General features: G+C 38.6%; 2 protein-coding genes and 1 pseudogene across 4 annotated transcripts; all 3 read left to right on the plus strand.

Annotated features, from left to right (window-relative positions):
* Window positions 1-15334: 15334 nt before the first annotated feature.
* Window positions 15335-32156, plus strand: LOC110628147 (BRASSINOSTEROID INSENSITIVE 1-associated receptor kinase 1). 3 transcript variants are annotated; one of them, XM_021774662.2, is made up of 8 exons: window positions 15335-15819; window positions 16354-16486; window positions 16581-16652; window positions 18872-19015; window positions 19463-19534; window positions 19651-19722; window positions 19807-19883; window positions 31298-32156. In XM_021774662.2, the coding sequence occupies exons 1-8, from the start codon at window positions 15726-15728 to the stop codon at window positions 31384-31386; spliced, it is 753 nt and encodes a 250-aa protein (XP_021630354.2). In that variant the 5' UTR covers window positions 15335-15725; the 3' UTR covers window positions 31387-32156. The 3 variants fall into 3 exon arrangements, with proteins under 3 accessions (XP_021630354.2, XP_021630353.2, XP_021630355.2); XM_021774661.2 differs by having other exon boundaries at window positions 31356-32156; XM_021774663.2 differs by lacking the exon at window positions 31298-32156 and adding an exon at window positions 21029-21696 and having other exon boundaries at window positions 15336-15819.
* Window positions 32157-34227: 2071 nt separating this feature from the next.
* LOC110627744 lies at window positions 34228-38380 on the plus strand (annotated as a pseudogene).
* Window positions 38381-57992: 19612 nt separating this feature from the next.
* LOC110628932 (cytochrome b561 and DOMON domain-containing protein At5g35735) lies at window positions 57993-59546 on the plus strand. Its single transcript, XM_021775768.2, has 3 exons — window positions 57993-58643; window positions 58734-58988; window positions 59129-59546. Exons 1-3 carry the CDS (start codon window positions 58032-58034, stop codon window positions 59420-59422), a joined length of 1161 nt encoding a protein of 386 aa, XP_021631460.1. The 5' UTR covers window positions 57993-58031; the 3' UTR covers window positions 59423-59546.
* The last annotated feature ends 12543 nt before the right edge of the window (window positions 59547-72089 follow it).

Below are 72089 nucleotides of genomic sequence, written 5' to 3' on the forward strand. Positions count from 1 at the left end.
AAGCAATTAAAACAGTAAGTAATCAAAATAGAATAAGAAATCAATATGAGGAAAGGTCTAGTTGAAGATATGGATCCACTTTGGTTGTTTGGGTTGATCATAGAAACTTAGATTTTCTTGATTCATTCAATAGATTAATTATGGGGGTGGAAAACGCTTCTCACCACCATGTCTCTCCTTATGATCAAATTAATTAGGGAACGTCCTCTAATCAATTACTAATTAACAAATTGCCAAGGAACGTCCTTGGGCCTTAGGCATCAAAACAATTGTCAATTGCATAAAGAATGAGAGAGATCCAATCCTAACTACTCAAACGCTTGAGATGTTGCTAGATCATGCAATTCCTTAGTTTTTACACCAAGTGTTCTTAGGTCAGAATATTTCCAGCAATTACGGACTAACAAATATCCTAACCAACAATCAATTAACTTTGCAATCAAGAGTCAAGTGGCCAATTTGATCAAAACAACAAAGCAATCTTTAGAATTAAGCACAATTGCATAAATATTGAATAAATCAAAAGCAAACACTTTATGTTCAGATCTCACAACCCTTTAAAAAACCTTAGTTTCAACCAAACTTCAACTAGAATAAGGGTTTCAGCCACTCATGGCTGAACCAAAACATAAAATAAAAGAAAAGAAAGTAAGAAGAAGAACCAAAGTGGAGGAGCCTTGGAGAGCCTTGGAGAGCCTTGTGTGGATGATGAATGTTGCCTCTTCTTGTCTTCTTGAAGCCTTTAAATAGGAGTTGAGAGGCTGCCTAGGGTTTCTTGGGTGTCCATGCATCTTTTAGAGACTTGCCCAAAGTGCCCTTGTGTCTTCTATGTGCATGTGTGGAGTTGCAAATCCTTTTTGGTCTTTTAATTGCTGTCCAAGGTGTGTCCAAGAAGATTCATGCACTAAAGAGGAAGGTGGAGTCTTGATTTGAATTTTGAATGAGCATGACACTAAGTGGGAAACATGTGATCTTCAAGATTTGGCTTCTTGAACAAGGAGGAGGCTGTTCGGGGGCATTTTCTCCAAATTGTTTCTTCACACCTAATATTTGCAAAACATGATTAAAACCACAAAATTAGGTAGAATAGGTGCAAATAAACATCAATAAGATCATGATAATATGGACTAAAATATGCTCTATCACATGCCAAAGCACACTAAACATAAGATAAAGAAAGACGCCAAATACTATGTTTGGGATGAGCCATATTTATGGAAACATTGTGCTGACCAAATGATAAGGAGATGCATTTCTGATCAAGAAATAGCCTCTGTACTTACTTTTTGTCATTCATATAGTTGTGGAGGACACTTTGGTCCAAGGAAAACTGCTCATAAGATACTTGAAAGTGGCCTATTTTGGCCCACCATGTTTTGAGATGCTTTTCTGTTTTGCAGGTCATGTGCTAGGTGTCAATAGACTGGAAATCTGAGCAAAAGAAATCAAATGCCACAGAACCCCATCATGGTCTGTGAGGTATTCGATGTTTGGGGCATAGACTTCATGGGACCATTCCCACCATCCTTTGGATACACTTATATAATCCTTGCAGTGGATTATGTGTCCAAGTGGGTGGAAGCTAGAGCAACTAAGACTGATGATGCCAAGGCAGTGGTAGACTTTGTGAAGACCAACATCTTTGCCAGACATGGAGTATCAAAAGCAATCATCAGTGATAGAGGGACCCATTTTTGCAATAGGGTAATGGAAAGCCTTCTCAGAAAACACAATGTCATACATAAAACATCCACAGCCTACCACCCTCAAACAAATGGGCAAGCTGAAGTGTCCAATAGAGAAATCAAAGCCATCCTCGAAAAGACAGTCTCCCCAAACCGAAAAGATTGGAGTACAAGATTAGAAGATGCTCTATGGGCCTACAGAATAGCCTACAAGACTCCCATAGGTATGTCTCCTTACAAATTGGTCTATGGAAAAGCTTGTCACCTTCCAGTTGAACTTGAGCACAAAGCCTATTGGGCTGTGAAGAATTGCAACATGGACCTCAAACAAGCTGGCCACCATCGCAAGTTGCAACTGCAAGAGCTAGAGGAAATAAGACGTGATGCATATGAGAACTCTTGGGACTACAAAACAAAAACCAAAGCCTCCCATGACAGTTATCTTTCAAGAAAGCAATTTGAGGTTGGTGATAAAGTCTTACTCTTTGACTCTCGTTTGAAACTATTTCCAGGAAAGCTACGGTCTAGGTGGATTGGACCATGCATTGTAGAACATGCCTACCCACATGGAGCTATAGACATCAAAAACATAGAAACTGAAAAAATCTTCAAAGTGAATGGACATCGTCTGAAACCATATTTTGAAGGATTCACAGTACAAGTGGTGGAAGAAATTCCACTACAACATCACTCTGCCTAAGTGATCATGCCATACACACCACACCCCAGGGGAGTATTCAGATTCCTTTGTTCTCTTTTTCTCTCTTCTTTTACATTGAGGACAATGCATGATTTAAGTGTGGGGGTGCATATCTCTCCCTTCTTCTTCCTTTCTTCTTCTTCTCCTCTTCTCTTCCTCTTCTTCCTTTCTCTTCTGCGATTTTACATGCTTTCATATTGCAAAATTTTTTCTTTTCTCCTTTCAGTTTTGCGTTTCTTTCAATTGATTAGCCACAGTTGAATTTTAATTTATTTATACTTTCAATAAAACACACACAACCACAACCTTCTTCTTCTTTTTGCTCTACTCAAACTGATGAATTATGTTAGATGAGTTCTCCTTTCCATGACCCCCTTGATGTGATAACTCTTTAAACTTATGTTGAATCAATTGCAGTGAGTTGTATTCATGTTTGAGAATTGCCTTTTGAATTGAATCTTTGAGTTTTCCATGATGAAAAATATATTGATGACCCTCAATTGATGAGAATAAATTGAAAGTTGTGTGAATGAACTTAATGTGACTTGATTTAGCAATTGGTGTTGATTTGCCCAAATCATTGAGAGAAAGAAAATTCAGCAAAGGCAAAGACCTCAAAAGCACAAAATCAAAAAACTGTTCCAATGATCAAAAGACTATGAACAAGAGCTAATAGACACTTGGACAAGTGACCAACTGAAAATCTAAAACTTTCACATCAATAGGTTGGTGACTTGTTCAAGCAAAAGTACAAAAGCCTGAATAAAGTACTTCAAGGTAAGGGCAAATCACTCCGAAAGCTAGAAAAGGTCTTAACAAAAATATGCATGTATGGTCTCTCTTGAGGAAAATAAATCCTAGCCATGGTAAGTAAAGGGAAACAAGGAAAGAAGGTGAGTAATCTTCATGCATATATTCTTCACTGCAATGATTCAAAATAGGTGTCTAGAGTAAGAGCTTAAGTGGAAATAAGGATCTAGAGCAAAAGAAGCTTATTTGACTATGTTTATTTGCTTGAGGACAAGCAAAAGGCTAAGTGTGGGGGTATTTGATAGAGCATATTTTAGTCCATATTATCATGATCTTATTGATGTTTATTTACACCTTTTCTACCTAATTTTGTGGTTTTAATCATGTTTTGCAGATATTAGATGTAAAGGAACAATTTGGAGAACATGCTCTTAAAAATACCAAAAAGTGCCAAAAATGGAAAAACCACCTTCGGAAGCACTTTCGGAAGCCAAAACTCAGTCACCTTCGGAAGCACTTTCGGCGGCCGAAAGTCAAGTCCAGAGCCAAAAGTCGCCCATGTTCGGCGGCACCTTCGGCCGCCGAACCTTCACTCCAGAGCCGAAAGTCCTGCCGCCGAAACTAGACTTAGGCGGCCGAAAGTGCCCCCGAACAGCCTCCTTCTCATTCAATGAGCCAAATTTTGAAGATCACATATTTCCCACTTAGTGCCATGCACATTCAAAATTCAAATCAAGGCTCCACCTTCCTCTTTAGTGCATGAATAATGTGAAGAAGGCTTCTTGGACACACTTGGACAACAAATAAAAGACCAAAAAGGGCTTGCAACTCCATACATGCACATAGAAGACACAAGGGCATTTTGGGAAAATCTTTAAAAGGTGCATGGACAACCAAGAAACCCTAGGCAGCCTCTCAACTCCTATTTAAAGGCCTCAAGAAGACAAGAAGAAGCAGATTTTGATACACATAAAATTCTCCAAGGCTCTCCAAGGCTCTCCCCTTTGGTTCTTCATCTTCTTGCTTTCTTTTCTTTTATTTTCTGTTTTGGTTCAGCCATGAGTGGCTGAAACCCTTAATTCTAGTTGAAGTATTGTTTGAAACTAAGGTTGTTTAAAGGATTGTGAGATCTGAACATAAAATGTTTCCTTTTGATTTATTCAATATTCATGCAATTGTGCTTAATTCTAAGATTGCTTTGTTGTTTTGATCAAATTGGCCACTTGATTCTTGATTGCAAGGTTAATTAATTGTTGGTTAGGGTATTTGTTAGTCCGTAATTGCTGTAAATATTCTGACCTAAGAACACTTGGTGTAAAAACTAAGGAATTGCATGATCTAGCAACATCTTCATGCGTTTGGAGTAGCTAGGATTGGATCTCTCTCATTCTTTATGCAATTGAAAATTGTTTTGATGCCTAAGGCCCAAGGACGTTCCTTGGCAATTTGTTAATTAGTAATTGATTAGAGGACGTTCCCTAATTGATTTGATCATAAGGACAGACATGGTGGTGAGAAGCGTTTTCCACCCCCATAACTAATCTATTGAATCAATCAAGAAAACCTAAGTTTCAATGATCAACCCAAACAACCAAAGTGGATCCATATCTTTAACTAGACTTTTCTCATATTGATTTCCTCTTTTATCTTAATTACTTGCTGTTTTGATTGCTTTCAATAGTTGTTAGACAAATCAATCTCAAAACCCCATTTTTACTTTTATTGCACTTTACTTTCATTCAGCTTTCAATTACTTGCTTTCAATTGTGTTTTCAATTAGTTATCTTGGTCTTGATTGAGAAAAATAAATAGGTAATCAATTCTCTGTGGATTCGATCCTTCACTACTATCTGTAGTTGTAAATGGTCAAGAGTTCATCTTCTTCCTCAGAAGAAGCCCTAGCCGCCACACGCCTCTCCCAACGCATAACCGTCGACCAGTCCGGCCATCACCACCACCAGCACGAGACGCCGATCACGCAACTCTTACGCTTCCACTGGCGAGCCTGTAGCGACAAGATTGCCGGTGTCGAGGTGCCCTCTCCCAGGACAGATTCGAGAAAAGATAAAAAAACGCGAGAGGATCTCAAACTGAGACTTTCTCAATTTTCTCCACAGCGCGACAACCTCCATCTCTCGCCGTAGCTCGTTAATGCACAAATAGCGCAACGGTTGTGCGTCCACAGCCGACAAAAGCAATGTGAGAGACTCCTCCATCTTCTTTGCCAACGAGAATCGAGAAAGAGAACAATTTCTCCTCTTGGTTCCACCGGTGACGAGAATGACCAGCACCACGGTTCTAGCTTCCCTGTGATATCGAGGAGGCTCGGTCCCTCATACGGCCACTCAGCGCGGCGTTCGCGCATCTCCGGCGACCTTCAATTTTTGTCCGGCGTCCTCGAGGCTTGTAGATAATTTTCCAAAAAACTGGTCCACGATGACTTTTCATCGTGAATCAAAAAGGTTTTTTTTTAATTATTTTAATTTTTATTAAAATTGATTTAATTAAAATTAAACTATTTTAATTTCTAGATTAAAACAATTTCAAAACAATAAATCTAAAATTTTTTGAAGAACACCAACTTTTATTAGTACACAAAATTTAATCTAATTTATCCAATAATAAATATAATTTTCTATTACATTTTAATTCCTTAAACTTAACTCTGACTATCATCAATCCGATTCAATTGAATTAAACGAAGCAAAAAGCATTTAAATCCTTTTTCTAACGATATCCACACAGAATGACAATTGCAAAATTAACTTTAAAACTGCTTTAAAAGATTTAAAAGGGAAGAAATTTTGAGTGCTAACTCTACCTTTATTACAAATTCTAAGGATTTCAAAAGGAGTTTTCTTAGCTATAGACAGATTCTCATACTAGTCATTTTATATTAAAATATTAAAATTTCAGTATAATAATATTTATTTATTTAACTAACTAAATAAATTATAACTATAATCCAAAACTTTAATAAACAAATCATATAAAACTTAGACAATTTTTATTTAATATCTACTTAATTAATCTGATCAAAATCGTAATTCTTTCAAATTACAGTTTTATTCCAATGTAAATTTGTATACAATTAAATCCTACTTAATTTAATTTCTCGTTTTATTTTTTCATATAATTCTTTATATGTGTAATCCACTAGATTTCAAATATGTTGGCAAGAAATATAATTAACTAATTAATTAATTTGAAGATCAAGAATATTATCTACCAATATGTCAAGACTACCCAAATATTCAGAATCTTAAAAGTGGTTTGAGTTAACTTTTCAATGTATAGATTGTCAGTGTAATTAATACCCCTTCATCACAAATGTCTCGATTTAACATTCGATACACGAAACGTGTCTATAATGTTAAATCATATTAGTTTTCATTTATTAGCCATTGATCTATTGAATAAAATTTGAAATCTCATTTTCTAATTACATTCCACATTGCGCAAGAATTTCATGAGAGAACAAATGGAATATTCTCTAATTTAATCTTGGGTGATGAATACTATTTCAATAACATAAACACTTTCATACAATTCCTAATATATTCATTTCATCCCATTTATTACTCATGAACTAAGTAATGTGTAAGATAAATCAAAACATAAAAGTTCCTATACAAGATTATTTATTGATTCTAATAACAGAAAAGGAATCGCGAAATAGAGAGAAGAATTAATTGCTTTCTCATTGCTAGAAGAGGCCTTATATACAAAGAGTTGACAGCTCACTTACTGAGCGGGAAAAAGGAAAAGAGAAGAAATTGAGCTATTCTAACCAATAGGATAAATACATTTGGAGTATTACAAGTTAACTACCCTTTCTCTTTTCTTCTATAACATCCCCCCGCAAGCTGGAGAGTGAATGTATATCACTCCCAGCTTGGATAACAAGCCCTCGAAGGGAACTATACCAAGTGCTTTGGTATGCAGATCAGCAAGTTGATCAGAAGATTGGACAGGCAAAAGCTTGATAATACCTTGTTGAATTTTGTTCCTAACAACATGACAATCCATTTTTATATGTTTTGTGCGCTCATGGAATGTTGGATTAGCTGCTATGTGAAGAGCGGATTGATTGTCACAATAAATTACTGCTGGTTGGCAAAGAGTAGTGACATGAAGATCATGTAACAGATAAAAAAATCCATTGAAGTTCACAGGTGGTATCAGCGAGTGCCCTATACTCTACCTCAGAAGAAGAACGAGAAACAACACTCAGTTTCTTAGATTTCCAACTAATTAGGGACTTTCTAAGAAAGACATTATAACCAATGATAGATCTTCTAGTATCCTCACATCCTCCCCAATCTGAATCACTAAAGCTGTAAGTTTGAGAGCAGAAGTAGAAGGAAAATATAATCCTTGTCCAAGAGAAGCTTTAATATATCTCAATACCCTTCGAAGAGCTTGTTGATGATCAGTGGTTGGGGATGAAATGAACTAACTTAACTGATGGATAGCATAGCATAAATCTGGTCTGGTGGTAGTTAGATAGATCAGTTTGCCAACAAGTTTGCGATAAGAGGAAGTATCTGGCAATGGATCACCTTTGTCTTTTGATAATTTCAAAGCTGAATCCATGGGACTCTTAGCAGGTTTGCTTGCAAGAAATCCAGTTTCTGAAAGAATTTCTAGTGCATATTTTCTTTGACAGAGGGATATGCTAGCCTTAGTCCTAGCAACTTCAAGTCCTAGGAAGAATTTAAGAGTGCCCAAATCTTTAATCTTGAAAGTAGAATCTAAAAAGGCTTTCATCGAGTCAATTTCAACTAAATCATTTCCAGCAAGAATTAAGTCATCAACATAGACCAGAATAGCTGTAAATGATTCTGAATTCCATTTAACAAACAAAGATTAATCAGCTTTAGATTGATAATAACCACAGGTAGTAAGGGCTTGAGACAATTTGAAAAACCACTACCTGCTAGCTTGTTTAAGTCCATATAAAGATTTTTGTAACTTGCAGACCTTATTTGGACTATAAGCTTTAAAACCATGTGGAAGAACCATGTAAACCTCTTTATTTAAATCTCCATGTAAAAAGGCATTGTTGACATCTAACTGCTGTAAATGCCATTAATGAATAGAAGCCAAAGCCAATAAGATCCTTACTGTGGTCATTTTAGCTATTGGACTAAAAGTGTCAAAATAGTCTATGCCCTCAGTTTGTGTGTAGTCTTTAGCTACCAATCTAGCCTTGTACCTTTCAATGCTGCCATCTGCCTTTTGTTTAATTATGTACACCCATTTATAGCCAATGGGACTCTTATCTATAGGCAAATCTACTAACAACCATGTTTTATTTTGCTGCAAGGCAGAAATCTCAGCAGCCATTGCTTTTCTCCACTCTTCAGATTTAATAGCTTCTGTATAATTTTCAGGTTCAGTGGTACTAGAAATGCGTAGAGTAAAGTGCAAGTGTGATAGTGACAAAGAATCATATGAAATGACAGAAGATAAAGGATAAAGGACACTAGGAGATTGAGACATATTGAAGTTTGAAGATGTTAAATTGCAATGATTGTCTTGTAAATATGTAGGTGATTTTTTATCCTTTGAGAAACTCTTGTGAGAGGAATTGAAGACTCACTATAAAGCTCAGGAACTAACTGAGACTCAATAGTAGAAGAAGACTCAGTGGCAGAAGGAGACTCAGGAATATCAACAAAACTAGGCAATTAAAGAGAATCAGAATAGTCAAGATCAGAATGCTCATGGTGGATAATAACCTCATTACTGCATAGGTCTGAGTATGGAAATACATGTTCTTGAAAAGTAAATTTCTGGATAAGAATATTTGTCTGGTCTTCAAATCCATCACAACAAAACCTTTAGTGCCATCCTTATAACCAAGAAACACACATTTCTTGGCTCTTGGATCAAATTTGGTCCTCCCTGATACAAGAGTAGATGCATAGCACAAAGAGCCAAAGACTTTCAGTTGCAAGTAATCTGGAGGTTTTAAAAATAAAGTCTCAAAAGGTGAATTATCTTGTAAAATGGGAGTTGGAATTCTGTTGATAAGGAAAGCTGAATGAAGAACAGAATAGGACCAAAAAGATTTAGGGAGATGGGATTGAAACAAAAGAGCTCTTGCCACATTAAGGATGTGTTGGTGCTTTCTTTCCACTTTGCATTCTGTTGAGGGGTTTCTACACATGTTGTTTGATGTATAATTCTTTTACTGTGATAGAATTCAGGCATGTTAAATTCAGGACCATTATCACTTCTTATCTTTTTCAAACTTGGTTCAAACTGAACCTCCACCATTTGAATGAAATTCTACAATAATTTTCTTGCTTGGAACTTATTTTGCATCAAATATATCCATGTATATCTACTGTAGTCATCCACCAAAGTAAGGAAATACTTATCTCTATTTATTGAAACTGTAGAAACTGGGCCCCAAATGTCCACATGTACAATGTCAAAGGGTTTAATAGTTTGGGATTGGCTAACAGGAAAAAGGTATTCTCTTTTGTTTAGCTAAATGACATATATCACAGGAATCTGATATATGATCCACAAGTACAGATGGACATTTGGAATGCAAAACTTTGAGTCTAGAAGTAGATGGATGACCAAATTTTTAATGCCAAACACGGAAGGGATGAGAACCAATGTTGCTGGCAGCGTGAGAAACCTGGTTAATGCTCTTTTGATGCAGCACATATAGGCCTTCCTCTACCTTTGCTGTACCAATCATCCTCCAGGGTTTTATTGCCTGAATGAAACAATAGTTGTTGCCAAACACCAAGCAACAATTAAAAGCAATAGTAAGTTTAGTGACTGAGATTAGATTGAAAGAAAATGAAGGAATATAAAGGACATTTGTGAGGCAAAGATCATCATTGAGGTTAATTGTGCCTGAAAAATGTGACATTAGTTGCTCACCATTTGGTAACTTGACATGAATAGGGTGTATTCTTTTGTAAGAAGAGAAAGGAGACAGAGAAAAACAAATATGATCTGTTGCCCCTGTATCTAAGAGCCAAAAATGAGGCTTGGAAAAACATGACAATGACACTGAATTACCTGTGGAAATTGAGATAGAAGCATTACTAGTACTGACTTGGTTAGTGGTGTGTGAAACTGCTAAATCTGAAGGTTGAATTAAAACTAATAACTGCTGGATTTGCTCTTGAGTAAAAGGAGCACATGATCCACCAGAATTTACAGTTATCGGCATTTGATACAATTGCACACTCTCATCTGTTTTAGTAGCATCATGCATTACAATCTGATTGATAGATGAGTTTCTAAACTTAAAACCCGGAGGGAATCTGTGTTGCTTATAGCATGTATCTGCAGTATGCCTATGCTTTCCACAGTAGGTGCACACCTTTGCATTACTAGAAGGATTTTTGTAGAAGGCATTTCTATTTTGTGACTGATTAAAACTAATTGCTCTTTGAAAGTATTTCAAGATTTGATGCCTTTGCACTAACAAATACCTTAACATTTTCACCAAGATCCAATTGTCTCTCTTGTTGTATAACTAGTGAGAAAAACCTTATTTATGGAAGGCAAAGGATCTATAAGCATAATTTGAGATCTAACATGAGTGAATCTATCATTCAGTCCTTTAAGGAAGTGAATTGCATAGTCATTCTTTTTATATGTAGTAAATTTTGCCACATCAGCACAAGCACAAGGATCAGTACATGTGCAAACAGGTATAGGTCTGAAATTCATTAACTCATCATATAGTATCTTGAGTTCTGTTAAATATTCAGTGACAGTACAATCACCTTGTTTGAAAGCATATATTTCTTCCTGCAGATCTGAAATTCTGAAAATGTCTCCCTATGAAAACCTTTATGAAAATGTCCAATCATGATAAGAATATCGGAACATTTGGGGATATTATTTAAATGCAATAAGAATCTCACAATTATAACCATATTATAATTTCCTTTGCACAGTAATATAGTCTCATAGATTTTATTTTTACTCAAAGTTCAATTAAATTAACACTAAAGATAAATAATTGACTTTATAAAATTATATTTAGATACTTAAAATACATAAATAATAATATCCAACTATAACCAACAGATTGGCTGTAGGGTATATTACTAACAAGGAATCTGTTAAAGCTAGAGGTAGCGATGGGCATGACACTCTTATTTAGGAAGATTTGTGGCTTCTGTCTCTGGATAGTTTCCACATTGATAATTTCCACTTTGATAAATCTTTTTACTGTTCTTCAAGTATCAATCTCGTAATAGATTTGAGCGACCATGGCACTTTGGAGTGGCAATATGGTTTGGTTACTTCCTTGTTCCCTTATGATCAGGCTTCATTGATTTTATTGATTCCTGTGGCACTTAAGAGCTGTAACCATGATCTTGTTTGGAATTATGAGTTTTTAAGCAAATATACTATCAGGTCATGCTACTTCTTATTGTTTAAACCATTTTGGAACAATTTGATTTCTCGGCCATCCACCTCTTATGTCATTGTACTGTCAACATGGAAACAACTCTGAGGACTACATATTTAGCTAAAGGTTAAGGTTTTTCTTTGGCGTACAATGTTAGTAGTTAAAAGTAATCTCATAGGTAAAGTTATTAAGACTGAGGCTTCTTATCCCATTTGTCATGATGATTAGGAAATAATGCGACACACCTTTTTTTTTGTGTGCACAAGCTCGAGTCTCTTGGTTCTCTAGCTCCTGCACATATAAACCATCAGAGGTTAGCTTTTCTGTCCTTTAATATGTGGTGTCTGTTCTTGTCGAGCAATGCAATCATAATTCATTTCCATCAAAGACTCTTAATACAGTGGGCTATTCTTGGTTGCATATTTAGAAAGAACGCAACGAAGGAGTATTTGATTTGCAGAAGCTTTATCCGTCTACTACTGTTCTGCATATTAAGCATTCATGTGCGGAGATTGGTTGGTTATAATCCTTCTGTTCTACTTTGTTTACCTTTTCAAGCTGCAAGAGCTCTTCAGCATGATCATAGTTAGCTCCTTTCGTCGATGGGATGGTATAAGGTGAATTGTGATGTTGCCTAGTCCTAGCATATGCCCCTTTTTGTGTTGCAGCAAATCTTATAAGGTATGCTTTAAGTCGAGTTATGGATGGTTTGGCTAAGAGGGTATATTGTCCTTCTCCTTTGGCTGGAGAGGCCCTTGCTTTATCCCTAACAGTGCATTTAACTAAGGCTAGTTGATTTCTACTGTGATGCTTTCCTCTCGTTGTTGTGTTAGGATGTTCAAGGTCATGCCTTGGAGCATTTAAGTACTGCTACAAGCTACTCATGCTGCTCCATTAGTTTTTTTTAGTCTAAATTTACTTTTATTTGAGGACATATACATTAACAAAGCAACCTACAACCTAGCAAAGTTTATGTTTTCTAATTTTCTTCCAAATGATTGGCTATAATCTATTCCTTCTCACCTTAGGGCCGTATATACATGAGATGCTTATTTGACAGTTTATTGCACTTACTTGCATTTCTCAAAAAAAAAAAACATTGGGCTAAAAGAATCTCAGAAGAGATTTCTGAAATTACAGCTGACGTAATATGATAATTTTACATATCTTATTTCAAGAATATATATTTTATTCCTGAATAACAATTTTAGTAAAGCATTTACGCACAAATTGTTTTCCATCAATTTAATTTTTATGCATGAAATGTATTAAACTTATTTATCATTTTTTTTTGAAAAATAATAATTATTATTTTTTACTAAAAAATTATTTTATTTTATAATTGAGTAATTTATAATATAATTTTTATATTTGACCAAACTCATAACTTAATCTCTGGTTCCTTCTAGAGGTAAGTATTCGATTAGGTATGATTTAAAATTAAACAGAATTAAAAAAATTAAAAATTAATTTTATTAAAATTTAAAAATCGAATCGAATCAGTAAGGGTAATAACCGAATTGAAACAAACTGAAAATTTTCTGTTCGATTTGGTTTAGTTATTCGGTTCTTTCCTTCGGTGAAGAAAAATTTCTCGAGTCTTGATTCAAATAATCTAGTACAACATCAAAAAATAAAATATCATCCATAATATTATATTAATAAAAACATATCTATTTCCATTACTATTGAATAAAAACATTTTTATCTAAGAATTTCTTCCATTGTTGAGAAAAATATTCATCAAGAACTTACTAATAAATAAATCTAAAAATACAAAATATAAGGGTGTAATATATTTATTACAAGCTCAACCGCAGTCCAAGAACTTTGTTACATGCAAACAACCACAAATTCATATATGAAATAGAGGAAAAACTAGCAAAGCAACTACAATAAGGCGAGATTAAGAACAATGTCATGCAAGAGCAATAGTCACACCGCCCACAATGATCAGTAGCAATGGCCGTGGAAGAAGGAGAGCAACGGCTATGAAAAAGGGAGAGCAATGGTCACAGAAGAGAGAGAGCAACGATCATGGAAAAGGGAGAGCGATAGAGGAGAAGAATGACAGTTGGCCTGAAGGAAGATGAAGAATAAATTTAAGGTTTATAACTGATTAAGTATGAATTTACGGTAATTTTTGAATGGCTCAGATCTCTTAAATAAAAGTGAACGTTATAATTTTATTAGTTTAAATTAAAAAATAATAAAAAAAAGAAACGAAGGATCAAAACTTTGACATTTTAAGAGTCAAGTAAAAAACTCAATTATTATGCTAAAGGCTTGTTATTTATAAGTATAGCTAATATATAATAATTATCGGTTTGATTAAATCAAATTTTTATTTTTTAAAATTGAATCGAACTGAATCGATTAAATTAATTTTTTTAAAAATAAAAATCAAACCGAATCAAATTTATTAATAAACTGATTAGTTCAATTCATTCGATTATTTCGATTTGAACTGAATTGCTCGCTCTTAATTCTTTCCTAAAAAATAATTTAGTATCTAAAATTTAATTATGTTAATAAAAGAGTAATTTTATTAAAATTTATTATTATATTATGGCAATTTAGTCAATTAAATTCACTTTTCACAATAATTTAGTTCTCATACTTTTAATATACTATTTACAATAATTTACCATATATATATATATATATATATATTAATATTAATATTTATAACAATTTAATATATTTAATTTAAATTGATTTTTTTAATTTATAATTTATTAATGATAAATTTAACTGAAGAACTATTTTGTTAATAAAATGAAAATTTCAAAATTAAATTATTTACAATTAAAAAGTAGAAACTAAATTCTGAATTTTATTATATCTTGTGCATGCAATGTAATTTACCCAAAAGAAATTCACTTACTCTTTCTTATGTAATATATTATTAATACTTTTAAATTTGAAAATTTAATATTTTTATTAAATAATACTATAAAAATAAGTACATTAATTTTATATATTATTTAACAAATAAGTTATTAATATAATAACTTAACAAATAGTAAAAGTTTAATTGAGAAAAAGAAAATTCTCTCCTTTATAGCACAACTGCGAATATATATATATATATATATATATATATATATATATATATATATATATATATATATATATATATATATATATATATATATATATATATATATATATATATCAAAATAATATTTCATAAATATTAAAATTAAATATTTTAAGTTAGAAATTTATTAATTAATTTTTTAATTTTAAAAAATATATTTAAATATTTCTGATATTTTAAAAAATTTTACTATTTAATCTTTTTGTTAATTTTGCCATTAAATATTTTACTAATTAATTTCTATAATTTTAAAAAATTTATTAATTGATGTAACAAATTTTTAAAATATTTACTAATTATTTATTTTGTATCAAAAGTATTTTAATTTTTTTATAATATTTATTTATTAAAATTAATGAAAAGATTTATTAATATACTCTTAAAATATGAGAAACTTTTTAATATGTTTTTTAAAATTGAAAAGGTCAATTAGTATATTTGTCTTTACTGGAAGAATTAAATAATAATTTTTTAAAAATATAATTTAATAAAAATCAGAAGTTTAATTTAAATAATGAACAATTAATCAATTAAATTTATTATTATTATTATTATTATTATTAGTTTCTAGTTTTTAATTGATTTATAGTATTGTTAATAATTCATTGATTTGAGTCATTAAATTCACTAATTGCGTTGGAGCAGTACGACCTAGTCCTTCCACTGGTTTGGTTTAAAAACACTGCTTTTTAAGGTATTGCCATTGACTAAGCGCCTTCCTACCAAGTCCAATCTATGACCTTATTTGCAAACCCGAGAAAAACTTTGCATAAACTCTTCCCTTCTATTATTGTTATTCTCAAATTTTCTCATGGTTTAGCTCTAAACTCTCAAAATCTCACTAAACACAGCTTCTTATTCATAGATCCTTCTCGTCCAACTTCCCATTTCCACGATCCAGTAAACCCATCAAAGTTTTATTGGGATTTCTCTCATTTTATTTCTTTCTGATTGGGTCAACGTATATTTCGATTCCCTCTATCCAAGTCAAGGGGCTCCAGAGTTAGGACTCTGTTGTTGTTGTTATGATTACTGTATTATGAGCGTGTAGTTTTTGAATTTATTATGATGAATTTGGGTGCTTAAATGGAGCGAAAGATGTGGGCGATCTGGCGCTTTGCTTTTTTCCGGTTGATTTTGCTGTTTTATATTGTTTACAGAGTTTCTGGTAATGCTGAAGGTATGTTTTGATTTTGTGTTTTTATGTTTATGCATATAATATTCTTTAAATCAAAGTTTTTACTAAGTTTTTGGTCATGGGTCTTTGAGATTTGGTTATGTTGACTTTTTGAATTCAAGGGTTTTTGTTCTGATTACTTTGCCTGGAATTGGCTGTTATGACAATCTGGTACTATGTTGTCAAGAAGTATTTGTCAAAACAAAACCATCTTATGTTTTGTTGAATAGCTATTTGGAAACTTTCTTCAGCTTGTGAAATTTTTTCTTGACCTTGTATGAGCTGATCGTTTTATTGTGTAATAACTAACTGTAAACTACATCCGTGTAGTGTCCTATTGGTGACGTTTGTGATTTTGGTACCCACTTAGGCTAAGTTTTATGTGTTCCCATTGACAAGAAATATAAGTTTGTAACCAGAAGATCTTCCGTAATGACCGTTCGACCATAAGTGATGAATGTTTGAATTATTTTTAATTTCTTGATATCTGCAATCTGCCTCTGGCTCTCTTTCATTGCTTTTGTTTGTGCAATACAGGCGATGCCTTGAACGCATTGAAGACCAATTTAGCTGATCCTAACAATGTTCTACAAAGTTGGGATCCTACCCTTGTCAATCCCTGCACTTGGTTTCATGTTACATGTAATAGTGAAAATAGTGTTACTCGAGTGTAAGTTTGTATAGTGCCTTACACTTGCCATTTCCTTATGATATAAATTATAAGTAGTTATGATGGTCACATGCTTCTCTCTTCGTTTACTTAGTGACCTTGGAAATGCAAATCTATTGGGTCAACTGGTTCCACAGCTTGGTCAGCTTTCAAATTTGCAGTACTTGTAAGTAGTACTTTACTCATATTGAGGTTTGTTTCAGTTGGTTGTTTGTTTGTCAATGTGTATTATCATTGATGACCAGCCATGGCATATTTTGCCTTTTTCACTGTTTTGTATGTTTTGATGATTTTAAGATAGAAACGTTTTTCTGTTTCTATTCCCGCTTATATATGTATTTTGCTCTGTTAGATATGGATTGAATTTTAAATAAGGATCATCGTATGAGAGCATATATGGAGTTGCAATTAAATGATGAAGTGTGTATATTGAAAAATATATCATGGTACATCATTTAAATAGTAGAACAACAATATAGATAACCATGCTTATACACTACTTGATATTATTTAAATGATGCAATATTGTGTTGCACCATTTAAATATTTTGAGTGATGTCATGCTTACATCAATCAAATGTAAGTATTTGCTTGTACACATATAATATTACTACCTCAATGATTAGTAGGGGTTCCTTAACTGCTACACTGTGTTTGGTGGAGAAAAGGGGAGGAAGGGAAATCAGAAAGTGAAATATGGGAGGAAGTGAAAGTGAAAATAAAGGGAGTTATTTTCTCTGTTTTGTATGGATGAAGGGGAAAGAAATACGAAAAAAAAAAATTGCGGAAAAATATTTAATTTTAGCTCAATGGTTTTTGTACACATTATCAATGAAGGTTTTGGTACACATACTTTCCTTTCACTTTCTCTACAATTTGGAGTAAAATTATACAAGAGATTGTTTTCTACCCCCTTTCATTTCTTGAAGAAAGTAAATTTATACAAAATTGTTTTCATTTCTCAAAGAAAGCAAATAGATTTTCTCTTTATTTTTCTCCTCTTATTTTCCTCTCTTCCCAAACATAGCATAAGGTAGGCAGCACTGGGTGGTATCATCAATCAGGGGCTAATCAAGTCCACTTTGATACTTGTATAAATTATAAGTCCTTGAATTTTGAGTTTTTTTTATTTTTATTTTTATTTTTATTTTTATTTTTATTTTTATTTTTATTTTTTATTGAGCTAATATACTTCTTTTTCTGGACATTAAACTCTCAGACCTTTTTTTACGTCCATCAAGGACTTTTTAGTTGTGATGAATTCTTCATGAGAATAATTTAGAACAGAAAAGAAGTCTCAGGCCTGTAACCAATGCATGTTCTGTCTTCTGAGCCCTTATGTCGGTTTCAGACTCCTTTTTGTGTCCTAAATTAGTGTCACCTTAAGCTAATATATATGAAATTCACATGCTGAATGACTTGAGGGTTAAATGTGGAGCAATGGAAGTTCATGGGATCAGAAAAGAAAGGTGAAGCTCGGTGGCTTGGGATTGCAAATTAGTCAGTCCCTTTATTGACCTATATGTGTATATGCTCATGTTAATCAACTTTGCTGTGAATTGGTGCATTGGACTCAAACCAGGAAACAGCCTGCTTGCGTTGCAAGGGAAAGGCTAAATGTTTTACTTCCCCATAGCCTGCAACTTTTGAAGGCCTTGTGCATTAGAAAGATCCTTTTCCACTTACTTATGCATGATATTCTTTGTTCAAATTCAAAGTCTACCATTTTGTTCGCAAGGATTATCTTTAAGTTTTGCCTGTTTTAATGTGTTTGAATATATTGGCATACTCTGGCTTTCTATGACTACAAATTGAAGAATAATGCTTCTAAAGGGTATGCTCAACATATATGTGCATGTGAATACATGTGTATGCTGAACTAAATGTGTGCATGTATGTCCCAGTGTTTGTACTCCATTTTTATCTCTCTTTTTGGTCTATACCACACTCTACATATAAATGCATTCAGATTTGTATGTGTACAAGTTTAAGGCCACATTATATGATGTTAGATCTCACTTTAATTTTGGATAATGTGCCCTTTTTAATGCCTTGGGCTCTCCTCCCTGCTTGAGCTCGCCTTTGAGGTTAATTAGGCCCAGCCCATTTTCTTAACATGGTATCATAGCCTGGTTCAGTTGTGGGTTTCAGCCACCCCTAGGGCCCTATAATTAGGCCCGTAGTGGTTAATTCAAATTAATTAATGTTTAATATGCCTTGCACTCTCTAAATTTAACAATATTTATATCTATATATGCATGTTTTTAATGGTGAATAATGTGAACTGGGTATATTTTTTTATATTAAGTATAATGTGATTGTACTAAACTATTTGTTCTTTGTTTCATCTTTCAATTACCTGTACTAAATCAAGTTCTTATACAGGGAACTTTATCGTAATAACATAAGTGGAAGAATTCCGGATGAGCTTGGGAACTTGACGAACTTGGTGAGCTTGGATCTTTACTTGAACAATCTAAGTGGTCCAATTCCAGTGACATTGGGCAAGCTTCAAAGACTCCGTATCTTGTACGAATATGCATCTCTTCTTCTTTATTTTTGTGTAATTAGCAAAGTCATATGGCTTCTACTATATCATTATATTTTCACATATTTTCGTGTCTATTTAGAAGACTTGTCTTCCCAACAATGGTTGATTATGTATTTTGGTTATAGGTCTTAAATAGTTGTCTATATACAAATTAAAGTGCTTTTCCTTTGTCATCTCACAAAAGAAAAGAATTAGGGTTGTCTATATATAAATAAAAGTTGATGTTCCTTTGTCATCTCACAAAAGAAGAGAAATAGGGTGGGAAATGATGGTTGTGTTGACTACAAATGTTGTATTATGCTTTTCAACAACAAAAAATTAGGCTTCCTTTTCACTTCCAGTAGCTCATACATATGTTATGCATAATATGTAATACACAAGATCATAATTATTTTTGAGATGATAACTTATTTTCTGTGAAATAGGCGTCTCAACAACAACACCTTGTCAGAGACAATTCCCATGTCTTTGACTACCATTGGAACCTTGCAAGTCCTGTGAGTACCGTTATTCTGATCTTGATATTTTTACGATCAATGAATTGGCATTTTGTTTTATATGTTAAACAGATCTCCAACTTATGTTGTTTGAATGTTATTATATTGACATGCAGGGATCTCTCAACCAACAGACTTACAGGAGATATTCCTGTCAATGGCTCCTTTTCCTTGTTCACTCCCATCAGGTTTATTTTGAGTAGTTCTGTTTCTTGGTGTCAATTTGATGGATTCAGATGACGTAACATGCTTACTACTGCATTTCTTTGCAGTTTTAACAATAATCTCCTCAATAAACTTCCAGCTTCAGCTCCTCCTCCATTGACTCCATCCACACCTACTCCTAGTGGTTAGTGTTGATATCTGCACTTTAGCCTTGGTGTTTTTTACTGCAATTTTTAATTCGATTGGACCCTTTTCTCGATTTCCAAGATCTTGTTTAAATTTTCTTATGTTTCTTTATTATTCAGTTGAAAGTTGGAAAACATAGTTGCCAACATAAGACATCCAATGTCATTAGAATCATCCATATGCTTCTTATGCTTGTTCTTAACAGCATTAGTAGCATTAGCAGGAGGTGGTTTTGGGATAGCTTCATCAAGCACATAGGATTTTTTCTCTTATTTGAGAACAATTCTCAAGTTTATAAACTAGTCAACAAAATTAGTCCCATTTTCTTTCTGTTTATCCTTCTCAAGGATAGATCGCAGTGATAAGGTGGAATTGTTATTAGCAGCCATAATTATCTACAAAAATATGCAAACATAATTAATTTAGTAAATTAATATTGAGGTGATAATAATCTCCCACTAAAATACAACCCTCAAAATAATAATAATATTTTAGTGAGTTAAGATCCATATTTCACCTAATTCTAAGTCAGTTTTGGCATGACGCTTAGAATTAAGTTATTTAGGTAGGTAATCCCTTACCAATTATATCTAATGTAACTCTTAGATTATGAGGTGTTGATATCATATGTCAAATGCATGTTATATCCCATCTAATGCCTTAGGCCCAAAACCGTTTTGATAGCCTAATTAAGCTCAACTAAAATTAAATAAATGAGTAACTATTACTCATCCTATCTTACTAGGATAACCTAATGCACTTTGCTTTGGCAAAATCTGCATTTTGGTGATCTTAGTCTTGATAGGTTTTTAATATATGGGTGACATTAAAACTTAAAATTTTAGAGTGAGGGTTTAACTTTTAATTATTTTATCTTGCATATATATATATCATAGCATCCAATATGCATACATATATATATATAGACAATGATGCATAGTATCTCATACTAATAAAATATAGTCATTTAAATCTTATTTAAAGACTAAAAATAATAACAATATATAGTCATTTAAATCTAATTTAAAGACTCAAAGAAAATAATAAAATATAATTATTTAAATCTGATTTAAAGATTAAAAGAAAATAATTTTAAAATATATTTTCTTATTATTATTATTATTATTATTATTTTATTTTCAGGGGCAGAATTGTAATTTAGGGTATCATCTTCTTCCTAAGAAGAAACCCAAGCTGCCGCATGCCCATCGCGGCACAACTCGTCGCCAGCACAACCCGTCACCAAGGATCGCGCAACACTTGCACTGCCCATCGCCGCACAGCCAACATCGAGAGCTACATCGTTGGCGGAATTAAAAGGAGCAAGCGTTTCAGTCCTCACCGAATCACAGCAATCCCTTTCCCACAACAACGAGGCTTCATTTTGGGCCATCCGCACCTCGCTTAGTGCATGCTGACTTGGCCATCACTACTGTGCACAGCTGATCATGGAGGTAGCTGCGGCCATGTGCTCCCCAAGCACACGATTTTGAGGAAAATCTTATTTTATTTAATTATTTTAATTTTTCTAACAAAAATTAAAATTATCTAAATGATCTAATCATTCATCCATAATTATCATACCTTTTTAATAAACATATATCACATATATAATATCAATTATGGCATAATTAATTTAAACGAAAAGCACAACCAGGCTCTGATACCACTGTTGGAAAATTCTGATATTATTGCAATCTAAAGATGCAGCGAAAAAATAAAATTTCTCTGATTTCCTTTTCCTGAATTTGAGTGCTTCGTTTAATTCACAAAAGAATATGAGACTAACCTGTTAATCTCGTTGAGAAGATACAATGTTGGACTGATGGTGCTGCTTTTTCAAACGAACACTCTCTATGGTATCCACACGAACGTATTCTATCCTTTTAGAGTGCTAGCTCTCTCAAAGATAGATAGATTATGTGCTCCACAATCTGCAATCTTTTAGACTGAGTTTTGTCAAAAAAAACGTGCCTTCCACAATTCGTAGAAGGGGTATTTATATGTTTCAGTATTTTATTTTCACATAAATCATTTTCCTAAAAAGAGTTGTGTTTATCTCACAACTCCTTTTCCTAAAAGGAGTTGTGTTCGTAACTCACTATCACAATCTTGCAGATACTCAAATATCTTATGTGATATAATCCTTTATCTGTAACAGTTACAGATAGACTGCAGATCTTTTAAATATTATTATCTCATAATAATAAATGATTAATAATAATAACATTTTATTATTATTAATTATATTAATAATTAATATTAATAATAATAACACTTATTATTATTAATTATATTAATAATTAATATTAATAATTACACTTTATTATTATTAAATATATTAATGATTAATAATAATAATACTTATTATTATTAATTATATTAATGGGCTATGGGCTTTTAGCCCATTAATATGACATAGCACATCAACAACGGTCTTTTGTGTGTGACCCAATAGGCTCACATTAATTGGCAATAGGCCCAGTCCCACAAGGCCCATAAGTCATAAGTGGCCTCTAGCAAGACATTATGACTACCCAACTAATTATGAGGATCAATAGTCCGATAAAGCCTAATAGAACATGAATTAATCCCTTTGTCACACGATATCTAGTTTGAACATAAGTCATGGTCAATGTCAAACTTATATTGTTCAAACTTATGATTTTTCGATCTCTAAGTAGACTGATAAATTCAAATGATATTGATCACACTATCAATTCATTTGAGCACGGACATGCATTTCTCAGTCTCACTTATCGAGGGGCCCAAAAGATATCTCTCTCAGAAAGAGGGACAAATCCTATCTTGATTGTTCATTATCCTCTACGTAATTTCTATTATGCTCAATCATAACCTTTATGATTGTCCAATTAAAGACAATGTTTGGTTATGTCAAAACATAATAGTCTTTATGTTGGAAACTATGACAATCTCAAGTCAAAGGATTAAAACATAACTACTTTGAGATTCACTTATGACAATGACCCATGTAGTGATCTCAATGCGGGTCCATCCAATACTTTGTTCTCTAACAAGTATTTATGATTATTGAATTATATCAACATATACATAATCATCTCATGATTATCAATCAATAATCATACCAGTAATATTTTATTATTATCAACATAATAATAAGTAACCAGGGATGATAATCATTATTATGTAACATGCAAACAAATAATAATGATAAAAACCTCTTTTATTAATAGCCAAAACGACATACAAAAAGGCTCAAAATAATGGCTTAGGGCATGTACACTAACAAATCTAGCTTATAAGATACATCCCCAATCCTTCGCAGAACTTCAAAGGGTCCGATGTATCTTGGAGCTACTTTACCCTTCGACCTATAACGAATGACCCCCTCCATTGGAGACACCTTAGCAATACCCAACCTTCTCCTAAACTCCATAAGCTTCCGCTGCGCACTCTGATCCTTTCTCTTCTCCCTTCTTCTCACTAAACTGACTTCTTCTCTAACCCTCAATAGCTAGTACTAGGGGTGAGCATTCGGTCGGTTCGGTTCAAAACCGAACCGAACCGAAATAACCGAAAACCGAATTGCAGAATTTTACACAAACCGAACCGAACCGAATAAGAGGAATAACCGAATCAAACCGAACCGATTTGATTCGGTTCGGTTCGATCGGTTCGATTCGATTTTTAAATTTTTTTTTTTCACATTCATTCTAAAATCCAATTAAAATATTTTAATTTTAATTTTTATAAATAAAAAATCAATACTGGGACTGGGGGCGGGGGCGGGGGCGGGGGCGGGGGCGGGGGCGGGGCGGGGGGGGCGGGGGGCGGGGGCGGGGGGCGGGGAGGGGGGACGGGAGCGGGGGGCGGGGAGGGGGGACGGGAGCGGGGGGCGGGGAGGGGGGACGGGAGCGGGGAGCGGGGAGCGGGGAGCGGGGACGGGGACTGGGGACTGGGGACCTGGGACTGGGGACCGGGATGGGGATGGGGACGGGGGCGGGGGCGGGGGGCGGGGAAGAGCTAAAACCGACGTAGTTTAGTGATTTCGGTTCGGTTCGGTCTGATCGAAATTTTTGAATCTAAAACCGAACCGAACCGAAATCACCGATTTTTCAAAAAATTAAACCCGAACCGAACCGAATTAAAAATAAAACCGAACTAAATTTTTAGTTCGGTTCGGTTCGGTCGGTTATTTCGGTTTAAATCGAATAGTGCTCAGCCCTAGCTAGTACCCAAATCTCAGATCTATCTTGAAAAACAACCGACTCCTACGAGCTGGTCCAATAGATCACAAATCCGAGGTAGGGGATACCTGTTCTTGGTAGCGACCTTGTTCAACTGCCTGAAGTCGACACAGGGTCTCAAGGATCCATCCTGCTTTTCCCACAACAATACTGGAGCAATCCAGGGTGAGGTACTAGGTCGGATAAAACCCTTGTCTACCAAGCTCTCGCAACTACTCCTTCAACTCCTACAACTCTGCAGGTGCCATCCTGTAGAGAAGAATAGAGATGAACATGATGCTAGGCATCACTTCTATTTCCAAACTCTATCTCCCTAGCAGGTGGTAAACCTGACAGCTCGTCTGGGAAGACATATAAGAACTCTCTGACAATCCCTCCTACGCACCCTACGAGTCTGAAAGGCTGACAGCAAACCTCTAGGCATCCTTACACTGTCCCCTCTGCAGACTACCTCTAACCCATTCTGTCCTCTGAACCTGACTACCTTGTCTCTACGGCCCAAGGTAGCACCACAAGTAGAAAAACCCAATCCATCCCTAGAATGACGTCCAGACAGTCAAGTCTAGGACCTCAAGGTCGGGTGGAAGGCATCTACCCTCAACTGACACTGAACTGGACCGGCAGACTGACCCTGCCACAGATGGATCACACTTGGGTCCACTGACCCAAAGAGGACACTCTAGCCCAAAAGTTATCAACTCAACCTCTCAACGGCTCCTAGAGCAACTAAAGAAAGAGAAACACCAGGGTTCACAAAAGCATACACATCAGAACATTCAAAAGTGAGCGTACCTGGCACCACCGTGTTCGATGTGTTTGCCTCCTGCTGAGCTTGGGTGAAAATCCGAGCTAGAGCTGATGGACCTTTTCCATGGGAACCTTCAGAAGAAAAGGCTGACCCTCTCCCTCTGCCTCGACCATTGACCTGCAACATGGTTGGAGCTGCTGGCTGAATCGCTCTACCTGAAGCTGCTCGATGGGATTGTGCCAACCAGGGCGCAGTAGGACACTCACGAACCATGTGCCCCTCCTGATCGCATCTAAAACATAGATTGGTCCCAATCAGACAGACTCCCTTGTGCGGCCTTCCACACCTCAAGCATCTTGAACTGCCTGAGCCAGAGCTTGAACTACTACCAAAACCCAAACTGGATTTCAACCTCTTCCAAAACTTACTCTTCTTCGATCTTCTGAGACCTCTGTCCCCCTTTTTAGTGGTGTTCCCCCACTTTTTACTTCTCATGGCAGCTGTACTTAGAGTGGAGGGATCAATTCCTCCTGAACCCGAGATTCTGGTATCCTGAGTCTGAGCGTCTTCTTGAGACTCTCCCATGCCTTCCTCAAACAGGTTAACCTCCAGACTGACATCTCTTCTCTGAACATCCATCTCTACTTCTCTCGCATCAGCTGACATTCTCCTTAGATCCATTCATTCTCTGCTTACATCAAAAGACTTTCCAGGGTCCCTTGATGTTCCCCATCTGCCAACTCTACACGACTGCGCTCTTGGCAGAGCAGGGGGAAAGGTGTCCATACCTTCTCTCTCAGACGGAACTCCAGTCGATTCCACATATCGACGAGTGCCACGCATCCTAGCTCCTCTGAAGAACAACACACAATCATACAAACATTAGCATCATACGGTTCATGTGGAAACACCTGAACCTGCATCACATACATAGCATAACATTAATGCACATGCATAAACTCATGGCATTTCACATCATCATTCAAGACAGGACTCCACATCCTATCCTAGTGGACATGATTTTGCCTATTATGCTTGCCCTTCTATGACCTCTATGAGCCCAACACACTATTGGTCCGACCATATGAACCTAGGGCTCTGATACCAATCTGTAACGACCCGGAAACCGGACCGCTACTAGCACTAGGATCCAGATCGGCTTAAGGCCGCCGGGACCAGTACCAAGCCTAACATACATCCTGTTACCTGGTAAAATCCCATACATGATCAAACATAAACATAAAAACTTTAAAACCTTTCATATACCAAGCTTGATTCGTATGCTATATAACTGTCAACATAAAAACCCCCATGCTAGAGCCCTCATCAAATGCTCTAGTTGGGTCAACATTACATATATCAAGCCTGGTTCACATCTGAACAATAAAAACATAACATACATCATGTACAAAAAGGGATTAACCGGATCTTAGGGCCAAGCACAATACTAATCCATAGATATAACTCTACTTTACGTTACATTACATCACATTTCATTATCTTACAATACATTATATCAATTTACATTACATGTCCACACTAACATGCTAATCTATTACATAAACATAACATTAACCCTTGCCGACTTCCCGCACTACCTCAGACCTGCAAACCTGGGGGTTAGGGGAAAGGGGTGAGCTAAAAAGCCCAGTGAGCAGAACAATAAACACTTTAATAAATCATATGCTATCGTGGAACGCATCACAGCACAAACATTTCACATCACAGATGGACATGACCACCAAAACTCCCTCTGTCTGTGCCTGGCTCTCGAAGGAGCTCTTCAGGACTTCTGTAACATACATGGTGCCCGACCCTCGGTGGGGCTCCTCAGGACTTCATTAAACATATCATATCTAGGGCTATTGGGGTCGCCTTGGTCCATCCACATCAACATCAAATTATGCAATGCAACATCTTCGTGAAATCTAATGCACACAACCTAATACATATACATGGTATTCATGATGCGTGAACATGCTTAAAACATTTGAGTTAGTTTTACTCACCTCTGGCAGACGCTGGACTGACTCTGCAACAGCTAACACTGCTGGCCTCCTCGGTCCCTCGGGTCCGATCCTACACAGGTGGACTTGAATGAGGTGCCAAACACACTCTAAATAACTCATAAACAACTCTCCAAAAACCCCCTAAAACATCATAGAACAATCATAGAAAACATGCAAAGGAAGGCTGGACAAGACACTTTCGGCGGCAGGTTCGGCGGTCGAAAGTCCCTCCAGAGCCGAAACTCAGCCACTTTCGGCGGCCGAAAGTTCCTTCCAGAGACGAAACTCATGCATGTTCGGCGGCACCTTCGGCGGCCGAAACTCCCTTCCAGAGCCGAAAGTCCAACTTTCGGGGGCAAGGTTCGGCAGCCAAAACAAGCCACCACAGGCAGGTTTGGCGGCCGAAAGTCCCTTCGGCGGCCAAACCTGAGTTCTTCCAGACTGACAGAACTCAGCCTCCTCATGCACAAACAGCCTCCAAACCTTCCAAAACAACTCAAAGTCTCACATGCTCTCTCTCAAACATGCATACACACTCCCACAAGCATAAACTAGCTTAGACCTCCAACATAACATCACATAAACATACATTGAGCATAAAACCCACATAAACCTTAATATGCACATCTATACTCACACATGCATAAAAACTTCTTAAAACTTCATTAAAACATAAAGGAAAGCAAAGATCCACACTTATCTCTTGAAGATCGAGGGTTGGTGCGATCCCTAGCTTGGAGATGGGAGGAAACAAACTCCTTGGCTCTCCAAGCTCCAAAACTTGATCTTTGAGCTCAAAACTTCAAAACCCAAGCTAAAACTAGTTAAAACTTGAAGGATTTGAAGAAAGAACATAAAATCAACCAAAGTAGGACATGAACACACCTGAGCTCGAGAATGGAGAGAAAACTCGCCCATTTTCGGTCTGAGGGCCTTTTATAGGTGGCCGCTCAACCACCTTCGACGGCCTAAGCTGCTTCCACAACTCCACCACCTTCGGCAGCCTAACATGTCTCCTAAACTATCCCATGTTCGGCGGTCGAACTTGAGGTTCGGCAGCTGAACCTGATTTCTTCTCTCAAAGTCTTCGGAGGCCTAAAGCACTCCCGAAGCAGCCCCATGTTCGGCGGCCGAACTTGAGGTTCGGCGACCGAACCTGGGACCTTCCTCCTTGGCCTATTCTTTTCAAAACTCCATTTCTTTCCCATTTACAACCATAAAATCATGTGAAAACATTTTAGAAAACACATTTTACCCTTCTAGAAGGCTCTGGTATCTTTGAATTCCAGATTCCGACGGAGATTCCGCCAAAAAGTCGGGATTCCGATGTAAGGATCTAGCCGGGTATTACATTCTGGATATTTTGTAGCACTTGCGAGCTCCTTGGCCTTTTCCAACCCTATCAAGCTTCCAGACATTTTCTAGCATTGAAAAGCTTCTATGCTTTTTTTTATCCCTTACGAGCTCCTTGCAGACTTCATTTGCTCACTTGGCAGCTCGTCCTGCCTTCATTGATCGTCAAAAATTCTCGCCCATCTAGAATGGGCCTTCCTCTTTTGCAAGAATTTTTAGATTTTCGGGAGTGATTGCAAGAGCAGTAACACATGCCTGTGGCTCTCTTCGTGAGATAGGACCAATGCTTTCGATTGTGTGGCCTGGCTCATACCTACCTTATGACCTAGGCATTAAATGCCTTAGAAACTTCTTGTTAAATGGGACTAACACCCGTTTGGTGGGCCTGGCATATATCCGCCTTACGGCCTGTCATGAAATGATGTAGAAATATCTTGTGAAGCGGGGCTAACACCCGGTCTTATGGCCTGACGAATCTTGGACTTACGACCTAGTTTAGCGGGACCAATGCCTGGTCTTCTAGCTTGATGAATTTTCGACGTATGGTCTTATTTAATGGGACTACATTTAGTCTTCTGGCCTAATGAATTCTCGACTTATGGCCTTATTTAATGGGACTAACACTTGGTCTTCTAGCCTAACGAATTTTCGACTTATGGCCTTGTTTATATGGGTCCAACGCTTAGTCTTCTGGCCTGACGGATTCTCGACTTATGGCCTAGAAGCTTTTGTTTATATGGGCCCAACGCCCGGTCTTCTGGCTTGATAGATTCTCGACTTATTGGCCTAGAAGTTTTTGTTTATATTTTTGCGGTCCAATACCTGGTTTTCTGGCCTAACGAATTTTTGACTTATTGGCCTAGAAGCTTTATATTTCTACAGTCCAATTCCCAGTCTTTTGACCTAACAGATTCTCGACTTATGGCCTAGAAGCTTTTGTTTAGATGGGTCCGACGTCCGTTCTTCTAGCTTGACGTATTCCCAACTTATTGGCCTAGAAGCTTTTGTTTATATTTCTGCGGTCCAACGCCTGGTTTTTTTGTTTGATAGATTCCCGACTTATTGGCTTAGAACCTTTTATTTATATGGGTCTGACACCTGATCTTCTGGCCTGATGGATTCCCGACTTATTGGCCTAAAAGCTTTATATTTATGCGGTCCAACACCCGGTCTTTTGACCTAATGGATTCTTGACTTATTTGCTTAGAAGCTTTTGTTCATTCTGACTTTTGATTTTGCTTTTGACCCGTCTTTTTGTTTTCTCTCAATGCTTAGACTTCGCATCCAGCCTAATGTATTTTTGGGCTTTGTACATTAATTGTTAGTACGTAGTGGCTAGGTTCTTGATTGGGGAATCTATGAACTTGGCATTGTGTGTCCCTTTCTTTAATGCTTCAGATGCTATCTCATGATTTAATTCTTCCACTTGTATTGCTTCTGTATTGAAATGTGAGATAAAGCTCCTTAAATACTTGCCATCTCCTTGGCGGATCTTCCGCAAGTCAGAGGAGAGTTGTTTGGGACATATATAAGTAATAAATCATATTTAAATAATGTAGCGAACTGCGTAAAATTTTGAATCAAACCTGGGCTCAGATATTAATATTATTTCTAAGCCAAACCTGAGAGTATTAATGGAAACACTCGGCATAACATAAAATCGTTGACATCCTGAAGCTACATGGTCATCCTAAAGATCGCCAGATAGCTTCTGGGATCTGCTATTCCATCATATTTGTCTAAGTTAGGCAGCTTAAACTTGATTGGAAAAGTTTTTGCCAAAATTTCTTCTGAAAGAGGCAAGGCATCCTTCATGTCAAACTCCTCCTCTTGTTCCTTTTGGTACATTTAAACAGCCGTACCAACTTCCAGTCCACACTTTTCGAAGGATCGTCTACTTCATCTTCTTCGACCTTGGCCTTCCCTTCGGACTGTCTTTTAATCACCTCTATACGAGTCCTCGATGTGTCGACGAGGGCTTCTTCCCTTTTCCTGAGAGCCGTGAATGATGCCTCCCCTTGAGCCTTATACTACTCGAGAGTAGCTGCAACTTCTGGATGTATTGGAGCATCTGCTCACTGGTTAAGTTATTGAGATCTGCTTCATTGACTATTAAGGACGTGTTTTGTCCACTGTCAGGGGTGGAAGAGATGATGATACTCTCACTAGTAGTAATCTTAGTAGCAAATTGTAAACTACTAGCCATTTCGAGAGGAGAAAAGAGATATTTATTTCTATGAAAAAAGGAACAAAAGACCAAACATTAATCCAAATGAACAAAAAGGATTAAATGGAGATCTTGATAATGGAACCAAATGATATTGTTGAAAATAAATTGATGAGGTGGCCAATGGAGTTATGCTGTGATTGATCCACCTGCAAGATAGAGAATGCAAGGTGGTTGGTGTCCACGGCAGTCACTCTGACGCTTAAATTAGTAAGAGGAAGAGAATGGCGAGTAGGGGTGAGCAGTATTTGGTTCAAACCGAAAAAATCGACCGAATCGAATTAATTTTAAAATTCGGTTTGGTTTTTTATTCAATTCGGTTCGGTTTGATTTTTAATTTTAAAAATTTTGGTTATTTCGATTCGGTTCGATTTTGATCAGAAAAAAATCAAAAAAATTGAACCGAACCGATTAGTGATAATAATATATTATTTTCAGTAATATTGAGAAATTAAATTATATTAAGATTAAAATATTTTAATTAAATTTTAAAATATTAAAAATAAAGTGTAAAAAATAAAAAAAAATTATTAAAAATTGAAACTGATCAAGCCGAATCGAACCGAATCAAATTTGGTTCGATTCGATTCGATTCGATTTCTGACCAAAATCAGTTCGATTCAATTTTCATAAATACTAAATTTTTTATTTTTGGTTTATTCAGTTTGGTTCAGTTTTGAACCGAATCAACCGAATGCTCAACCTTAACGGTGAGTATAGTGTTTAGAACTTAAGAGTAGTTGTGTAAGATAATAGTGTACATTTACCTCTGTAATCGTTCTTCTTTTATAATGTAAAAAATTAAGATAAATATAGTATTTCCTGATAATCCGTGCGATGATGTAGCCGGTTCGTTGATAAGAGATTTTTGCCGACTAATTGGTCGAGAATCTCTTGATCGCAGGCAAAAAGAGAATTTGTTGGATTGTAGCTGATAATAGTAACTTTCTTATGGAAACTTGCCCTGAAATTAAGAAGACGAGTCTATTCGATCTGAGGCCAATCTGTAGTGAAGCAGACCTGAAGCGTCTAGATGTTCTTTTCTCTCGATTCTGAATACTATGGTCATCCAAACCTTCCTTTTTGTGGAGTGAGACTGTATATTAATTATATCACATTTTTGTTACATGTCTCTATTTTATGGTAACAACACATTGCCCTTCTATATATAAGAATAAATATTTAACTAGTTTAACTAATATTTATAATATTTTATATTTATTTATTATTTTAAATAATTTATTGGTGTAAATTTTAATTTAAAAATTATAGTTAATATTTTTAAAAGATGACAGTTAAATAAAAAAACACAAATTAATAACCCTAATTGTAAAAATTAAAAATAAAAAAGAACCTCTGCTTATAGAGATGATATAAAATACAGTCAATAAACATTTTATTAACTACTTATTAGCTTGATTATTTTTTTTCAAACATTTATTAAATATTTCAATTAAATTATTTGGATGCCCTATCAATTTATAAAAATTTAAATAACTGAACTAAATATCCCTTAATTTTGCATGCTATGATTATTATTATTATTATTATTAAGTTGAATTTCATTAACAACAGACGTTTAATAAGAAAAAAAATCTATTTTTTGCCCCTAAACTTTAGGGAAATGGTTAATCATGCCCAAATTAAGTTGTTGGATAATTTACCCAAAAAAGTTTCTTATTTAAGATGAAATTAATTAATTTTTTTTTAAAAAAGCTTTTTAAAATTTTTAATAATAAAATATAAAATTAATATTTAAAGCTATAAACCCATAATTAATACATTCTTAGGTATCAAAATTAGCTCACTTGCCAATAGGCCAACGCCCCAATGGGCTTTCTCGCCTGCTTCGCTGCTTCCACGGGAAACCAGACACCTTTACCTGCAATTTCCTTCTCCTTTTCCAACGCTGATTTAAATAGATTTTTTCATAATTTTTTATATTTAAATTTTTACTAATATAAATAGCAATGTTTTTTAATTGTTTAAAATACTTTCAATTTTCGAAAATTTAATAAAAAAATTTCAGTTTATAACTTTTTATTTTTAAAATTTCATATTAATTAAATTGGCTAAAACTTTTTTGATGGAGTCTAATTCGCCTTATTCCAAAAAATAGAATATAAAGATTCATTTTTTTCTTCTGTATGTTATTAAAGCTCTTTACAAGTAATACTCATTAGGTTGCACTGGAAAGGTTAGTTATTACGCTGGTCAAAGTTTTCATGCAAGAAATTTAACTTATAAACTAGATCCGGTTATGATTTTTTTATATATTTTTGTGACATTAAAAGGATGGGAGCATTGAAATTGCAAAAAGAGCATGGTCAGATTGTTGGGGCAGCTAGGGGTGAGCAGTATTCGGTTTAAATTGAAAAAATCGATCGAATCGAATCGATTTAAAAATTTAATTCGGTTTTTTATATATTTCGGTTCGGTTCAGTTTTTAATTTCAAAAATTTCGGTGATTTCGGTTCGGTTCGGTTTTGATAAAAAAAAACCGAAAAAATCGAACCGAACCGATTAGTAATAATAATATGTTTTTTCAATAATAATATAGAGAAATTAAATCATATTAAAATTAAAATATTTTAATTAAATTTTAAAATATTAAAAATAAAGTGTAAAAAATAAAAAAAAATTATTAAAATTCGAAACCGATCAAATCGAATTGAATCGAATTGAATCAGATCGGTTCGGTTTGATTCGGGTTCTGATTAAAATCAATTCGGTTCGGTTCTTATAAATACTAAAATTTCGGTTTTCGGTTTATTCGGTTCGGTTCGGTTTTGAACCGAACCGACCGAATGCTCACCCCTAGGGGCAGCAGGGGTTGTATCCATAACTCACAGGGATTTTTATACTTGTTCTCCAAGATTGAGTTTCTATTTGTAACGTGGGTTGGGAGCGTAATTTAGAGATTTTTTTCTCAATTAACGGCTAAAATTTGTAAAATTAGATGATTATTCTATATAATTAATGGAACCAATTTACAAAAATATTTTAATTTAATTAATAAAATAGAGAAAAATTTTAATTATTTAAGTAAAATTATTGATATACTATTAATTTAATTAATAATTAAACTCTATTATTTAAGCACTCATAAATTTAATTAGGTAATCTGAATAAATCTGAAAGATCTCAAGTTCTATTTTTTTGATTTCAGTCCTCCATTTTAAAAAAAAAATTATTATTTAAATATTTTTTTTTTAAATGGCTTTTATTTTTTTACTATTATTTATTAATCATATTTTTTAATTAGAATAATAAATTAAAGTAAATTTAAAAAGAAAATTTAAGAGGTGAGTTAATTTGAAATTGAATTAATATAAAGTGGTATATCTAAATAATTTATAAAATTAAAATATATAATAATAATAAAATCAAATATTTTAAAATTATAAATTTTAATTCTAGACGAAATAAAAAAAAACCTTGAACTTTTAAAATTTTCCTATTACACCCTAAATTAAACAAATAATTCTTTTGTTCTCATGAGTGGTGTGAGCTTCACCATTATTAAATTTTATATTTTAGAATTATTTTTGCTGTTTTGAGTTGGTTCTCCTTCGAGAACTATATCTGAAATGAATTACACTTTTTAAAAAATTATTATTTAATGTTATAAGAAAAATTATTATTTAAAAATATATTAAAAAATTTAAAAATTTATTAATTAGTCATTGTGATCTCTTTTAACTATTACAATTATTTTTAACAAAAAAATTAAATAGTAAACTCTATAAAATATTAAAAATATTATAATATATTTTTCAAAACTATTCTTTAAACTAATAATTTTTTTCATAAAAACTATATACCAATTTTCCAACGGTAAAAAAATAATTTTTACCGTTTGTAATTAATAAAAATTTGTAGTCACACTTGCCAATTGGCCCATTGGCCAATCCCAAATAGAATTTCTTGCCTGCTTGGCTGCTTCCATGGGAAACCACACAGCTTTATCTGCGATTTCCTTTTCCTTTTCGAATACTGATACACGCTTAAACTGATATAATTTCCCCATGTTCCAGGCGGAATTGGTCACATAAACCTGATTTCCTAGAAGCGTGTTTTCCCTTTTCAACTGCTACTAGGAGACGACTCTATTTATACAATACATCTCAAGTTTCTGAATCCGCACTCTCATACCAAACATCAAGGATTAATTTTAGCACATACCCACGACTCAATCCATCGAGATATCTCTGCAATTGATATCTTCTTTTTCCATCTCTACAGCCATGGATAAATCTTGGAGAACTGTTTTCTTCTCGTGTTCTGCTTCTCTCCTTATGTGTTCCACCATCTTTGGCTCAAACTTGCCTGGGCCATACTTTCTCTAGCAATCAAGTATTCACTGCTTGCAGCGATCTTCCTGTGTTGAGTTCTTTCCTCTATTGGAATTACTATCCATCAAACCTCACTGCTGATATTGCTTTTCGCAAAGCTGGAGCATCCACCAACACTTGGGTTGCATGGGCTCTCAATCCTAGTGGCCAACAGATGGTGGGTGTAATAGCCCGAAAATCGGACCGCTACCGGCGCTAGGATCCAGATCGGCTTAAGGCCGCCGGGACCCGTAGCAAGCCTAATATACATCCTGTGAACCCGTTTAATCCCACACATGATCAACCATATACATAAAAATTTTGAACTTTTCTTTTTCATTCATAAACCAAACTCCACCTGTGCATGCACTAAACATAGACATTAACATTAACCCCACCTTGGAGTCCTCATCAATGCTCCAATGGGGTGACATAATCATACATTAAGTTTGGTTAAACATAATCATCATAAAACATTTAAGATCATGTATTAAAAAGGGATTACATCATACTATGGTCAAGCACATTCTATCCTCAATAACATCATTACATTACATAACTAATTAACACTATTCATTACATTACAATATCCTTCATGTCTACTACAAGCTATTACAATAACATAACTCTACTCCTGCTAACCTCCTGGTCTACCCTGTACCTGCAAACCTGGGGGTTAAGGGAGAGGGGTGAGCTATAAAGCCCAGTGAGCAGAATCATAAAACATTCAATTTAAATTTCATGCTTTCATGGAATGCAACACATCACAAAAAATCCACATCAATGATGAATTTGTCACCAATAGCCCACTACTGAATCCAATAGTGCCAGGGGCGTAGACTGGGCCTCGTTGGTCTTTCTCTTACATTACATTCATAACATAACATTCCAATATGCCAGGGGCGTAGAATGGGCCTCACTGGTCTTCCGTACTGTATCATATCATAACGTAGTGCGGCTAAAGGATCATTCAACATTCATCCACATCATCAACATATTATGCAATGCAACATTTTTGTGAATTCTAATGCAAACAACCTAGAATATCACATGGCATTCATGATGCATGTATCATGCTCAGAATTCATTTATTTATTTTGAAACATAATAAGGTATTCCCTCTGGCTGAAGCTCTAACAGACACAGAAGCAGCTGAACTCACTGCTGGGGTCCCCGGTTCCTCAAGTCCGAACCTATACAGGTGGACGCAAATGAGGGACCTAACATACATAAACGTGACTCTAAAATACTCCCCAAAAACCCCCTAAAATGTCATAAAACAATCACATAAATCATACAAAGGAAGGCTGAACAGGGCACTTTCGGCGGCAGGTTCGGCGGCCGAAAGTCCCTCCAGAGCAGAAAGTCATGCAGGTTCGGCGGCACCTTCGGCGGCCGAAAGTGCCCTCCAGAGACGATCGTCCATTTTCGGGGGCAGGCTTTGGCAGCCGAAAAGCTTGCCTTCACAAGCATGTTCGGCGGCCGAAAGCTCCTTCGGCTGCCGAACCTGGTTTCTCCCAAATGGCAGAAACTCGGCTCCAACATACACAACAACCTCCCAAACCTTCTACCATGCATTCTACTCAACCAAAACATGCATAAAAACATACATCAGCTCCTAGGGGCTTCAAACTAACCTAAACCCCAACTACAACACATCAAACATACACAAATATCATACATTGTCCACAAGTTCACATAAAACCTAACCAAGCTCAACTATCCTAAACATGCATTTCTAACTCATGAATCAACTTAAAACATAAAATGAGTTCAAGATCGGCTCTTACCTCTTGAAGATCGAGAGAGAGAGACGACCTAAACTTGGAGAACTAAGGAAAAGAGCTCCTGAGTCTTCCAAGCCTCAAAACTTGCTTAAATGCTCAAAAATCTTCAAACAAAGTGAAAACTCATGAAAATCAAGAAAGATTTGAAGGAAGAAACTCAAAATGAGCGAGGGACGGAGGAGAGCTCACCTTGGCCGAAAATGGGGAGAAAACTCGCCCATTTCGGCTAAGGGACCCCTTTATAGGTGGCTGGCCAGGCCACATTCGGGGGCCGAACGTGCCTCCGCATGCATGCCATGTTCGGCGGCCGAACATAAGGTTCGGCGGCCGAACCTGGACTTTCCTCACTTATGCCTTCGGGGGCCTAAAGCACTCCCGAAGTGCATGCATGTTCGGCGGATTCGGCGGCCGAACCTGGGTCTTCCTCCAAGGCTATTTTCATTCAAAACTCAATTTCCTTTTTACTTAAAAACATAAAATACATCAAAACATTTTATAAAAACATAATTTTATCCTTCTAGAAGTTTTCAACATCCGAGATTCCACCGGACGGTAGGAATTCCGATACCGGAGTCTAGCCGGGTATTACAGTGGGATCACAGGCTATTCTGGCTTTTCATAACTCCAGTGGTGTCCCGACTGCTTATACCACGCCAATAACCAGCTTCTCCCCATCGATGCAACCGGGGAACTTGAGTTTTCATGTCTCCAATCTTAAAGCAGAGTATTCAAATGGCGATATGATACTCTTTGCTACTCTGTACCTTACGAGTAGCTTGATATCGACCAACCAAGTGTGGCAGGAAGGTACCATGAGGGGAACTAGTTTTAATTCTCATGCCATGGATTCAGAAAACAGCGCATCAGTAGGGACTATAAATTTTGAGACTGGAGCAACAGTTGCAGGATCTGTCGAAACAAGCACTAAGAAGAATGTAAGTGATCAAAGTCAATTATCAATTTCATTATAACTAACAGATAAACATCTAAACCATGGATTGTAAAGGTGGTTTTCTATTGAAAAACTTTCAGGTTCATGGAGCACTAAACGCAGTGAGCTGGGGAGTGCTGATGCCAATGGGAATAATGATGGCCAGATACTTGAATTTGTTCAAGGTAGCAAACCCAGCTTGGTTTTATCTACATGCAGCTTGCCAATCATCTGCATATATCATTGGGGTTGCTGGATGGGGAACTGGTCTTAAATTGGGCAGTGATTCTCCTGGAATCAAGTACACCAAACACAGAAACATTGGCACAACCCTCTTCTGCTTTGCAACCCTTCAGGTAATAATATTTTGCCTAAAAAGTCGTTCGTTTTGTCTTGTTAAATTCTTTCTTTTATTTGCTAGATATAATGAAAATTACTCCAACTGAAACATAGACATATCTTCTAACAGAGGAATTGAATGCTGTGCAGGTGTTTGCTTTGCTGTTGAGGCCAAAGCCAGATCACAAGTACAGACTGTATTGGAACATCTACCACCATTCCATTGGATATGCAACCATCATTCTGAGCATCATAAACATCTACGAGGGTTTTGACATTTTAGATCCTGAGAAGAAATGGAAAAAGATTTACACTGGAATTATCATATTCTTAGGTGCCCTTGCAGCTCTATTAGAGGTTATCACTTGGATCATTGTCCTCAGAAGGAAGAAAGCAGTCACCTCCAACAAGCATGTCAATGGGAGTGCTTAGGTTACAGCTGACACTTTAGGTTATTATTTTGTGTAGAGGTTATTATTTGTGTTATGGGTACTTTGGGTTGATTTAAGAGTACATTGGCATTTGTTTCCATCTTTCACATTTGTTTTCACCTGAATCTAACATAGAAACAACAGCTCATGCTAAAATATGAGCATACTAATTTACAGATTTCTTAACATGAACTATAGAGGCTTCCACAAGCTTTGTTAATAACATTTTAATATCCTGCACTAAAAAATCAAAATATAAGCAACTCAGCATAGGTGAAGATATGGCATGAACAAGCATTAAAGCATCTGTCTCCATAACAACATGCTGCACATAATGAAATTTCAACCAGTTAAGAGCTTTTCGTGCCACCAATGCTTCTGCCACAAGTGGAAAAACAGTTCGTTCATGTACGAAACATCATCGTGGCATGAAGAAAATGACCACACTCACCCTTTAAACCCTATCCAAACCCATAACCCTATCCATGTGCAGGTATGGCTGCATCAAAATTACATTTAGTCTTATCAGCAGAAGGGGGAGACCATGTGAGAGTTGGACTCTCAGTACTTCCACAAGATTGAGCGGAAAGAATTGTAGATGAACGTTGTGCAAGAGACCATTCCGAATAGAAGGTATTAACAAATTGAATCAACTCAACCAAAGGCCAAAGGACATGTAAAGAAAAGATGAGATATAGACTCACCATGCATTTTACAAACTGGACAATGAGTAGAAGTATCAACAGTCTTTTCACCTTTACCATCTGTATCTTTACACCACCTGATTCATCAACCTCTCAATTTTAGTGCAAATATCATTTGGTAAAAGAAAAGTAGACATAACATAAAAAGGGATTGTCTGAGCAATAGACTTCAATAAATAAATAAATTTAAAAAATTCAGTAATTTTTTAATATTTTTGGCAAGATACACATTTTAGTATGTAAACTATCAAACTTAAATATGCAAATGAATATATTACTAAAAAAAATTATGCTGTTAATTTTTCAATGGAATATTGTGTAAATTAAATGAATATATATATATTTGAAATAAAATTAAAATTACAAGATGAAAAAAAGTGTTAATTAGTGACTATTTTATCATAACCTGTTTATGTTTTGTGTATCAGTAATAATAATAAATTGAATTTTGGGTTGGGAATCCGTTATTTTAATGGTTAAATTTTATTAAAAATAATTTCATGCAGCGATTATTAAAAACTTCACTAGGTAGGGATACTGATACTCCCAAGATGAGATTAAGCTAGCAAAATAAAAAGGACTTAAAACACTTTTTTTTTATATTTTTTTTATAATTTCAATTAAAGTGGGATTTGTGTTTTGAACTGAACAAAATGGAAGAAATTTGGATTATAATGGCAAATAAATAAGGGAGAATTAAAGTGGGATTTGTGTTTTTAACAGAATAAAATGGAAGAAATTTGGATTATAATAGAAATAAATAAGGGAGAATTACTATTAGGTCCCTAAGATTTTATAAAATTTATTAGTTGGTCCTATAATAAATAAAAAAGAACTAAATTGTGTTATTTATTGATAATGAAGGCTATTTTAATTAGTCTTGAGAATTATAGGGACTATCTAATGAATTTTTTAATAATCGAAGGATTAAATAGTAATTCTACTAATAAATAATAATTATTTTCTTTAAGATAAAATAAATAATAAATAATTTTTAAAAAAATAATAAATAATATTTATCTTGTATCTTTGTCTTTTTTTTTTTAGGATCTGCCTTTTTTTTTCATGTATTATTTGGATTTTCATTCCTGCAATGAAGTCAGCTCAACTCAAAGGTTGGAGACCAGGATGTGTTTTTTAAAATTGAGAGATATATTTGCTTTTGATGAATTGTTTCAACTGATAAAGAGAATAAAGATTCGAATTAAGGCTCCCTTTTATTTCATGCATAATATTTTTTGGGTAAATATCTTAATATTTTTGTGTTTGGCACATTTGGAAAAATTAATGAAATAAAAATATTTTTTTATAAAAAAATAAATTATTTTAAGAAAAATGACTTATTTTTTTTTAAAAAAATTATTTATTACACCATATATATTTGTTAATATGTTTATCTTATAAATTAAAATTAAATAATAAAAATAAATTATTTTATTAAAAATATTTTTATGAAAAATATTTTTCAAATATAATTTAATGTTCCGAAACAAATGGAGCGTAAGATTTGAAAGAAATTGCTTGGATATTTTGATTGTTTTCTATCTGGTACTGAAAAAAATAGAGGGAATGAATGACAATTAAGATTTATTGAACAAACGTTACAAATGGTATTTCGGTCTCGTTAAATAATGATAAACTAATAGAAGTTTGATGGAATGATGAAATCATCACGTTTAAAATATAGTTGAACAAATTTGTTAATTTTAACATAATTTAGGATTAAAAGTAATTTATTTAATAAAATATTATTAATTTGTTATACAATATATATCTAGTAATTAAAAATATAATTAGTTTTTATGCATATATAAATTTATTATCTAATGTTGAAAATAAAACAATGACGGGATTGGAATGGAGCTATGTTGTGATTGCTTTAATAAAGTTGTGCTGTGATTGATTCAACGAAATTGTGCTATGATTAATACACCTGCAAGATAGAGAATGTGAGGTAATTGGCACCTATGGCAGCCATTCCAAAACTCAAGACAGTATGAGGAAGAAAAGAGCGAGTATAATATTTAGAGTTTAAGAGTAGTTGTGTAATAGAATAGTGTACCTTTGCTTCTTGATCATTCTCCTTTTATACTATAAGAAGATGGAGATAAATATAATATTTCTTGATAATCCGACGATGATATGGCTGGCTCGTTGGTAAGGGATTTTTATCGGCTAATTGGTTGAGAATTTCATGATCGCAGACGTAAAAGGGATCTGATGGATTGTAGCTGTTGACGATAACTTCCTTATAGAGACTCGCCCTGAAGTTGAGAGGGTAAGTCTGTCTGACCTGAGACCGACCTGTACTAAGGCCGATCTGAAGTGCCTGGGTCTTCTTTTCTCTCGGTTCCAAACACCATGGTCGTTCGGGCCTTCCTTTCTACGGGTGGAACCGCATATTGACTTATCAAATCATTGACATGTGACCCTGTCTTATTGTGACAACTCATTGCCCACTTTGGGCGATTGTTATGAAATATCGAAGGTTCCCTATTGCTCTTCGATTCTTTAGATTCGAAAATGATAATTGTCTTCATGATCTAGGGTATGTGGTTTGTTTATCCTGTCTGAGCGTACGATATCCTTCCTTTCTTATTACTTGCCCTGCCGACCAGTCAGGTCCAAAATCTTATCTGATAAAAATTAATCTGAGTGATATAGTAATGCTTTACGGAGATTCTGGGCTCTCTCTAGTACCAATTAGCTCTGAGGAGTATTTGGACATCTTCTAGCCCTTACGAGCTCCTTGGCCTTTTCCAACCTTATCGATCTTCCGGACATTTTTCAGTCCTGACGTACTTCCAAGCATTTTCTTGCCTCAACAAGCCCTGATGAGCTTTTGGTCATTTTCCTCCTTGCGGATTTCACTTCGAGCTTCCGAGAATTTTTCAGTCCTATCGACCTTCTTGTCATTCTCTGACCTTAACGAGCTTCTAGGCATTCTCCAGCCCTATCAAGCTTCCGAGCATTCTCCAGCCCTGACGTGCTTCTAGGTATTGTCTAGCCCTGATGTGCTTTCGGGCATTCTCCAACCCTGATGTGTTTCCGGGCATTTTTCAGCCTTGACAAGCTTCTGGGCATTCTCCAATCTTGACAAGCTTCCGGACATTTTCTAGCACTTGCGAGCTCCTTGTCCTTTTCCAACCTTATCGAGCTTCCAGGTATTTTCTAGCACTGACAAGCTTCTGGGTTTTTTTTAGCCCTTACGAGCTACTTGCAAACTTCATTTCCTCACTTAGCAGCCCGTCCTGCCTTCGTTGATCATCAAAAAGTCTCGCCCACCTAGAATGGGTCTTCCTTTTTCGTAAGAATTTTTAGATTTCGAGGAGTGATTGTAAGAGCAGCGACACATGCTTGTGGCTCTCTTTTTGAGATGGGACTAATGCTTTTGGTTGCGTGACTTGGCTCATACCCGTCTTATGGTCTAGGCATCAAATGTCTTAGAAACTTATCGTAAAATGGGACTAACACCCTGTAATACCCGGCTAGACCCCGGCATCGGAATTCCTATTTTTTCGGTGGAATCTCGGATGTCGAAAACCTCTAGAAGGGTAATGTAATACCCGGCTAGACTCCGGTATCGGAATTCCTACCGTCCGGTGGAATCTCGGATGTCGGAGACCTCTAGAAGGGTAGAGGCATGTTTTATAAAATGTTTTCATGTATTTTAATGTTTTAAAGTATGAAACTAAATGAGTTTTTGCATGAAAATAGCATTGGAGGAAAACCCAGGTTCGGCCGCCGAAAGTCAAGTTCGGCCGCCGAACATGCATGCGTTTTGGAGGCACGTTAGGCCCTCGAAAGCATGAGTTAGGGAAGTTCAGGTTCGGCCGCCGAAAGTCAAGTTCGGCCGCCGAACATTTGCATGGATGCGGAGGCACATTCGGCCCCCGAACGTGGCCTGGCCAGCCACTATATATGGGGCACTTAGCCGAAATGGGCGAGCTTTCTCCCATTTTCGGCCACAGCAAGTTTCCGACTTTCCCTTTGCAACCCTAGTGTTCTTCCTCCAAATCCCCACCATTTTTCTTGAGTTTTAAGCTTGCATTAAAGGTTTTGAACTTTTGAAACAAGTTTTGGAGCTTTGGGAACTCAGGAGCTCATCTTCTTGGATCTCCAAGTTTAGGTCGTCTCCCTCTCGATCTTCAAGAGGTAAGAGCCGATCTTAAGCTCCTTATGTGTTTTTAATAAGTTTTATGCTAGATCGATGGGTAGAAATGCATGTTAGGTTATATGTGGAGTTATGAGTTAACCTTGATGTCTTGGACAATGTATGTTGTTTTTGTGTGTTCGAAGTGTTGTAGTTGGGGTATTTGATGTTTTGAGGCCCCTAGGAACTTGTATGCATGTTTTAACTGAGGTATATGCATGATTGGTGAGTTTGGAGGCGAAAATGCATTTGGGAGCCAAGTTTCTGCCCTTCGGCAGAAACCAGGTTCGGCAGCCGAAGGCACTTTCGGCCGCCGAACATGGCTGGTGAGGCAGGCCTTTCGGCTGCCGAAGTTGCCCCCGAAGGGAGACTTTCGTCTCTGTCTGGGACTTTCGGCCGCCGAAGGTGCCGCCGAACATGCATGAGTTTCGTCTCTGTCTGGGAGTTTCGGCCGCCGAAGGTGCCGCCGAACCTGCCTGACTTTCGGCTCTGGAGGGACTTTCGGCCGCCGAACCTGCCGCCGAAAGTGCCCTGTCCAGCCATTTCTTGCATGTTGTTATGTGATTGTTTCATGATGTTTTAGGGGGTTTTTGGGGAGTATATTAGAGTTATGTTCATGTATGTTTGGTCCCTCATTGGAGTCCACCTGTGTAGGTTCGGACCCGAGGAACCGAGGACCCCAGCAGTGAGCCAGCTGCTACAGAGTTTGTCAGAGCTAGCCAGAGGTGAGTGGAATAAACCTTAAGTTTTAAATAAATGAAATATGAATTTTGAGCATGATCCATGCATCATGAATGCCATGAGATATAATAGGTTGCTTGCATTAGTATTCACGAATATGTTGCATTGCATTTATGATGTTAATGTTGATGTGGATTGGTTATTGGATGATCCTTTAGTCCTCCTATGATATGATTGATGTTATGGCATGTTATGGTATGGAAGTCCAGGTTGTACCCATTCTACGTCCCTGGCACGATGTAAGAGAAAGTCCAGGTTGTACCCATTCTACGTCCCTGGCACAGTTGGTCCATATGATATGTTATGATAAGGGAAAGACCGGTTGACCCATTCTACGTCCCGGCACAGTTGGACCTATGTAGAGGACTATAGGTGACAATACCATCCGAGATGTGATTTGTTCTGATGTGTTGCATTCCATGAAAGCATAAAATTTTAATATAATGTTTTATACTATTCTGCTCACTGGGCTTTGTAGCTCACCCCTCTCCCCTAACCCCAGATGTGCAGGTACAGGGTAGATCAGAAGGTTAGCCAGAGTTTTGAAGTATGTCTTATGTATGTAATAGTTAGTATGTGGACATGACAATTGATGAAATGTAAAAATATTCAGAATGTTATGTAATGAGGTTATTGAGGATAGAGTTGTGCTTGACCATAATGTATTGTTAATCCCTTTTGTCTATACATGATCTTATGTTATGATGTTTATGTAAACTAACTCAACACAGGCTGTTTGCCTTTAAGGCTTGATGAGATCCCACAGAGGGACTATGTTATGTATATGTTCAGGGTATGCACAGGTTGAGTTAGTTGATGACAGTATGTATGAGGAAAAGTTTTAATTTTTATGTATGATTGTTGATCATGTATGGGATTGAACAGGTTTACAGGTTACATGTCAGGCTTGCTACGGGTCCCGGCGGCCTTAAGTCGACCCGGATCCTAGCGCCGGTAGCGGTCCGATTTTCGGGTCGTTACAGAATGGTATCAGAGCCCTAGGTTCATATGGTCGGACCTAGAGTGTCGGGCTCATAGATGTTATAGAAGGTCAAGCACAATAGGAAGGTCATGTCCACTAGGATAGGATGTTGAGTCCTGTCTTGCATGATGATGTGAAATGCCATGACTTTATGCATGTGCATTAATGATATGATATACTATGTGATGTATGTGATGAGGGTTCATGTGTGCTCACATGAACCATATGATGCTAATGTTTGTATGTTGTGTACTGTTTTCAGAAAACAGGATGAGAGGAACTCGTCGATCTGCACGGTTGACTGGAGTGCCACCTGAGGATGAGGGCACGAGCGCCCGTCCTCCTACATTGCCTAGGGCAATGTCTTGTAGAGCCAACAGAGAAAGAGTGTCAAGGGACCCTAGAAGGTCTTTTGATGCTAGCAGAAGGGGGACTGATAGAGGAGGAAGTTCTTCAGATGTGAGGGAGGTTATGGAAGAGGATCAGAGGAGGGATGGGAACCTGGATGTGAGCATGCAGGAAGAAGGGACAGGGGAGTCACAGGGAGGCGTTCAGGCCTCGGGGTATGGTTTTCCACCCCATTATCCACCCTTCCCACAGGGTTCAGGGTATCCGATGGGAGGTACATCGGATTACTCCAGCTTTCACCCCTATCCTACCTACATGCCTTATCCACCTTTCTATCCACCCTACACACAGTACCCAGCTTATCCACCCTCACCCTTCTATCCAAACCCGGCAAACCCCACCTCGGGAATGCTGCACCTCCACCTCCGCCACCTACAGAACCAGCAGCCCCAGTTACTCAACCTCCTAGACCTAGCTCAGTTGATGGGAGCAAGGTAAAGATGACAGACTACCTCAAGTTAGATGCTCCCAAATACAAGTCAGGGGATGACCCCTTTGAGTATCTGAGAGTGGTGAAGACGATAACTGATGAGCTAGGGGCAAGTGACAGTAGGGCCATTCAGATGGCAGGGTTCACTTTAAAGTGCAAGAAGGCACGGGAATGGTTCAAGTGTTATGTGGACCCGAGACTAGACGGTATGACGTGGGAAGAATTTGCGAATGAGTTCGCTGGATGGGCTTTTCCGGACAGTTCTAGAGAACTGAAAATGATTGAGTTTGAGCAACTGAGGCAATCAGAGCACATGAGTGTAGAGGAGTTCACGGATAAATTCTTGGAGCTATTGCCTTTTTCAGGGCAAGCTCTAGATTCAGATACGAAGAAAGCCAAGAAATATGTTATGAAGCTGCATTCCAGGTACTCCTCGTTGGTTCAGTCAGCTGAGAGAGAAAGTTTCCACACTGTGGTGGATATGGCTCGAAGAATGGAGGCAAGTGCTATAGTTGAGGGGTCAGTGAAGCAGTCAGTGACCCAGTCTTCAGGGGTTAAGACCCCAGGCAGGGGAGGACCAGGGTTCTCTTCTCAGAGTTCAGGCAAGAAGAGGTGGGATAACACCACCAGGAAGTCGAAGAAGAATAAGTTTTGGAACAAGTTGAAATCCGGTTTGGGATTCGGCGGTGGCTCGAGCTCAGGCTCAGATGGTACAGAATGTCAGAGATGTGGAAGACCGCACAGGGGAGTGTGTCGAGCTGGGACTAACACATGTTTCAGATGTGGACAGGAGGGACACATGGCTCGGGATTGTCCTAGAGCACCTTTTATGGGCCAGCCCCAGCAGACAGCTTCTGGTAGTGTGGCACAGCCAGCAGTTCCAGCCACAACTCAGGACAGTGGCAGAGGTAGAGGGAGAGGGGCAGCCTCTTCTTCTGGTTCCCGAGGTGAAGGTCCATCAGCTCCAGCCAGGATCTTCACCATGACACAGCAGGAGGCTAACACATCCAACACCGTGGTGTCAGGTAATCTCGTCATTGGGTGTTCTGATGTGTATGCATTAATGGACCCGGGTGCATCTCATTCATTTATTGCTCCGAGAGCCGTTGAGAGGTTGGGTCTGATAGTCTCTGGGTTAGAGTGTCCCCTATGGGTCAGTGGACCCAAGTGTGACCCGTCAGTGGCAGTGTCAGTCTGCCAGTACAGTCCAGTTTTTGTAGAGGGAAGATGCCTCTCCGCCGACCTTGTGGTTCTAGATTTGACAGACTTTGACGTCATTCTAGGGATGGATTGGCTATCTACCCATGGTGCTACCTTGGACTGCAGGGACAAGGTAGTCAAGTTCAGAGATCAGGACGGGTCAGAGGTCGTCTTCAGAGGAGACAAGAGGGGTACACCTAGAGGTCTGATATCAGCTCTTCAGGCTCGTAGGTTGCTTAGGAAGGGATGTCAGGGGTACTTAGCTCATGTGAGAGAGCTAGACAGTCAGGTCAGGGAGCCAGCCTCGGTGCCAGTTGTCAGAGAGTTTCAGGATGTCTTTCCTGATGAACTTCCAGGTTTACCACCTGCTAGGGAGATAGAGTTCGAGATAGAGTTGGTACCTGGAGCTAGACCGATCTCTATCCCTCCCTACAGGATGGCCCCAGCAGAGTTAAAGGAGTTAAAAGAGCAATTGCAGGAGCTGGTAGAAAAGGGTTTCATCCGACAGAGTACCTCACCTTGGGGTGCTCCGGTCTTGTTTGTGAGGAAGAAGGATGGATCCCTTAGACTTTGTATCGACTACAGGCAGTTGAACAAAGTCACTACCAAGAATAGGTACCCATTGCCAAGGATCGATGATCTATTCGACCAGCTAGCCGGAGCAGGTTGTTTCTCCAAAATAGATCTAAGATCGGGGTACCATCAGCTAAGGATAAGGGATGAGGATGTGCCGAAGACAGCCTTCAGGACCAGATATGGGCATTTTGAGTTCCTTGTAATGCCGTTCGGGTTAACAAACGCCCCTGCAGCATTCATGGATCTCATGAACAGAGTATTTAATCAATACCTGGATCACTTTGTTATTGTCTTTATAGATGATATCTTAGTGTATTCCAGGAATGCAGAGGAGCATGCCCATCATCTGCGGTTGGTCTTGCAGACTTTGAGGGAACATGGCTTGTATGCCAAGTTCTCTAAATGTGAGTTCTGGTTGAGGAGCATTTCGTTCTTGGGGCATGTAGTGTTAGAGAATGGTATTGAGGTAGATCCCAAGAAGACAGAAACTGTGGCTAACTGGCCTAGACCCACTTCAGTGACAGAGATTAGAAGTTTCTTGGGTTTGGCAGGTTACTACAGGAGGTTCGTTCAGGACTTCTCAAAAATAGCAGCTCCTCTAACCAGACTAACCAGGAAGAGTCAGAAGTTTCTGTGGACCGACCAGTGCGAGGAGAGTTTCGAAGAGCTTAAAAAGAAGTTGACTTCAGCACCAGTGTTAGCTCTGCCATCTAGTGGAGAGGACTTTACAGTCTTTTGTGATGCGTCCCGTGTGGGACTGGGTTGTGTACTGATGCAGAATGAGAAGGTGATTGCTTATGCTTCTAGGCAGCTGAAGAAGCATGAGTTGAATTACCCCACACACGACCTTGAGATGGCAGCAGTAATCTTTGCACTCAAGATGTGGAGGCATTACCTCTATGGAGTGAAATGTGAGATCTTTACAGATCATAAGAGCCTGCAGTACATCTTGAGTCAGAGGGATTTGAATTTGAGACAGAGGAGATGGGTGGAGCTGCTGAGTGACTATGATTGCAAGATTCAGTACCATCCGGGTAAGGCGAATGTTGTGGCAGACGCCTTAAGCCGGAAATCACTCGGTAGTTTATCCCACATATCGGCAGAGAGGAGGCCAGTGGTGAAGGAGTTCTATAAGCTTATTGAGGAAGGTCTACAGATGGAGTTATCTGGTACAGGTGCCTTGGTGGCCCAGATGAGAGTGGCACCCGTGTTTCTAGAGCAGGTGGCTCAGAAACAGCATGAGGACCCGGAGTTAGTAAAGATTGCCAGGACTGTTCAGTCAGGCAATGATAACGAGTATAGATTCGACAGTAAGGGGATCCTCCGCTATGGGAGCAGACTATGTGTACCAGATGACATTGGGCTAAAAGGAGACATTATGAGAGAAGCTCATAATGCGAGATACAGCATTCACCCCGGAGCCACCAAGATGTATCAAGATTTGAAGAAAGTTTATTGGTGGCCAGCGATGAAGAAAGAAGTGGCACAGTTTGTGTCCGCCTGCGAAGTGTGTCAGAGGGTGAAGCTGGAACATCAGAAGCCGGCTGGAATGCTTAACCCGCTACCTATTCCAGAGTGGAAATGGGAGAATATAGCTATGGACTTCGTAGTGGGGTTACCGGCGACGTCCAACAGATTGGACTCCATATGGGTGATTGTGGATAGACTCACCAAATCTGCTCACTTCATCCCTGTCAGGAGTGGCTACTCTGTAGACAAGTTGGCGCAGGTATATGTGGATGAGATCGTCAGGTTGCATGGGGTTCCTGTTTCGATAGTGTCAGATAGAGGGCCCCAGTTCACCTCCAGATTTTGGCGGAGTCTGCAGAATGCCATGGGTACTAGGTTGGATTTCAGTACTGCCTTCCACCCCCAGACCGACGGACAGTCAGAAAGGACCATCCAGACTATCGAGGATATGCTCAGAATGTGTGTGCTGGACTTTGGCGGTTCTTGGAGGCAGCATCTACCTTTGGTGGAGTTTGCCTACAACAACAGCCATCATGCTAGCATCGGGATGGCTCCATATGAAGCTTTATATGGGAGGAAGTGCAGGTCACCTGTTTGCTGGGAGGAAGTTGGAGAAAAGGCCTTGGCAGGGCCTGAGCTAGTAGAGATTACCAGCAGGGTGGTACCCATAATTAGAGAAAGGATCAAGACTGCTGCAAGCAGACAGAAGAGCTATGCAGACGTCCGCAGAAGACAGTTAGAGTTTCAGGAGGGGGAGTTGGTATTGCTCAAGGTGTCTCCAATGAAGGGAGTGGTTCGCTTCGGGAAGAAAGGTAAACTAGCCCCACGATACATCGGACCCTTTGAGATCTTGCAAAGGATTGGGAATGTGTCGTACAAGCTGGATTTACCTGCTTCGATGGAGAGAATCCATCCGGTTTTCCATGTTTCAATGTTGAGGAAGTTTGTGTCAGATCCGAGCAAGGTTCTTAGTGAGCCTGATGTGGAGGTCCAAGAGGATCTCACCTATGTTGAACAGCCAGTGCGGATCATAGACACCCAGATCAGAAAGTTAAGAAACAAGGAAATCCCGATGGTGAAAGTCCTATGGAACCACCACAACTTGGAAGAATGCACTTGGGAGACACGGGAGTCCATGCTCCAGCAATACCCTCATCTCTTTTAAGGTTAGATCCCTATGTGTTTATGTGCTTATATATGTTGTGTTGTTTGCTATGCATGTGCTAGTTGAGGAACATTCGGGGACGAATGTTCTTAAGGGGGGGAGAATGTAATACCCGGCTAGACTCCGGTATCGGAATTCCTACCGTCCGGTGGAATCTCGGATGTCGGAGACCTCTAGAAGGGTAGAGGCATGTTTTATAAAATGTTTTCATGTATTTTAATGTTTTAAAGTATGAAACTAAATGAGTTTTTGCATGAAAATAGCATTGGAGGAAAACCCAGGTTCGGCCGCCGAAAGTCAAGTTCGGCCGCCGAACATGCATGCGTTTTGGAGGCACGTTAGGCCCCCGAAAGCATGAGTTAGGGAAGTTCAGGTTCGGCCGCCGAAAGTCAAGTTCGGCCGCCGAACATTTGCATGGATGCGGAGGCACATTCGGCCCCCGAACGTGGCCTGGCCAGCCACTATATATGGGGCACTTAGCCGAAATGGGCGAGCTTTCTCCCATTTTCGGCCACAGCAAGTTTCCGACTTTCCCTTTGCAACCCTAGTGTTCTTCCTCCAAATCCCCACCATTTTTCTTGAGTTTTAAGCTTGCATTAAAGGTTTTGAACTTTTGAAACAAGTTTTGGAGCTTTGGGAACTCAGGAGCTCATCTTCTTGGATCTCCAAGTTTAGGTCGTCTCCCTCTCGATCTTCAAGAGGTAAGAGCCGATCTTAAGCTCCTTATGTGTTTTCAATAAGTTTTATGCTAGATCGATGGGTAGAAATGCATGTTAGGTTATATGTGGAGTTATGAGTTAACCTTGATGTCTTGGACAATGTATGTTGTTTTTGTGTGTTCGAAGTGTTGTAGTTGGGGTATTTGATGTTTTGAGGCCCCTAGGAACTTGTATGCATGTTTTAACTGAGGTATATGCATGATTGGTGAGTTTGGAGGCGAAAATGCATTTGGGAGCCAAGTTTCTGCCCTTCGGCAGAAACCAGGTTCGGCAGCCGAAGGCACTTTCGGCCGCCGAACATGGCTGGTGAGGCAGGCCTTTCGGCTGCCGAAGTTGCCCTCGAAGGGAGACTTTCGTCTCTGTCTGGGACTTTCGGCCGCCGAAGGTGCCGCCGAACATGCATGAGTTTCGTCTCTGTCTGGGAGTTTCGGCCGCCGAAGGTGCCGCCGAACCTGCCTGACTTTCGGCTCTGGAGGGACTTTCGGCCGCCGAACCTGCCGCCGAAAGTGCCCTGTCCAGCCATTTCTTGCATGTTGTTATGTGATTGTTTCATGATGTTTTAGGGGGTTTTTGGGGAGTATATTAGAGTTATGTTCATGTATGTTTGGTCCCTCATTGGAGTCCACCTGTGTAGGTTCGGACCCGAGGAACCGAGGACCCCAGCAGTGAGCCAGCTGCTACAGAGTTTGTCAGAGCTAGCCAGAGGTGAGTGGAATAAACCTTAAGTTTTAAATAAATGAAATATGAATTTTGAGCATGATCCATGCATCATGAATGCCATGAGATATAATAGGTTGCTTGCATTAGTATTCACGAATATGTTGCATTGCATTTATGATGTTAATGTTGATATGGATTGGTTATTGGATGATCCTTTAGTCCTCCTATGATATGATTGATGTTATGGCATGTTATGGTATGGAAGTCCAGGTTGTACCCATTCTACGTCCCTGGCACGATGTAAGAGAAAGTCCAGGTTGTACCCATTCTACGTCCCTGGCACAGTTGGTCCATATGATATGTTATGATAAGGGAAAGACCGGTTGACCCATTCTACGTCCCGGCACAGTTGGACCTATGTAGAGGACTATAGGTGACAATACCATCCGAGATGTGATTTGTTGTGATGTGTTGCATTCCATGAAAGCATAAAATTTTAATATAATGTTTTATACTATTCTGCTCACTGGGCTTTGTAGCTCACCCCTCTCCCCTAACCCCAGATGTGCAGGTACAGGGTAGATCAGAAGGTTAGCCAGAGTTTTGAAGTATGTCTTATGTATGTAATAGTTAGTATGTGGACATGACAATTGATGAAATGTAAAAATATTCAGAATGTTATGTAATGAGGTTATTGAGGATAGAGTTGTGCTTGACCATAATGTATTGTTAATCCCTTTTGTCTATACATGATCTTATGTTATGATGTTTATGTAAACTAACTCAACACAGGCTGTTTGCCTTTAAGGCTTGATGAGATCCCACAGAGGGACTATGTTATGTATATGTTCAGGGTATGCACAGGTTGAGTTAGTTGATGACAGTATGTATGAGGAAAAGTTTTAATTTTTATGTATGATTGTTGATCATGTATGGGATTGAACAGGTTTATAGGTTACATGTCAGGCTTGCTACGGGTCCCGGCGGCCTTAAGTCGACCCGGATCCTAGCGCCGGTAGCGGTCCGATTTTCGGGTCGTTACAGGTAAAATGTGTTTTTTCTAAAATGTTTCAGGTGTTTTAAGGTTTTAATTAAGAAAGAAATTGAGTTTTTGAAAGAAAAGCACCAACGAAGGAAAGCCAGGTTCGGCCGCCGAACATGGTGCAGTTTAGGGAGCACCTTTGGCCCCCGAAGGTGGTCTGACTAGCCACCTATAAAAAGCCCCATGTCCGAAAATGGGCGAGTTTTCTTCCCCATTTTCGGGCAAAGGTGATTCCATGCCCTTCCATGGTTAGTTTTGATATTTTCCTTCAAATCGTTCATGTTTTTTATGAGTTTTAACTTGGTTTTGAAGATTTTTGAGCTTAGAATGAAGTTTTGAAGCTTGGAGACCCCGGAGCTCGATTTCTCCCATCTCTGAGTTTGGATCGTCTCTCCTCTCGATTTTCAAGAGGTAAGTGGAGATCCTACCTTTCTTTTATATTTTTATGTAAGTTTTGAGGGGTTTTAGAGAGTTTTAATGCATGATTAGTTTAGTTGTCAAGGGTTAGGGTTTATGTGAGTTTAAGGATGAAATACATGTTTATTGTGTTGCAATGTAATGTTGTTGGGGTATAGGTTAGTTTTAAACCCCTAAATGCTTGAGGATGTGTTTTTGCATATTTCTTGCATGAGTTGGTTTGATTGGAAGGTTTGGTTAGCTGAATGAGGGAGAGAAGCTCGAGTTTTGCCATTCTGGAAGAACTCAGGTTCGGCAGCCGAAACCATGTTCGGCCGCCGAACCTGCCTGAGGAGGCAGTTTTGGCTGCCAAACCCTGCCCCCGAAAGTTTGGACTTTCGGCTCTGGAGGGGACTTTCGGCCACCGAACCTGCCGCCGAAGATGACTGAGTTTCGGCTCTGGAGGGACTTTTGGCCGTCGAATCTGCCGCCGAAAGTGCCCTGTTCAGCCTTCCTTTTCATGCTTTCTATGACTGTTTTGTGTTGTTTTAGGGGGTTTTGGGGAGATGTTTAGAGTCGTGTTAGTATTTGTTTGGTCCCTCATTTGAGTCCACCTGTGTAGGTTCGAACCTGAGGAACCGAGGACCCCAGCAGTGAGATAGCTGCTTCAGAGTCTTTTCAGAGTCAGCCTGAGGTGAGTAGAATGGATCTTTATGTTACCAAGTAAATAAATGTTGAGCATGTTCATGCATCACGAATGCCATGATATATATTAGGTTGTTTGCATTAAAATTCACGAATATGTTGCATTGCATATTATGATGTTGATGTGGATGGATGTTGGATGATCCATTAGTCCTCTATATGATATGATGACGATGATACGGTACGAAAGTCCAGTGAGGCCCATTCTACGCCCCTGGCACATTGGAATGTTATGTTACGTTATGTTAAGAGAAAGACCAGTGAGGCCCATTCTACGCCTCTGGCACTATTGGAATGTGTAGAGGGCTATTGGTGATAAGTCCATCCTTGATGTGATTTGTTTGTGATGTGATGCATTTCATGAAAGCATGAATTTTAATATATTGTTTTACTATTCTGCTCACTGGGCTCTAGTAGCTCACCCATTTCCCTTAACCCCCAGGCTTGCAGGTCCGGGATAGACTAGGAGGTCAACAAGAGTAAAGGTTCTATGGATGTAATAGTTAGATGTGGACATGAGAAAATAATGAAAGATAATGTAATGTAAAGTATTGTATTTAAATGTTAGGAGGTTTAGTATTGTGCTTGGCCCTAATGTTATGTTAATTCCCTTTTGATACATGATCTATACGTAATGTTTTAATGAATGTAATGTAAACTAAGCTTGATGTATGTAATGTTGACCCAACTAGATCATTTGATGAGGGCTCTAGTGCGGGGTTTTTATGTATTCAGTATTAGTGCATGCACAGGTTAAGCTTGGTAGATGGAAAGTTTAAAATTTTTATGAAAATATATGATCATGTATGGGATTTATCAGGTATGACAGGTTGTATGCTAGGCTTGCTACGGGTCCCGGTGACCTTAAGTCGATCTGGATCCTAGCGCCGGTAACGGTCCGATTTTGGATCGTTATACACCCAGTTGGTCGGCCCAACATATATCTGCCTTGCGGCCTGTCATGAAATGATGTAGAAACATCTTGTAAAGTGGAGCTAACACCCGGTCTTCTTGCCTGACGGATCCTCAACTTACGGCCTAGTTTAGCGGGACCAATGCCTGGTCTTCTGACCTAACGGATTTTTGACTTATGGTCTTGCTTAATGGGACTACATTTGGTCTTCTGGCCTAACGGATTTTTGATTTACGACCTTGTTTAGTGGGACTAACACCTGGTCTCCTGGCCTAACGGATTCTCAACTTATGGCCTTATTTATATGGCCTGACAGATTTCTGAGTTATGGCCTAGAAACTTTTGTTTATATGGATCCAACACCGGTCTTCTGGCCTAACAGATTTTCGACTTATTAGCCTAGAAGTTTTTATTTATATTTTTGTGGTCCAACGCTTGGTTTTCTAACCTAATGAATTTTTGACTTATTGGCCTAGAAGCTTTATATTTCTGCCATCCAATGTCCAGTCTTCTAGCCTGATAGATTTCTAACTTATAGTCTAGAAGCTTTTGTTTATATGAGTCCGACGCCCGGTCTTCTAGTTTGATGGATTCTCAACTTATTAGCCTAGAAGTTTTTGTTTATATTTTTGTGGTCCAACGTCTAGTTTTCTGGCCTAATGGATTCCCAACTTATTGGCCTAGAAGCTTTTGTTTATATGGGTCTGACACCTGATCTTCTAGCTTGACGAATTACCGACTTATTGGTCTAGAAGCTTTATATTTCTACGATCCAATGCTCGGTCTTCTGACCTGACGAATTCTCGATTTATTAGCTTAGAAGCTTTTGTTCAGTCTTCTTCATATCCTCGCCCCTCTAACTTTCGGTTTTGCTTTTGACCCGTCTTTTTGTCCTCTCTCACTGCTTGGACCTCGTCATCCAACCTAATGTATTTTTGAGTTTTGTCCATTAGCTGTTAGTACATAGCAGCTGGGTTCTTGATTAGGGAATCCATAAACTTGATGTTGCATGTCCCTTTCTTTAATACTTCACATGTTATCTCATGATTTAATTCTTCCACCTGTATTGTTTCTGCATTGAAATGTGAGATAAAACTCCTTAAAGACTCGCCCTCTCCTTAGCGAATCTTCTACAAGTCAGAGGATAGTTTTTTGGGAGATATACAAATAATAAATCAATATTTAAATAATGTAGCGAACTGCATAAAATTTTGAATCGAACCTGGGCTCAGATGTTAATATTATTTCTGAGCTAAATCTGTGAGTATTGATGAAAATACTCGACACAACACAAAATTATTGACATCCTGAAGCTGCATGGGCTTCTGGGATCTGCTGTTCCATTATATTTGTCCAAGCTAGGCAGCTTAAACTTAATTGGAAAAGTTTTGCCAAAATTTTTTCTGAAAGAGGCAAGGTATCCTCCATGCCAAAGTCCTCCTCTTGTTCCTTTTGCTACCTTTGAACAGTCGTACCAGCTTCCAGTCCACACTTTTCGAAACATCATTTGCTTCATCTTTTTCGCCTTGACCTTCCCTTCGGACCGTCTTTTTATCGCCTCTGTACGAGTTCTCGGGGTGTCGATGAGGGCTTCTTCCCTTTCCCTGAGAGTCGTGACTGAAGCCTCCCCATGAGCCTTGTACTACTCGAGAGTAGCCTGCAACTTCTACATATATTGGAGCATCTGCTCATTGGTCAAGTTATTGAGATCTGCTTTATTGACCATTCAAGGCCTGTTTGTCCCACTGTCAAGGGCAGAAGTGATGATGACGCTCTCATTAGTAGCAACCTTAACAACAACTCGTGAACTACCAGCCATTTCGAAAGTAAAAAAGAGAGATTTCTTTCTATGAGAAAAGGAATAAGAGACTGGCCATTAATCCAAATGAATAGAAAGGATTAAATGGAGATCCTAACAACGGAACCGAATGATGTTGCTGAAAATAAATTGGTGACGTGGTCGGAATGAAGTTATATTGTGATTGGTCCATCTACACGACAGAGAACGCGAGGTGGTTGGCGCCTATGGCAGCTACTCCGACGCTAAATCAGTAAAAGGAAAAGAAGAGCGAGTATAATATTTAGAACTCAAGAGTAGTTTTGTAAGATAATAGCGTGCATTTATCTCTGTAATCGTTCTCCTTTTATACTGTAAAAAATTGAGATAAATATAGTATTTTCTGATAATCTGGCGATAATATGACTAACTCGTTAGTAAGGGATTTTTACCGGCTAGTTGATCGAGAATCCCGTGATCGCAGATATAAAAGGGATCTGTTGGATTGTAGTTGGTAACAATAACTTCCTTACGAAGACTCACCCTAAAGTTGAGAAGATGAGTCTGTCCGATCTGAGAGCAATGAGAAGATGAGTATGTCCGACCTAAGAGCAATTTGTACTGAGGCCGACTTGAAACACCTGGGTCTTTTTTTCTCTCGGTTGTAACGTGTCCCTATCTTATGATGACAGTTGATCGCCCACTTTGGCAATTGTTTTGTAAGATAGTTATTCTATATATACGAATAAATATTTAACTAGTTTAACTAATACTTGTAATATTTTATATTTTTTTATTATTTTTAAATAATTTATTGTTGTAAATTTTAATTTAAAAATTATAGTTAATACTTTTAAAAGATGACATAGTTAAATAAAAAAAACCACAAATTAATAGCCCTAATTGTAAAAATTAAAAATAAAAAAGAACCTCTGCATATAGAGATGACATAAAATACAGTCAATAAACATTTTATTAACTCCTTATTAGCTTAATTATTTTTTTCAAACATTTATTAAATATTTCAATTCAATTATTTGGATGCCCTATCAATTTATAAAAATTTAAATAACTGAACTAAATATCCCTTAATTTTGCATGCTATTATTATTATTAAGTTGAATTTCATTAACAACAAACGTTTAATAAGTAAGAAAAAACTATATATTTTTTGTCCATAAACTTTAGGGAAATGGTTAATCATGCCCAAATTAAGTTGTTGGATAATTTACCCAAAAAATTTTCTTATTTAAGGTGAAATTAATTAATTTTTTTTAAAAAAAAGCTTTTAAAATTTTTAATAATAAAATATAAAATTAATATTTAAAGCTACAAACCCATAATACATTCTTAGGTATCAAAATTAGCTCACTTGCCAATAGGCCAACGCCCCAGTGGGCTTTCTCGCCTGCTTCGCTGCTTCCACGGGAAACCAGACACCTTTACCTGCAATTTCCTTCTCCTTTTCCAATGCTGATTTAAAATGATATAATTTCTTACTCTATTTTCTTTTTTTTTTTTTTATTTACCAATTTCCTTCTCCATATTTCAGGCGGAATTGGTCACAGAAACCTGCTTTCCAAGAAGCCTGCTTTTCCTTGTTGAATGCTACTAGGAGACTCCTCTATATATATATAATACATCTCGAGTTCTGGACCTCTCAAGCCACGATCAATCCATAATATCTCTGCAATTACTATCGTCTTTTTTCACAGCCATGGCGAATTCTTGGGAAACTGTTTTGTTCTCTTGTGCTCTGCTTCTCTCCTTATTTGTTCCATCATCTTTGGCTCAAACATGCAGGGGCCATACTTTCACCAGCAATCAATTATTCACTGCATGCAGCGATCTTCCTGTGTTGAGTTCTTTCCTCTATTGGAATTACCATCCCACGAACCTCACAGCTGATATTGCTTTTCGCAAGACTGGAGCATCCACAAACGGTTGGGTTGCATGGGCTCTCAATCCCAACGGCCAACAGATGGTGGGGTCACAGGCTATTCTGGCTTTTCTCAACTCCAGCGGCGTCCCGACTGCTTATACCACCCCAATAACCAGCTTATCCCCGTCTATGCAACCTGGCGATTTGAGTTTTCAGGTCTCCAATCTTAAAGCAGAGTATTCAAATGGCGATATGATAATCTTTGCTACTCTGCATCTTACGAGTAGCCTAATATCGACCAACCAAGTGTGGCAGGAAGGTCCCATGAGTGGAACTACTTTTAATCCTCATGCCATGGATTCAACAAATAAAGCATCTGTAGGGACTATAAATTTTGAGACGGGAGCAACCGTTGCAGGAACTATCCGAACAAGCAGTAAGAAGAATGTAAGCGATCAAAGTTTATCAATTTCATCATAACTAGGAGATATTAAAAAATGGACTCCTAACGGTGATTTTCTATTGAAAATTTTCCAGGTTCATGGAGTACTAAATGCAGTGAGCTGGGGAGTTCTGATGCCAATGGGAATAATGATAGCCAGATACTTGAAGGTGTTTAAGGTAGCAAACCCAGCCTGGTTTTACTTGCATGTAGCTTGCCAATCATCTGCATATATCGTTGGGGTTGCTGGATGGGGAACTGGTCTTAAACTCGGCAGAGATTCTCCTGGAATCAAATACAGCAAACACAGAAATATTGGCATCACCCTTTTCTGCTTTGTAACTCTTCAGGTAATTAATCTTTTCTTGTTGGTCTTCTTTTTCATCTAAGTAACCTTCTATTTCTTTGTTCGCCTAAAATGTCAGCGTTTCTGTAATGTTAAATTCTTTCTTTCATCTGATACTGATGTTTGGAACTGAATGCTGTGTAGGTATTTGCTTTGCTGTTGAGGCCAAAGCCAGATCACAAGTACAGATTGTATTGGAACATCTATCACCATTCCATTGGATATGCAACCATCATTCTGAGTATCAAAAACATCTATGGGGGTTTTGACATTTTAGACCGTGAGAAGAAATGGAAAAAGATCTACACTGGGATTATCATATTCTTGGGTGCTGTTGCAGCTCTCCTGGAGATTTCTACTTGGATCATTGTGCTCAAAAGAAAGAAAACAGCCAGCTCCGACAAGCATATCAATGGGACTGATGGATATGGTGCTTAGAACACATATTATTTAGGGGTGAGCATTCGGTCGGTTCGGTTTTGAACCGAACCGAATAAACCGAAAACCAAAATTTTAGTGTTTATGAAAACCGAACCGAACCGATTTTGGTCAGAAACCGAATCGAACCGAACTGATCTGATTCGATTCGGTTTGATCAGTTTTATTTTTAATAATTTTTTTATTTTTTACACTTTATTTTAATATTTTAAAATTTAATTAAAATATTTTAATCTTAATATGATTTAATTTCTCTATATTATTGAAAAAATATATTATTATCACTAATTAGTTCGGTTCGATTTTTTCAGTTTTTTTCTGATCAAAACCGAATCAAACTGAAATAACTGAAATTTTTGAAATTAAAAACCAAACCGAACCGAAATGTATAAAAAACCAAATCAAATTATTAAATCAATTCAATTCAATCGGTTTTTTCAATTTAAACCGAATACTGCTAACCCCTACCTATATTTGACACTCTAGACCTCTCCTATCTTGGTTGTTTTTTCTTTTCTTTTTTTTATTATTGTTATTTTTTAGTTTACCCAATATTGTTTCTATTCATTCTCATTATTAATTGATTAGCTTTCAAATTAACATTTCATCACAATATTTATAATTATGAAAAACTTTCATATATTATTTTAAATATGATTGTGTTTGTGAATTATCTAATTTATAAATGGTGTTTGAACTTTTAGAATTAGATAATTCACTATTTCACCTTTTTTTTTTTTAATCAAGTGTCTAATTAATGAAAAATTATTTTTTGTATAACTCTATTATTAAAATATATTTAAAAAATAATTATTATATTTTTTCTGTCAAAAATAGGATTTTTGATCCTAAATTAAATGGTTCGAGTAAACTGAGAAATTAATGATGGATGGCTGCTAATGTTCCCTGTTTTACTTCTCTACTAAAAATTCATTTGGCCATTTTTTTGCAAAATCCTATTCATCACTTCAAAGGACTAAATAAATAAATTGAGTAAATATATATTTGAACATTTATATTTTATCATTTTTATCTATTATTTTATCCATCAAACATTACAACTTTAATTTTAACCATTAAATTTTAAAAAATATTATTTTTAAACACTTAAATATTTAAAAAATATATTTTAATCGCTTAATTTTTTTAAAAAAATTACTTTTAAATAAAATTTTAAAACTATAAATTTAAAAAATTATTTTTAGACAATTTTAAAACTATAATTTAACCATAAATTTAAAAAAATCACTTTTAAACGTAACTCTAAATCATGGATTTGGATTTTATGTTTAAAAAGTGCGGTATGCATTAAGCATAAATAAATTTCCTTTAAAAAACGAGTTGAATATTTCACATTTGCCTGAATTTTGCTGAGTAAACAAAGAACCAATCAGTTCTGATGAAATAATCAAATCTTTAACAGCATTTACAGAACAAACAGAATCATAAAATACTATGCTTCTTCCAGGACCAGTATTATTAGCAGCCATTCTGTACCTAAGGCTGCAAGCCAAAACCACCACTTCAGCTCTGATGAAATATTCAAATTTCCCTGCTTCTTTTTCCTTGCATATTGTATTTTCATACAAGTAAAACATTTCTTGTCTGCTCTTGACTTGCTCTCTTCACCTGAAAGATTTCTTCTTCCTCACTCATCTTATCACATCTATATTTCCCTTTCCTATCTAACATACCAAGTCATGTGCATGCCATGAACTTGTTTTCTGAACAAAACATACTTTACACATCAATCATTAAACAACAAATTCTAGAAAGATACATATCATATGCATTTCTTTTCCTAAACAAAACTGCAACTTTCCTCCTATTTTCCAGGTGGTTGATCAGATAGCGTCCAATTTCCAGACATGGTATTGTCCAATTTGGATTCGGTTGGAAATAACACTGTTGCAGTATTGGAGAAAACACTTAGAAAGAAAATTTTATAAACTCATCACAGAAAAAGAAGCAAACTTTCATGACTCTGTCATTACAATTAAATCCAACTATACTAACATGGCGTGCAAAGGAACATTATAATTAACCAGTCAACAACCATAGACTATCTACTCAACCCCACGCCTATTAAAACGGACTCTAAAATGTGTTATCCCTCACCTATGGAATAGCTCCTGAAAATTCAGTTGCCTGAATCCTGAAAACTCGGTCTCCATCAGGTAATAACAGAAACAGACTTTCTTTGCAAAGCTGCAAACCTTTCTCTCCATTGCCAGCCAGGTGCACAATAGTCTGAGTAAGCCTTTGAACATCAATATCCCTATGGATATAACCTCCAAAACTCACATTGCTGGTTGGCATACTTCTTTCTTTGGACCTACTCACCCATGCTCAATCATGCTCGAACTTCACCTTTCCAAATAACCAAGTTTTTTATTCCTGCATCGACCTTCTGTCGCTGCAAGCTCAACTCCACTGGAACTACTTTGCCTCCACAAGAAGCATTCACATAGCATACAAAACCAACCAAGCCCCTACGGGATGGATTGCATGGGCAATCAACCCGACCGGAACAGGCATGGTTGGATCACAGGCATTAGTTGCTTTTCAAAATTCTAATGGAAGAATGACTGCTTATCCAACTCCAGTAACCAGTATGAACCCATCAATGCAACCTGATACTCTCAGCTTCAGGGTTTCCAACATCTCTGCAACCTATGATAACAATGAGATGACCATCTTTGCTATTGTTGGCCCACTAGAAAATGGAACTACTGTTAATCATGTCTAGCAGGCTGGTGATTTAGTTTCAAATGGCATCCCTCATGCTCATTGTCATGACTCTTCACATACTCCCAAAAATCCAAAGAATTTTGTGAAAGAAGAATTGTGGGAGCAGCCCTGTGGAGTGTCTATGGGCGTTGGTGGCAACAACTGCAGAGCAGACAGTTGGCAGGTGCTGGTAGGCCTACAAGAGAAGGGCCTCTGCAACTTGGCCTCTGCCAACTTGGCCTGCGGAACGCATGGTAGGCCTACGGGACGCGCTACGGGACGCGCAACAGTGCTACAGGCGCTGGGAAAGCGCTGGGTTGTGGTGCGAGCGGAGCGGGCGCGCACAGGGAGCGCAGGCGGGAGCGCGCGAGGGAAGCTGCGGGGCAATCGCTGGTAGGCCTACAGAGCTGGTTGGCCTACGAAGCTGCGCCAGACAAGGTTCCAATCTGCGGGCAAGGCAGTACGAGGCGCGGAATAGGCTGGAAGGCGCACGAAGCTTCCAGAAGCGGCTAGGGCGCGCGGGAACTGGCCAGAACATCCTGGTTGGCCACTGGAGGTTCCAAATTGGCCTAGAATTGGCCAATTTCGCCCAAGTCAACCAGCAGCCCACCAGAACAGCCCAGAAACTTCTAGAAACTTGTTGGCCAACAGATTCACCCTAACCAAGTGGGTCCCACAAGCATCTTGGCTACCAAGTCCAGAATTCTCTCCAGGGTGAAAAATTACGTTTTAGTCCTTGAAAGTTCTAGAGAGACATTTCTAGCCACATGTTAGAGAATGGATCTCCACCACATGTTGAGGAGGTGGGATGCCTATAAATAACCACCTAGGGATTCTGTTGACTTATTTGCTAATCCTAATTGATTCTAGGGATTTGATTTGATTAGGATCCTTAATTATCTCTGTAATTATTATTTGATTATTTGCTTCCTATTTAGATATGATTCTTTGTGTATAAATAGCCATGTAGACATATTGTATAAATCAAGAGAGTGAAATACAAGAATACTCAATATTCTTCCAAAAATCTTCATGGTATCAGAGCCTTTTTTCCTGATTTTTTGGGTTCAAATTCAATTTTTCCTCTTCAGGGTTTCAAAACCCTAAATTTACTTTTTTGGTACTAACCCATTTAGGAGCCCTTCACTCTCTCACCGCCGGCACCAGAAGAACCGCCGGACTGCCGCCGGCCGATCGACCAGCCCCGACGCCGGAAAAGCTTGCGCGTGAGGCTCACGCGCCACCTCTTCCCGGCGCGTGACCCGGCGCTTCCCGGCGCGTGACCCATCATCTGCCACTGCTTTGCTGCTCCGATCACTCCGGCGACGATTCCGATCATCTTTCCGGCCTTCCCGTGCTGCTACCCGGTCCTTTTGGTGAATCGATTGGGCTCTCTTGTGTGTACACCCTTGAATACCTCCTATTCTGTCACCGTTTATAAACCTTTACCATGACAGAAGGTAAAAGGGTGTCAATGGCAGAAGGTAAAAGGGTGTCGATAGCAGAAGGTACAAGAATCTCGATTCCTAACTCTGATTCCTCATTCTTTAGTGCCACATCTGACGTTGTAAAGTCAGGTAATACTTCATCTCTCCATAATATTCCATGGATTATCGATTCTGGTGCGAATAGACACATGACAGGTTCGTCTAAAGGCCTTCTCAATTATTTTCCTTCCCTAACCAAAGATAGTGTCAAAATTGCTGATGGCTCTTTTACTCCCATATCCGGAACAGGTTCTGTTATTTGCACATCCAATATTAAATTATCATCTGTCCTCCATGTTCCCCACTTTCCTGTCAACCTTTTATCTGTTAGTGCTATCACCAATGCCCTTAATTGTAAAATTGAATTCTTTCCTGATCATTGTGTTATTCAGGATCTTCACACAGGAAAGAGGATTGGCAATGGTAGACTGCATGATGGCTTATATATGTTGGAGGGTGATCCAGGTTCTTCGATATCTCAAGCCTGTTTTGGAGAAAATAAAGATGTCAATCAGGAAATAATATAGTGGCACAGACGGTTAGGACATCCATCATTCTTTGCCTTAGAAAAACTTTATCCTAATTTGTTTGCTAGAACTCAGTTTGATTCTCTATTTTGTGATGCTTGTGAATATGCTAAACACACTAGAACATCCTATCCTTTGAGTCATAATAAAAGTCAAATTCCTTTTGCGACTATTCATTCTGATGTTTGGGGGCCTACTCAAACTGTCTCATTGTCTGGTAATCGATGGTTTGTCACCTTTATTGATTGTTGTACTCGAATGACTTGGGTCTATTTGATTAAAGCTAAAAGTGATGTCTTTTCTTGTTTTCAATCCTTTCATAAGATGGTTTGTACTCAATTTAATACTAAGGTGAAAATTTTGAGAACTGACAATGGAAGAGAATACATGGATAGTAGCTTTTCTGCTTATTTGGAGAATAATGGGATAATACACCAGACTACTTGTCCTTATACTAGTGCTCAAAATGGCGTTGCTGAGAGGAAAAATAGGCATCTATTGGAGGTAGCTCGATCTCTTATGTTCACCATGAATCTACCCAAAGCATATTGGGGAGATGCAATTCTTGCATCTGCTTATCTTATCAATAGAATGCCTCTCAAGAACCTTGACTTTATGAGTCCTTTGGCGGTTTTACAAGGGAAGAATTCATACGTTGTTCCACCAAAAGTATTTGGGTGTGTTTGCTTTGTCCATACTAGGACGGCAGGAAAACTGGATCCCAAGACCCTTAAATGTGTGTTTGTTGGATATTCTCCAACACAGAAAGGATACAAGTGTTATCATCCTCCCTCTAGGAAATACTTCGTTAGTATGGATGTTACCTTCCGAGAAACTGAACCCTACTTCAGTACCAACCCCTCACCTCTTCAGGGGGAGAATAATGAGCAAGAAGAGGTGATCCCGAATTCTGTAATTTTGAGTGATATGGTTCAACCAGAAAGTTTGAGTTCTAGTAGACAGGGGGAGATGTCCAATCAGGGAGAGAGAACTGGTCGTTTGGACAAGCCAGATTTGAGAAGGTATTCAAGGAGAGACAAGGCAGAAGAAGCCATTATGCAGTCTACTCAGAGTCAAGAATCTTCTCCTGGTGAGTTACCTAGTCATGAATCTTCTTCTGGTGAGTTACCCACAACTCTTTCTTCTGGTGAGTTACCCACAACTCTTGAATGTTTCAATGACTTAGATAAACCTATTGCACAAAGAAAAGGGGTCAGATCTTGCACTAAACACCCTATTTCTAACTTTGTTTCTTATGAATCTTTATCACCTTCCTATAGAGCCTTTGCCTTGTCTATTTCCTCTGTGTCTATTCCACAGGATTGGAAGAAAGCTCTTGCAGATCCTAAATGGAAGAAAGCAATGATTGAAGAGATGAAAGCATTGACTAAAAATGAAACTTGGGAGCTTGTCACTCTTCCACCTGAGAAGAAACTCGTTGGCTGTAAATGGGTATTCACAGTGAAACATAAAGCTGATGGCACAATTGAACGATTTAAGGCCAGATTGGTTGCTAAAGGTTTCACCCAAACCTATGGAGTGGATTATCAAGAGACATTTGCCCCAGTTGCAAAAATGAATTCAATCAGAGTTCTGTTATCTTGCGCGGCCAACTTGGACTGGGACTTGCAACAGTTTGATGTGAAGAATGCTTTCCTCCATGGAGATTTAGAGGAAGAAGTATTCATGGAAATTCCTCCTGGGTTCGCTGATGAGAAGACACAAGGAAAGGTGTGCAAGTTAAAAAAGGCTTTGTATGGGCTAAAACAATCTCCCAGAGCTTGGTTTGACAGGTTTAGCAGAGCCATGATGTCCTTCGGTTACCAACAAAGCAATGCTGATCACACTCTGTTTATCAAACATCATAAGGGTAAGATCACCCTTCTTATTGTGTATGTTGATGATATAGTGGTGACAGGTGATGACAAAGAGGAAATGGCTCAACTAAAGAGGTTGTTAGCTCAGGAATTTGAAATCAAAGATCTGGGAAAACTGCAATATTTTCTAGGTATCGAGGTGGCCAGATCAGAAAAAGGAATTTTCATCTCTCAAAGAAAGTACATTCTGGATCTTTTGAAAGAAACTGGTATGATGGGGTGTAAGCCAGCAGAATCTCCCATTGAAAGTAACCACAAGCTGAAAGCAGGAACTGGTGAGTCCGTGGATATTGGAAGATATCAGAGATTGGTAGGAAGGTTGATTTATCTCTCACACACTCGACCGGATATAGCCTATGCTGTTAGCTTAGTCAGCCAATTCATGCATGACCCTCGCGAGACTCATATGCAAGCTGTACTTCGCATCTTGAGATACCTAAAGTCTGCGCCAGGGAAAGGGCTTCTTTATTCCAAACATGGTCATCTCCGAATTGAAAGTTTTACAGATGCAGATTGGGCAGGATCTCTCGATGACAGGAGATCCACATCTGGCTACTGCACAGTTGTGGGGGGAAACCTTGTCACTTGGAGGAGCAAAAAACAAAGTGTTGTTGCTCGGTCAAGTGCGGAAGCAGAATACAGAGCAATGGCCCAAGGAGTGTGTGAACTCTTATGGTTGCAGAAGTTATTGGAAGAGTTGAGATTGTCCGAGAGAGACAAGATAACCTTGTATTGTGATAATAAAGCTGCTATAAGTATAGCACAAAACCCAGTCCAACATGACCGAACGAAGCACATTGAAATTGATCGGCACTTCATTAAAGAAAAATTAACAGACGGTGTCTTGAGCCTAGTTCATGTGACTTCTACTGAGCAACTTGCGGATGTGTTTACTAAAGGGCTTAACAACAAGATCTATCATAATCTGATTTGCAAGTTAGGCATGTGTGACATCTTTGCACCAACTTGAGGGGGAGTGTTGACTTATTTGCTAATCCTAATTGATTCTAGGGATTTGATTTGATTAGGATCCTTAATTATCTCTGTAATTATTATTTGATTATTTGCTTCCTATTTAGATATGATTCTTTGTGTATAAATAGCCATGTAGACATATTGTATAAATCAAGAGAGTGAAATACAAGAATACTCAATATTCTTCCAAAAATCTTCAGATTCATTTGTACATATGGTGAGATAGAGACAAGTGAGACACAAAATGATAGTGAAGCCTTATAAAGCTTTCTTTTGAAGCAATAGAATTTTCTTCCTTTCATCATCATTCTCCTTTGTGTTTAGCCAACACCTTTTTCTCCATAATCAAGCTTTCGTTGCCACAATCACCCAACCGTTCTTGTTTTGAGCTATTAGTAAGGCTGAACTTAATTCGTGGAGCTAAGTGTCGCAGGGTAGGAAGTGAGATTCGAGTATTGAATCTCTTACTCCGTGACAAATGGTATCAGAGCAGTGTTTGTTCGTTGGGTGAAAAATGTCCAATCCAAGGAAGGTGATTGCTAGAGGCGCTGCTCCAATGGTTGAGGAGCATGGTGGCGGCAAGAGGAAAGGACAGGGCAAGTCAAGGGCGCTTGCAAGAGCTAGAGAGGAGCTCGGTGACATGGAAACCCGTCTTGCGAAGGTGGAGCTAGTGTTGATCAAGGAGGAGAAATTCGAGGAGGTTGACACCCGCATTGAGAAACTCAGTAATGGGATGGAAGAGTTCCGCGAGGAGATGCAAGGTTCCCTCAATTCCGCCGTCGAGAAGCTAGTGAGTGAGACGGAGTCACTCAGGCACGCCCATTCAAAAGATAATGCTGCCATAAAGGAGGAGAACCGTTTCTTAAGGGTGGAAATGGACAGGATGATGAGGAAGATAAAGGAGCTCAAGGAGCAAATGGCTTTCATGCGCTTCATGGTGGTCCAAGGCGGCATGGCAGAGACCATCATCTGCTTTGGGAACTCCTATGGCACGTGTGGAGGTGCCTAAGCCAAATGCGTTTAAGGGGACGCGCAACGCTAAAGAGATTGACAATTTCTTGTGGAGCTTGAAGCAGTACTTCAAGGCACTGGGAATTGTGGAGGATGCAAGATGATCATGCCCCACTATATTTAGCCGACACTGCTATGGTCTGGTGGCGAAGCCCCAGTGTCCACCAAAGCATGAATGGACTGCCCTTTTACCTCCATAGGTGCAAACAAGCATCCCTTGCGCTCATTCACCACCTCTTTGGGCTTCACATCGATGGCAGCTAATTGTAAGGCACCCATGCTCGCACTTTCCCCTTTTTGCGTGCTCGCTTCCTTCTCCATTACCAAAAAAGACAAAACCTTGCGCTTTGGACATTCTCTCACAAGATGCGGTCCATCACACAAGAAACACTTCGGTAGAGGCTTCTCCCTTTCATCCTTGGGCATCTTCCACCCCTTGGACATCCCTTCCTTAGGTCTCCACAGTCTCGGACTTCCCTCCTTGCTTTCACGAATGTTGCCACTACTCTTGCTCTTTGCTTGCTCAACACTCTTGCCTTTGTCCCCTTTCTGAAACTCAGTCAAGGACTCGGCAATAGAAATGGCATTGGCAAGATCTTGGGCTCCACACCTTTTAATCTCAAGCCTCGCCCAATGCTGCAACCCATCCACAAAAGCAAAGAGAGCTTCACTATCAGGATAGCCAAGGATTTCGAGAATTACCTCGGTGAACTCCTTCACATAATCTCGAATAGTCCCACGTTGAGTAAGTCTCCTTAACCTTGCTCGTGCTTCGTGAGCAGCATTCACAGGGCAGAACTGTTTCTTCAATTCTCTCTTAAAACCCTCCCATGTCGCTAAAGTGGAAGTGTCCTTCTTGATGTCAGCCTACCTTCTTCGCCACCAGACCATAGCAGTGTCGACTAAATATAGTGGAGCAAGATCAATTTTCCTTGCATCCTCCACAATTCTTAGTGCCTTGAAGTACTGCTCCAAACTCCACAAGAAATTGTCAATCTCTTTAGCATTGCGCTTCCCCTTGAACGCATTCGGCTTAGGCACCTCCACACATGCCATAGGAGCTCCCAAAGCGGATGATGTCCCTGCCATGCGGCCTTGGACCACCACGGAGCGCATCAAAGCCATTTGCTCCTCGAGCTCTTTTATATTCCCCATCATCCTGTCCATTTCCGCCCTTAGGAAACGGTTCTCCTCCTTTATGCTAGCATTATCTTCGGAATGGGCGTGCCTGAGTGACTTCGTCTCACTCACTAGCTTCTCGATGGTGGAATTGAGGGCACCTTGCATCTCCTCGCGGAACTCTTCCATCCCATTACCAAGTTCCTCAATGCGAGTGTCAACCTCCTCGAATTTCTCCATCTCCTCGAATTTCTCCTCCTCGATCAACACTAGCTCCACCTTTGCAAGACGGGTTTACATGTCACCGAGCTCCTCCCTAGCTCTTGCAGGCTCCCTTGACTTGCCCCTTCCTTTCCTCTTGCCGCCACCATGCTCCTCAACCATTGAAGCAGTGCCTCCAGCAATCACCTCGCTTGGATTGGACATTTTTCCCCCAACGAACAAACCAATGCTCTGATACCACTTGTCACGGAGTAAGGGATTCAATACTCGAATCCCACTTCCTACCGTGCGGCACTTAGCTTCACGAACTAAGTTCAGCCTTACCAATAGCTCAAAATAAGAGCGGCTAGGTGATTGTGGATTGTGGAGAAAAAGGTATTGGCTAAACACAAAGGAGAATGATGATGGAAGGAAGAAAATTATATTGCTTCAAAAGAAAGCTTTACAAGGCTTCACTATCGCTTTGTGTCTCACTTGTCTCTCACCATATGTACAAATGAATCCCTAGGTGGCTATTTATAGGCATCCCACCTCCTTAACATGTGGTGGAGATGCATCCTCTAACATGTGGCTAGAAATGCTCATCTAGAACTTTCAGGAACTAAATCGTAATTTCTCACCCTGAAGAGAATTCCGAATATGATAGCTAAGTTTCCTGTGGGACCCACTTGGCTGGGATGAAACTGCTGGCCAACAAGTTTTCTAAAAGTTTCTAGGCTGTTCCGGCAAGCTGCTAGCTGACTTGGGCGAAATTGGCCAATTCTAGGCCAATCTGGAACCTCTAGCGGCCAACTAAGATGTTTTGGCCAGTTCAAGGGCGCCCCAGGCGCTTTCGGAAGCTTCGCGCGCCTTCCAGCCTGTTTCGCGCCTCGCACTGCCTCACCCGCAGACTGGAACCTCGTTAGGCCAACCAGCTCCGTAGGCCAACCAGCTCCATAGGCCTACCAGCAATTGCCCTGCAGCTTCCCTCGAGCGCCCGCTCCGCGCGCACCACAGCCCAACACTTCCCCAGCACCCGCAGCACTGCTACGCGTCCCGTAGGCCTACGACGCGTTCTGCAAGCCCAGTTGGCAGAGGCCCTTCCCCATAGGCCTACCAGCACCTGCCAACTGCCTATGCGCTAGCCAACTGCCTCCCCCGCAGTTGCTACCACCAACGCCCATTGGCACTCCACAGGGCTGTCCCCGCAATTCTTCCTTCACAAAATTCTTTGGATTTTTGGGAGGCATGGGAAGAGTCGTGACAGGCGCAAGCCAAGCAGTTGGTGAAGTTGGCTCGCGGTGGTATGACAAGGAAGTTTATGTTTGATGATGGGCTCATTAGCACGAGGCCTGGCAGCATGTTTGTGCCTAGATGGGGCAAGCTGCGTGAAGAGGTCATGAGGTGGTATCATGACTGCATGCATTGTGGTCGTCCAAGTATGAGAAAGATGATGGCGATATTTGGACGTGAGTTTTATTGGCATCACATGGTGATGGATGTCAAATGGTATGTGAAGACTTGTGTGGAGAGTCAAAGAGTTATTGGTGATTCTCCAAAGGAGGTGAAGTCTGAGGAACATTCTCCATTTGCACCATGGATGAGTAAACCATGGAGGTCGAAGGTGCGGTGTTGTGATGGAGTCGCGACGAGGGCGTCACGAGAATAGCTGGGGGAGAATGTCACAACTCTTCCCATGCCTCCCAAAAATCCAAAGAATTTTGTGAAGGAAGAATTGTGGGAGCAGCCCTGTGGAGTGCCTATGGGCGTTGGCGGCAGCAACTGCAGGGTTGGCTGGCGCACAGGCAGTTGGTAGGTGCTGGTAGGCCTACAGGGGAAGGGCCTCTGCCAACTGGGCCTGCGAAACGCATGGTAAGCCTACGGAACGCGCAGGAGTGTTGCAGGCGTTGGAGAAGCGCTAGGCCGTTGTGCGCGCAAAGCGGGTGCACGCAGGGAGCGCAAGCGCGGGCGCGCGAGGGAAGCTGTGGGGCAATCACTGGTTTGGCCTACGGAGCTATAACCAGACAAGGTTCCAATCTACGGGCGAGGCAGTGCGAGGCGCAAAACGGGCTGGAAGGCGTGCAAAGCTTCCAGAAGCACCTGGGGCATGCAGGAATTGGCCAGAACATCTTGGTTGGTCGTTGGAGGTTCCAAATTGGCCTAGAATTGGCCAATTTCGCCCAAGTTAGCCAGCAGCACGCCAAAACAGCCCAAAACAGCCCAGAAACTTCTAGAAATTTGTTGGCCAGCAGATTCATCCCAGCCAAGTGGATCCACAAGCATATTGGCTACCAAGTCCAGAATTCTCTCCAAGGTGAGAAATTACGTTTTAGTCCCTAAAAGTTCTAGAGAGACATTTCTAGCCACATGTGAGAGAATGCATCTCCACCACATGTTGAGGAGGTGGAATGCCTATAAATAGCCACCTAGGGATTTATTTGTACATATAGTGAGATAGAGAGACAAGTGAAACACAAAGTGATAGTGAAACAATGTAAAGCTTTCTTTTGAAGCAATAAAATTTTCTTCCTTCCATCATCATTCTCCTTTGTGTTTAATCAATACCTTTTTCTCCACAATCAAGCTTCCATTGCCACAATCACCCAACCGCTCTTGTTTTGAGCTATTGGTAGGGCTGAACTTAGTTCGTGGAGCTAAGTGCCGCACGGTAGGGAGTGAGATTCGAGTATTGAATCCCTTACTCTGTGACATCATGCACTTTTGGGACCAAATGTTCAAT

Source organism: Manihot esculenta, chromosome 12 (assembly GCF_001659605.2).
Source record: "Manihot esculenta cultivar AM560-2 chromosome 12, M.esculenta_v8, whole genome shotgun sequence".
NCBI lineage: Eukaryota > Viridiplantae > Streptophyta > Magnoliopsida > Malpighiales > Euphorbiaceae > Manihot > Manihot esculenta.

Coding starts and splice junctions, on each gene's coding strand:
- LOC110628147 (XM_021774661.2), top strand. CDS start 15,726: ATGGAGCGAAAGATGTGGGCGATCTGGCGCTTTGCTTTTTTCCGGTTG. Junction 16,487..16,580: donor GAAAATAGTGTTACTCGAGT/GTAAGTTTGTAT, acceptor TCGTTTACTTAG/TGACCTTGGAAATGCAAATC. Junction 19,016..19,462: donor CTTCAAAGACTCCGTATCTT/GTACGAATATGC, acceptor TCTGTGAAATAG/GCGTCTCAACAACAACACCT.
- LOC110628932 (XM_021775768.2), top strand. CDS start 58,032: ATGGCGAATTCTTGGGAAACTGTTTTGTTCTCTTGTGCTCTGCTTCTC. Junction 58,644..58,733: donor GAACAAGCAGTAAGAAGAAT/GTAAGCGATCAA, acceptor AAAATTTTCCAG/GTTCATGGAGTACTAAATGC. Junction 58,989..59,128: donor TCTGCTTTGTAACTCTTCAG/GTAATTAATCTT, acceptor AATGCTGTGTAG/GTATTTGCTTTGCTGTTGAG.